Below are 72089 nucleotides of genomic sequence, written 5' to 3'. Positions count from 1 at the left end.
CTACCCAACCTCCCACCAATAGAAGCACTACTCTTTGATCTCTTGAGTGCTAATTTTGTCAATTATGAGGGTGACGTCTATAGATGAAAGCCTCCTTCTTGTAGTTCGATTTGCAGTTAGCACCATTCTCTCTCTCGACAACAACGGGTCCATAGAAACACCATCATCATCAACAAGGGAGCGACATCAAAATCTACAAGGAAAGTTGAAAACGTTCAAGGTTTACAAGCAATGGAACAAGAAAAGAGTAAATTTCATATCCAGATAAAGCAACATATAATGAGAGTATTTTTACATATACATGTTGAAGACTTATTTACAAGAGCAAAGAAAAGCAAAAGGTGAGAATTATTGAAGTTTATGATTTCGAGACGATACAAGTTGTGAAGAATCAAGCGGTAAATTACTTTTCCCACGGCCATGGTTTGTTTTTATTTTCACTTTGTTTTGTATTTTATTTCTCTTGTCTCTAAAAAAAAGGTAAATTAAAAAAAATAATAATATCCATCCAATAATATAATAAAATTTAAAAAATAATAATAATAAAGAAAAAAAAATGATGGCAAGAGAAATTTTTGTTTTTATCTTTTATTTAATAAGCCGTGGGGAAGGAAAATCTATAAGGAAGTTTCAAGCGACGAGGATTTTAAGGTAAAGAGTTACAAATTGTCAAGGATCTATGAAGTTCAAGAGTTTATCATAAGTAGTTGGAACCGAAGACGAAGACCAAGAAGATGAGGATGAGGAGTCGAAGATGTTTCTATTGGATGCCGTGAGAGTGGTGTTATCATAATTGGCAATCGGATGTGAAGGTAAGTAAGTAATCTCATCCTCGATAATAGTGGTTGATTTCCTTTCTTAGAGATCGTCAGAAAAATGGTTTTTCAAAATATTAAAAGATGTGGGTTTTTAAAATATTTCGGAAGTTGTCCTTCCCACCATTCAACGTGTTGCAGGAATTCTCTCTTCATTCCTACCTGCACATAAGTAAGAACCATAAAAAGTATGTCCTTTGAGTGCAATTTCATAAAACCCTTTTTGGTGAGGCAGAAGTCGAGGCGAAATGCTTATTGATCGCTTCTCAAACACGCATTCTCTCATTATGGTGTGGTTCACTCAACATTTAAGAATGAGAATATGTTCTTTAGTATTTCTAACTTCTTATTACTAGCATGCAGAAACTCTATGTCCTCATAACTCTTTGGATGCTTGGGACGCTGGAACGCTTTGAAGTTGTAAGTTTTAGTTTGATTTGCTCGAGGACTAGCAAAGTCTAAGTGTGGGGGAATTTGATAGGGTGTAGAATACATCTTATTTATTATCTATTGTTTATGCTTTCTCTGCTATTTTTCTTGTAAATTATGTATTTTACGTTTGTTTTGAGTTTTATAGATATTTTGGAGTCATACGGAGAAACAAAGAAGAAATCAACCGAATTTGAGCAAGAAGGGAAAAAAGATCATTTCGTAAGCCAATAATATTGGGAGCTGAGTCAAGGTTAAGGGGCTGGAAACTTTGGTTAGCCCTTATCAGAAGTGACCGAGTGGCAAAATCCGTCCCAACTTATAACCCTACCCTAAAATCGAGAGAGATGTTTCTCTCATTCATAAAAGTCACCTGAAATTAAAAGAGCAGCCGCTGCTGCTGCATTTGTTCTGTCCGAGAGATTGAGAGAAGAAATGATGAATAAAGATGAAATTGAAGGTAAGAGCTGAAATCGAGAAAGAAAGTAAAGAATTTGAGTTCTGTTAAGTTTGGAAATGCTGGGTTTTTCTCAGATTTGAGATATAAGTCGATCTGCGATGCTGATGAAGGTGATTTAGGGTTTATGAAGAGTAATTGATGAATGAGGTTTGGAGATGGATGTTGTGAATCGAAGAACTGACATTGAGTTAAGGGTTTTGAGAACGAGAAGACCTTGATGTTGTTGATTTGGAGATGATGAAGTCTGAGGTTTGGGAAGAAGCTATGCTGCAATTCTTAGAAATAATAACAGATGGGTTTGTACTGGTTTAATTATGCTGAATCGATTGATGCAGAGACGGAGAAATTGAAGTTAGGGCTTGGAATTGGGGGTTTTGCTTCCGGTTCTGAAATAACGAATCAAGGGTTTATTGTGTTTTGAATTGAGATGGAGATGTGTTTAAGCGGTTGAATGGCGAACATGGGTTCTAACTGATGACATAGGAGATGGGTTAGATGAACAAGTGAAGCTCTGCTGCTGTACATGGAATGAAAAAATAGATGTATGTTAGGAAATTGTTGCAGGGAAAGAAAAATCGCCTGAAATTGGCTTGAGAAATTACCGAGAAACAGTCAGAACTCAGCTAGCATTCCGTTCATACGAGTCATCTCAATGACTCAGGAAACCCAACTCAATAATCAGATCATTCAGATGAGTTACCGACTGACTGTGAAGCTGACTCTTCCTCCCCTTGACCCATTGAATGATGAAGACTGTTAGCTTGACAATTAATTTTAACGCTACAGTGACGGAATATTTTGTTGCTGGGAAGAATATAACAGTGACCCGTAGTGGCTATTCTGGCCGGATTCCGGTAGCACCAGAGACAATTCCGGCGATCCAAATATTACATACTTTTGTGTGATTTTCTCTCACGGGTGTGAAGAATTAGAATTGAAGTTGGATGAAGAATTTGAGGAATTGGGCTTGAATTTGGAAGAGAAGATGGATGAATTTGAGAAAGACAAGGATTTGGAATGTGGAATTATTATGGGAAAGGGATCATATTCCTAAGAGGAGTGCAAGAAATTTGAAGCCTATAAATAGAGAAGTTCTTTACATCTCTCTACACTGAGACACTTTTACACCTCTCTACACACACAACACTTGTGTTTTTGCTTTCTTTCAAAATTCTTCTTTTAATTATTTGTGTGAACTTTAAAAATTATCCCTTTAATTATTTGTGTGAATTTCAAAAACATGAGTAGCTAATTTTCTTATTGATTTAGGATGAATTCCTAATTCTTAACATGTTTTGAGTTTTGTTTTTAAATCTACTTTGAAGTTTTTCACATGATTATCGTTTGTTTTTACTAATAGGAATGTTTGTACATTCATGGTTGATTGATAGATTGTTTAGGAGGCCAACTAAATTGATTTGTTAATTGATATAAAGCTAGTGAAATTTAGGAGATAAGTAATCGTTTCTTGACTCTTTACATAAGTAGCAAACACGAGACCTTGCGGAGGGATTCCGTGGAGTAATTGTGTGTGGAAACAACGTTAGCAAGTAGACCTTGAGCTAAGAGTATAACTACTAATATCAACCTAATAAATTCATAAATCTTAATGCATTTAACTAAATTACATCTTGAGTGAGCTACTACTAGGTGTTTTGGTGAATAGAATCCGGTAATCGAGAACTTTCGTATCTGGTGATACTAGGGATTTAGGGGTTTAGCATTGAGCTAGCTGCTTTACCTACGGTTGGTGATAATCTGTGACTAATAAAAGTGGAAAAGAACATAACTTGAATCATTTTTTTGCAACGAAGAAGGATTCCTTGATCTAATCTCTCTTATTGATTTCAACTTTATCTTTTTAATTGCTTTGTTTATTCTTTTACTTTATAAAATCTAAACCCCTCCTTTTTTGTGACATTATAAGACAACTAAAACCTCTTGCTCCTCGTGGGAACGATCCTTACTATCGCTATATTACTGTTAATTAGTGAGAAAAATATTAATTAATTTTTTGTGGTTACGACACGCATCACGAGATTGTTAGAGCATTGCTCGGTCTAACTCGCATGTGTTGTTATCTCAAGCATGTTTGTCAATATTAGTGATCAAAACTATATGTCTTGATTTATAATTTACTTATGACTAAGTCTCGGTCTAGGATAGTCAAGTGTAGTTGAAGCTCCAGACTCCATGGTGATCATCCTACGAAGAGGAAGAACCACTCGAGGAACCAGTGGAACTTCATCCGACTAAAAGGTATGTGGAGACTTGAACTTATTGATAGACGCATTTATGTGTCTATTTTGTTCTCAATTTTCTGTATTGTTAGACTCGATTAAGTACTTATTGTGTTATTTTGTGTTCTTGTAGGAAATTTTAGAGAAATAAGCCCTTGCGGCGAAATGGGCTCAAAAAGCAGTGTTTTACACCCCGGAGAAATTTACCGTAGGCACCCCAGAAATGCACCGGAAGCGTCCCAGAAATGTCCCGGAGGAACCCATAAAAATTACTATTTCCACCCCAACTGATATTTGCACCCCAGCACTCTGGATAAGGGGCACCTTCTTCAACAATTTGAATTTGTGTTTTTGGCCGGAAATGAAGTTTTCAACTGGCATAATTTTGATTGTCAAAATGAATGGGTTAGAGTGCGATTCAATCGCTGAAAATTGGCAGAAAGATGTGATTTGGCATAAGGAACAAAGTTTGGGTGTCGAATTTGATCGGAATCGGCTGGAAATATCGATTTGATTCTCGAGCTCAAAACAGAGCTACACGGACAGAACACACCCTGTACACGCTGTTGTGTGTGTTTTGGCTATGCATGGAAGTGATTAAGGGACGTTCGACGACTTACTAGGTGTGGGAGAGCTGAATTGGAGTGTGCAGAACCAATTCTAACGTGTGACAGAGTTAATTTTGGAAATTTTCGTTATTATTGGCAGCCGAGAATATTTGGATTAAATGGAGAATATATGCAATCAATGGTCGGATTTTTGGCTCCAATTCACTATAAATACAAGGCAAAACAGTTTGGGAAAGGTTGTCGAGAGTTTTGGGAGCTAGGGAGAGCTAGAGAAGACGAAATCAGAGTTTAACAAAACTCTGTTGCTGCTGCTGATGAACACCAAGAACACGAAGAACGGACTCGCTAGGGCAGTCGTTTATGAACAGTGTCTAAGACGCGCAGCGGTGGGTCGCAGCGCAGTCTAAATATCAGCAGCACCTGTCTCTTATCGTTCTTTTGTGACGCCTTCTGTTGGTCGTACATTCACTGTTTTACTCATTTTTATCATTTTAATCAACTTTTGAGCAACATACATGTATTTTGAGATTATGATTAATATGAGAAGCTAAATCCCAACACTGGGGCGATGGAGGAAGCCTTATTTCACACTTGGGTAATTATATTTAATTCTTTTCATGACTTTTGCATTAATTTTAATTGAAATTATGATTTAAATTAATTAGTTGTGATTTGATTTGATGGGTCATGCTTAGCTTAGATGATTTGATGTCCCATGCTTAACATTTACACCTAATATTTTGAGAATCTATCTTGGCAATAAATTAGAGTCGATATATTTAATATATTTTTCGAGCTATTATTGATAAAAGAATTATTATTTGAACCTTAAGAAATGAATTTGGCGGAATCCTAGTCCCAGTACCTCTCGCCCATTGTTAATATTTTTGTATATATTTTTGTTTTAAAAATCTATTCAAGTCCGAGAAACGAAAAGCCTTACTTATCGCAATATTATTACTACAACACTTATCTATCATTAAAAGTGTATTATATCTCCTACTCTTGAGACAAAGTAGTATAAGTATGATAGTTTTCATACATACACATTTGCTATTTCGAGCCGAGTTTACTCGCCTATCTTTTTCTCGAAATATGTGTTGGTAAGATTTCGCTTTAACCATTTTCATCTTTACCCGTGACGAAAGTCATGATGACGTTTCAATCTTAAAAATAGCTTTGATGACGATAGTCGTTAATAACTATTGTTATAACATTATAGAAGAATGTTCCAATGATTGAAATGTAGAGTTGAGATTACTGTCTATGGATATAAGCATATATAGTGTGTTCGCACATTAGTGTATAAATCCATGTGCCGGATGCCAAGTGCGTGCATATGTATGCATGCGGTATTGGTGAAGGAGACAGGTTGAGTACGCGTACCCGTACACGTACCCACGTAAGTTTTCATACCGAAAATTTCTGCTGGAGTTTGTAAGTTTGCAAACTAGTAAACCATTCACCTTAGGTACGCGTACTCACGGAAGTTTTCGAACCGAAAATTTCTGCTGAGTTTGTAAACTCAAATCCGATAGCTAAGGTACGCATACCCGTACGCGTACTCAAGCTGGTGATATCTCAAATCGGTAGTTCATGAACTTAAAACAATAAATTATAAGGAATGCAATCTTTGCAAACTGTGGCTATATTGTTCATAAATTGATTCAAGTGGATCAAAACGATTTTGTTTCAATTGTGTCTATGAATAAAGACCTAAGCAATTGAACAACTCTTCAACTAGTTCTTATGAGTCATTTGAACTAGTTATGAGAAAGATAAATACGGTTAATATGAAAGTGCTCATATGGCTAACCATTGGTTAACTATTTGTGAACCAACTAAGTGTACACGTTTAGGTACGGTTACTCAAACCTAAATGAATACATTTCATTTGTGTGTGTGACAAGCTAAGTTTCGATCTAACGGTTGAAAGATATTAGCTTGGTGGAATCAGGTTTTTTATCTAATAGTGAATATTGAATGCTTTGTTACCAAGGTAACTTAGATTGCAAACCCTGATTTGAAAACTATATAAAGGAGACATCTAGCATTTGGAAAAACTAATCCCCACACCTCATGTGTGATACTAGTTGGTTTGCTAGAATCGATTCTACTTTAACCTTAGGTTTCTTCTCGAGACCCTGTAGGTTAACGACTGAAAGAATTCATTGGGATTGTGAAGCCAGACGAAAATACTTTTCTTGTAGTTGAGCGATCTTAACTTGCCATTTTCTATCGTACGAGTTCAAATGAATAATTGGCTTAAGATTATATCTCTGATAGGGCAAGATAAAAAGAAACCACAAACATCTTCGTCTCATCGTTTGTGATTCCACAATATCTAGTTTCGCTACCATATGATTTAGATTATTGTGAGGTGATTTATAACACTAGGATGTTCTTCAGAAATATAAGTCTGGTTCATCAATTGGTTCTTGTTCACCTTGATTTATCAAAAAACGGAACAAAAACTCTTGGGTATTTCTGTGGGAAATAGATTTATTCAATTCTATAGACTTTTCTGTGTGAGACAGATTTGTTTATCAAGTCTTCGACTTTGGGTCATAGCAACTCTTAGTTGTGGGTGAGATCAGCTAAGGGAATCAAGTGCGTAGTATCCTGCTGGGATCAGAGACGTAAGGAGCGCAACCGTATCTTGAATCAGTGTGAGATTGATTAGGGTTCAACTAAAGTCCAGACCGAAGTTAGTTTGTAGTAGGCTAGTGTATGTAGCGGCTTAATACAATGTGGTGTTCAATCTGGACTAGGTTTCGGGGATTTTCTGCATTTTCGGTTTCCTCGTTAACAAAACTTCTGGTGTCTGTGTTATTTCTATTCCGCATTATATTTTGTTATATAATTGAAATATCACATGTTGTGCGTTGTATCGATCAATTGTGTAATCCAACCTTTGGTTGTTGATTGGAAATTGATTGATCCTTGGATATTGGTCTTTGGTACCATCCAAGTTTTTATCCTTGTATTTGATAAAGACTCGCAGATTTCTATTTGCTTGAGTAAAGATCAAATCAAGAGATTGAGATATTAACTCCTCGATATACTTTTTTCTAGATTGAGTCTGACTGTCTAGTTGATTCTCTAGAAAGTATATTGGAATTAGTCCATACAGATTGCTAATCGAAATATTGGGTGAGGTTGTTGTACCCCGCATTTTCATTGTCTACCTGCTGCTACTATGTGAGGTTTATGGCTCGCGAGGAATAATAGAATTTTGAAAAGCAAATCCGTTCTTTATGGGAAGTAAGCACCATCATCAATGCTCAGATTCTCTCTTGGGTGATCTCCGCCAAGTAGTGGCTTATTAATTGAATGCAATGTTCACAGTAGGGATCATCAGTTTCAATTGTCTATATTTAATTTTTTGATTTTGTTCTCCTCTTCATTTACCCGTTCTCTTCTTTCTTTGATTTTTTGTCGTGTGTTTCTTTATATCTTGTAAATGGTTGCACATGAATAAAATTTCGTTTTCGACCACAAAAAAAGTGGTGTGTAATTACAGAAGTATGGCATGCTGGGTTGAAAAGGTTGAAACGGTTCTTGAAGGATCTGTTATAAAAGGATGAACATTACCGGTAAAGATGGTCTATAAATTATGCTAAGAATATTAGTTGTATGATTGATAAAAACATTGAATGAGAAATCCCCATTAAATAACATTTGGGACGACTTTTTGATCGAAATATTCATCTAGCTCACGGTCGAAGGTATTGTCTGGACAACGAACGTTGTTATATACTCGCTTAAAATATGAAATGAGGTTCCAATCACCGTAGGACCACTATCTGAGGAGAATAAAAAGGGGGAAAACAACTAAGTAAGCTCCTAGTCCAAAGATTATAGCTAAGTTTAACAACTAGAAAAGAGTGTTGGAATATTTTCAACGCCGCTAACCAAAGGGGGGTCCTGGGGGGCATCGCCCCCCAGGCTGTGGTCGACCTGACAGGTCAGGTCGTGGGGGTCCAGGGGAGACCGCCCCTGGTGGGGGTTTCAAGGGGGCAACACCCCCGGAAGAATTTTTTGAACTAACGGTTTTATTTGGCCGATAAAAGCCTGTTCGAAAATTTCGAATCCAAAAGACACCATTGATGTCTGTTGATGAAGGAACCTGACGTTTCGTGAATAGAAACCTGTTGGCGAATAAAAACCTATTCCCAACAGGTGCAAAACCCTTTATAAATAGCTTCTCCCAGTTTCGTTTAAGATATAAGAAAAATCAATCTGTTTTCTCTGTTTCAAAAAGCATCATCAGAAATCAGAAATCTCTTTGTGTGTTCTTGATTGAATCAAGGGGTACAAACCTTGAATTCAGTTTTCGTTGCAGGGCTTTCATTGTATCCTGAAGGCAATATTTCGCATACCTGTTGTAATCGCCAATTGTTATTGGGAGGGTAGAAATATTTGTCTAAAAGAAATTTATACAAGCCTTGAAAGTTTTGGAGTGCAACACTTTCTTCTCTGATTCATTCATCCTTTGTGAAACCCAATTTTTTCCAACAAAGAGTGGTGAGAGGAATAAAATTTACTCTCAATAGCTAATATTTGTACGCTCGGTCATGACGTAATTTGACGTCTTTTCGAGGCTGGTTTCTGATAACTTTCGTATTATAGTGGCACACCTTTGGAAGTAATTTTATCCCTATCATTTTGTTTTTTTTCGTGATTATTGGATGGAAAATTTCTTGTTTGGTCCTAGGCCCATATAGTTATTTATAGTAGGGTCCAACCGGAATTTTTTTTTATCCGGAGGTCCAAAATTAATTAAAACATGGAAATGTCCATAATGCCCATTACTACCAAACGTGTGTGTCTACACTGCTTACAAATTTGAGTACATATCTGGTACACTGCTTAAAAATTCGAGTACATATTTGCTACACTGCTTACAAATTTGAGTACATATCTGTCTGAGTACATATCTGTCGGACTGCTTACAAATCCGATTATATATCTGAATGCTTACAAATTCGAGTACATATTTGTTGCACTGCTTCCAGGTAGAGTACAAATATGTAAGAATCAATGATAAATAAATTAGAAAACGTATTACATCACATACATTTTAGGATCATACAATGTAGCAACCCAACCTTCTATGTTCCTCCAAATCCATTTGCAGCACACCTTCTTTCAAACACACGTCACAACCAATTTGTAACTTCATCAAGACCACCACCGATTTCACAAGCTTGCAAATCTGAACCAACAACAACTCATGTTCATATCATTCAAAATCTGTCATTTCTTGCAATAAGTTCTGAACTGCAGCTCCAGATCATCTCCATATCCAATTCCAGTACTGAATCAAACGTAACAAAGAGCATCTATTTCAGTATTTCATATACGTACTGAATCAAACATAACAAGGAGCACTTCCTATGAGTATGCGATATATGTACTGAAGATTCATGAACTACAAATCAACAGTATGACAACAACAGGTGACATATCTATGAAAAATAAGAGAATCGAAAGACATATTACAGTATTTTACATAAGTACTGAAGGGTAAGACTAAAAAAGGAGCAAAAACACAGCAAATAGCACTTCCTATCAGTATTATACATACATACTCATGGATCGAACCAAAAAAATTGGAAAAACTTCAAATAAAACAAAATTAGAAGAGTTTTGTATCAGTACGCCATATATGTACTGTCAATTCATACACGAAAAACAACTGTAACAAACCTAAAAAATGTTATAATGTTGAACCAATGATAAATCACAAATAACCGCTACAGTTTTAGTTACCTGTAACCCTGGGAAAACAGCATTGTTAATCGCAGATTCCATATCAACCCAAAGAACATGATCTTTCTTGAAGAAAATCATGCCACCTATGGGACCTCGTAACGACTGCAAATTGAAACAGAAGACATAGTAAACAACATGACCCTTGAACCTAAACCAATAAAAACAAATGCTGCTTGTGTTGGTGTCAGTAGTTGCAGTCTTGCAGACTTCATGAATGGGACTAGGTGTACCTTGTGTGGTGGATGTTACAACATCACAGTATTAAAATGGGTCGGCAAGTACAGATGCAGCAACGAGACCACTTATATGAGCCATATCCATCATGAGAAAAGCCCCAACAGAATCTGCAATCTTTAAGAAACATAGCAGGAAAGGGAATTAGGTGTGCGTAATGGGTTAATTAGTCTGATTCTCTGATCACTAAGAATCACAACTGTTGACAATCAAAAGATATGTGTATACCTTTCTCATTCGAGGATAATTGAAATCACGAGGATAAGCACTAGCACCAACAATGATAAGTTTTGGTCGAAAGAGGGTGGCAGTTTTCTCAAGCATATCATAATCAATAAGGCCTGCAAGTGAATTTGGTAATGAATGCAAATTATCAACGAATTATAAATGAACAACAATAGACCACATAGTCATTACACAATATAAGAATGCAGAGCAGCACCTGTTGATTCATCAAGACCGTAGGGCATCGATTCAAAATAAATCGAAGTCCCAGATAACCGTCTTTTAGGAGTCATAAATCCATGTGACAAGTGACCTCCATGAGGAAGATCCAGACCCTGTGCCAGTTACATGAACAAATTAATACAACCCCATATTTTGAAAGGAGAGTTGATTACATCCCTTAGGGATTCAAAACTGATTTCAAAAAATTGGAGAGAAAGAGAAAGAGGCCTCAACTTACCATAATACGGTCATGTGGGTTGAGAAGTGCAGTGTAAACTTCAAAGTTAGCAGGAGAACCAGACAGAGGTTGGACATTAACTCCCCATTTCTTTGGGTCTAAGTGAAATGCAGCCAAAGCCCTTTGTTGACGAAGTGTCTCTAGCTCATCAATGTACTCATTGCCACCATAGTACCTACATTGCAGAATGAAATGATCAAATGCATTTCAATACAAATACAGGGAAAAAATACAACATTAAGCACCATCTTTACCTTTTACCATGAAGCCCTTCTGAATACTTGTTTGTGAGACAAGAACCCACAGCTTCCATCACTTCGCGAGATGTAAAATTCTCTGAAGCAATGAGCTCCAAGCTGTTAAACTGACGATTCTTCTCACTATCAATTATTGAACATACTTCAGGGTCTGCCTAACTTGAGAAGGTAATCTATCCGCGGTAGTAGTACCCAACTTGGGGAAAAAAGTTGAAGAACCTTTAGTAAAAAGATTGGGTTGTTTTACAGCAGCACCCATTATTGCAGCTCCACTGTATGCCTGCATCTTCTTCACTTCTCCTTAAACATAACAAGGAGCACTTCCTATGAGTATGCGATATATGTACTGAAGATTCATGAACTACAAATCAACAGTATGACAACAACAGGTGACAGATCTATGAAAAATAAGAGAATCGAAAGACATATTACAGTATTTCACATAAGTATTGAAGGGTAAGACTAAAAAAGGAGCAAAAACACAGCAAATAGCACTTCCTATCAGTATTATACATACATACTCATGGATCGAACCAAAAAAATTGGAAAAACTTCAAATAAAACAAAATTAGAAGAGTTTTATATCAGTACGCCATATGTGTACTGTCAATTCATACACGAAAAACAACTGTAACAAACCTAAAAACCATAAAAGCGTCAATCAAATCGATTTGATTATCAGAATACAATCAAAAAAACAAATCAAAAGAAGAAAACCGAACAAAATAATCAAACAAGATGATTAGAAAGCATACCTGGAAACAGAAAAAAAATATTCTCCTGGTAAATCATAAGAATTTTATATTAGTACACCAAATATGTACTGTCAATTCATACACAAAAACAAACTGTAAAAAACCTGAAAACATAAAAACGTCAGGAAAATCAATTTCATCTTCATAATACAATCAATAGAAGAAAAACGAAAAAAATAATCAAAGAAGATGATAAGAAAACATACATGGAAACACAACAAATCTTCTTGTCGTAAGTCATAACGATGCATCTTCTTCTTCTTCTTTATTCAAAATAAGCTAGGTTTCTGTCAATACAGGATATACGTACTGTTGTTTCATACAAAAAAACAAATCTAAAAACAACATAATGGAACTAGTTAGATCAAATCTAATAACGAAATGAACCAAAAACGTGATTATTCATCTAGGTCTAGTAAATAATCAAGAAATCAAGCATGGAACTAGTTAGATCAAATCTAATAACGAAATGAACCAAAAATGTGATTATTCATCTAGATCTAGTAAATAATCAAGAAATCAAACATGGAGATCAAAATCTTAATCAAACATTACAACGATTAGACCATGGATCGAACAAAAAAACTGGAAAAACTTCGAATAAAACTTGCAGAGCTCGAACAAAAAATCGTTGTGATGATTAATATCGTAAGAACAAAAAATCTACCTACCGATTACACTTGCAGAGATCGAACTCATGAATCGAACAAGGACCTCAAATAATCTTCACTTACAGAGCTCTTCTCTGAAAACATAAATTGAGAGAATGAAAAAGAAACGAACGTGTTTCTTAGCTTAAAAAAACTTGCGGGTGTTTTGGGAATTATGATAATACGTCACATGTGTCCCGCACGTGTACAGGACCTAGGCTTAAAAAATTAGGTCCAGTTTCATGTTTTCTTTTAATTATGGACCTATGCTTACTGGGCTTTAGTGGGTGGACCTGCCATTAACTAAGACTACCATAATAGTACCTATTGGTAATTCCTACTTATTGGATACACGTTTTTTAGACCAAGATCATGACCAGATGGAATTCTCTCAGCATGTAACAATAATTCATCGACATCGAATTTCTCCAGGACTTAGGAATTCAAGGATCTATATGGTAATTTTCTTAAGTTTTACTTTATCACAACATAGTGCGGCAAATTCTTAATGGGCCGGTGGAATCTCACCTTTTACCCGGCTATTGCTCTAGCTATTTCTTGTCTCCTTCAAGTTGTATATATATTTATTTATTTTTATTTTATTTAAAGAGTCTCATTGTAATATCTTAAGTTAGTTTAAATACCTAAAATCTGAGAGAGGTTAGAAGTGAGATTCTAGGGTTTCTGAAAGCGGGTTACGGGAGGTTGAGCACGAACAATCTCTGCCTAAACCATGCACAGTGACCGTTCAAAGGATGCTTCAGTCACATGGAAGAGTTTTAGGTATGGTCTTAGGGAGGAAACATACGAAGAGGAAGAGATCAGAGAATTATAGGGTTTGAAGAAGAATTGCTCTGAGAGGTTATGAGAAATATGATGATAGTTTCGAGAAATATAGGACCTATTTATAGATAAATTCTCTAATCTTAGGTCGGTGAAGATAAGGATTGCTTTTCCTGCCGTGCGGAGCAATTCTCTCGTCTCTTCAGGAATAGATAATAAACTAGGTTGAGTTTATCTCATTATTCCACCGCCTTTACTCTCTTCTGCGGTGAGAAAGAAGTTGGGTATTTCTCACACGTGTCGTAGACTGCCATACCAAAACCCTAATTATTATCCCCAATTTGTATGAAATTGAGTCAGCCTTTGTGATTATGTGTTAAGAGAGAGAAATATTCTCTTTATCCGAGTTGGCCAAGATAGATATATATATTCTATGATTTGTAAGAATGACTAGGATGAGTCACGTGAAAAGGCATGGGATGCCTCGGAATTCATGTGGAGAGTCTAAAAGGAGACTCGATTCCTACATGAGGCTCGTTCCTATGATGGGGAATATTCAAAGATATCCCGAGAGATGTGAATTTCTCTGAGATTTTGACGGGAGATGTGAATCTCTCCGAGATTTTGAGGAGAGATGTGAATCTCTCGGAGATTTTGCAGACGGATCCAAGTCTCTATGTGGTCAAATGTGACTCGTCTTGAAGAGAGGAAATGGCTTTGTACGCCCGATTAATGTCTCCGTGAGATTTCGGCTTACTTGTCTTTAACCAGCGTATCTTGCAAAGATATGCTAGGAATCAATTGTGCGTCCGTATTTATGGGGCCGATATGACCAGTGTATATCGGAAGGATGTTTATAGGAATCTTTCAAAAGGCCCTGAGGCAGAATAACCAGCGTATCTCGCGGTAATGTCTTAGGAATTATTCGGAAACCTCAGTATGTGGAGTCATATCCTAGAGTAGACATGACCAGTGTATCTCGCGATGATGTACTAGGAATCAGTTCTTGAGCTCCAATAGGGTGAGTCGTGCTTATATTAGACATGTATGTCTCCGCTCTGGATCATAAGTCTGTTGGGGACGTTTTTATGCATCTACAGAGCCTACGTGACCAGCAGTATCTTGCAGGGATGTATACTAGGAATCATGGCATCACAATCAGCTGCGTCTCACGAAGACATGCTGGAATTTGTTGTTGTTCTGGTTCATAAGTCTGTCGGGGACGTTTTACGCTCTATAGAACCTACGTGACCAGCAGTATCTCGTCGAGGATGTGCGCTAGGAATCACGACCATCAGTGTCTCGCGGGGACGTATACTAGTTTTCGTGGCTATGAGTGCCTTGAGGACCAAGGACTCAATCTCTCCCATGAGAGATTAATTTTGTCTATGGTCTTGAAATGACACTTTTTGCCCCTTATCCAAATTTCACCATCTACAGTTAGGTTATGTCTTCTGGTTAGCTTTTCCTTTTGTGATTTAATGTTAGCTAAGATCTTTTTTCTAGTGTTTAGTATAGGTTGATACTAGGACAATATTTGGGTAGTTTTCTTGCTCTATCTCTGAATTGTAAAGTTATTTAGATACCTACATCTAGATAGCTCCAAAAAAAATAAAAAATAAAGATTCAAGCTAGAAAAAAAGGAGATAGAAAAATAACGTGCGAACATTGCACATCAGCATCTGAACTCGGCACTTCAGATCAATCGTATCGAAAATCACTCCCAACAACCAAGTTCCACCCGGCAATGTCGTCTACCTAAAAAATACAGCTTTATTTGTGGAAAGCTTTGAACGAGGGCCTTTCGACCCTCGACACTTTGAACCATATCCAAATTACCAAGAACAACATCTACTCCTGATGCAATTCTGATTTGGAGACCGTTGCTCACATTCTACTTCACCATCAAGTTGCTGAAGAATCTAGGCATTCCGATACAATTGTAACCGATGAATCTTTTGGTATCTTGTGCCTCGTGTAATAGCTTTTCAATAGTTTAATAAATTTCATGCTTTAAAAAAAATCGAAAATAAAATTACGCCTATTAGCCTACCATCAAATAAAATACATGAAACAAAAAATTATTTAATCATTTTAAATAAATAAAATTTTGGAAAAGTAAATTAAATTCCTTCCTTGAAGTTTGAACAGCCCAGCCCCTAAGAAAGCGTTTTTGGTGGTGGATGGGCTTTGGTGACCCAGTTAGTAAGGCCTGTGTGGCCTAAATATATCAAGCCCAAGGCATCGGTGGATCTTAAAAGTTTTATGCGGTGAAACGAATGCTCCACGTACACCAGATTATAGCTTCACAGTCACGCACGAATCGAGATGATATAAAGAAGGCAGTCGCCAGTAGCAGCGATACTCGACTAAAACGAAATTACAGTGAAGAAAGCGATCAAAACAAACAAGTCGGAAAGAAGATGGGAATCGAGAAGGAATTATTAAGAGCAGGCAATGGTCCAAAACCCGTCGCTGGTCAGACTGTCACTGTACACTGCACTGGATTTGGTAGCATTACTAAACCCTAATTCTATCTCTTTCACTCCTCTTTGTATTCCATCTTTTACTTGTTGTGTTTGTTTCTGGTTCAGATAGATTTTGATAAATTCGTACTCGGACAGTGTAGTTGTTATGGTTATTGTTTATTTACTTGGATCCGGTTGAAATTTGTGGAATATGATCTTATTTTAGGGTTTTAAACTGTTTATGTGTCAATCGGAGAACAATCTAGAAATCTGAAACTCGGGATTGAGAAAGGAATATTTGAGGATGAAGGTGGTGTTTGTGTGTTTATTTTTGGGTAATTAATGTATTGGGCAACATTGAAAACTAGATTGCTGAATAGAGCTCTACCCTTTGCAGCGATGCTTGCTGTAGAAGGTTTTTGCTGCACGCCACATTTTTAAGTTACCATGATGTCCTATCTCATATTTTCCTATACCTTACATTGAGCTGATTGATGTGATCTGAGGTCTAATCTTGGAGAGTTTGATTTAGACATGTATATCATGAATGGTGTATAAACTATAGCAATCCACGATGTGCATGCATTCAACTAGTTTAGTCAATGTCTAAATTAATTGTTGTTGTGTTATTATCCTTTTAGGTTTGTGTTGTCTTTATGTTTGAGGCTGATTCAGGTTTTAGGGGTACTTTAACTGATCCTTCATAAAGGTGGGAAAAAAAATTCCACTAAAAGCATTGATAGGAAAAAGCTTGGAGAAGAAGGGTTTAATTTTCCGGTTTAGGGTCCTTGGCATCTCAATCTAAAGCATTTTACTCCTTCTAGCTTTCTTTTTCTTTTCTGTTAGATAGCATTGAGGCTTCTCCTTGATCGATGAATATAAAAGCATTAATGGAGCATGAAAATTATTTGCAGTAATGGGTTGTTGGGTGTTGACTTCAGTCTCCTGCATGATGCTTTTTGTCTGACAAATTGATAACATTTGTTGATTAATCAAGGGATGTGGATTGGGAGTTTCTAAGAAAATCATGAAATGTATGAGTGCTTATGTGTATTGTGTTTTTTGGGTTTGTTAAAGTTTAACCTGTGAGGACATTTTTGGTTCCCACCCATCTTTACTGTATGAAATGCGAGTCTTATTTTGTTTTATCTATTGCAGGTAAGAACCGCGATATGAGTGCAAAGTTTTGGAGGTTAGAATTGCTACCTTTCCTGGTTTCAACTAAAGATTCATTAAGTTCTATGATATCTTTAATTTCCTAATATGACTTGGTTACTTCTTTTTATTAGCACAAAAGATCCTGGGCAAACTCCTTTCACATTTAAGATTGGTCATGGTTTGGTTATAAAAGGTAACTTTACTCTATATGTAACTTTTTTATTTTTATTTGTTTTGACATGCTAGAAAAGTGGCACATATTACTTACTGCATTCAACATACTTCTTCATTGTGCTCTGTCTGTTTTTCAATGATATCTGGTGTAGCATAGCTTTTTACATCTTGATTCTCTTTTCAGGAAACTTATATTTTCCTCAATATACTTGAATGGGTGTTAAGTGTTATTTTTTTTCAAGTTCATATGCTTGCAAGTTTGCATATGCACAGTGAATCTGTGAAGATGTTTAGTTTCTCAACAAAAACAAAATATGTCACGTTTACTTATGATGTCCACGAATTAATAAGCATTTGATTTTTCTTACTGATAAACCTGCTGCATCAATGGCAATGATGATAAAAAAAAGTTTGAAGGCATAAAAGATTAAGCAGGTCATTTGTTTGTGACATTGGTAGCCAAGTGCAGATGAACTGGATTCTTGCGCGCATGTGTTTTGTCCCAAACCCCATTAACTGAATAATTTGCACTTTGCATGCAAAATTATTGAACAGTAGTACATGTCTTGGGTTATATGGCCAAGATGGAGAATGTTAGTTGCCGGCCACAAACCATGGCCCAAATCCCACATTGCAAGTTTGTGCAATAAAAATATGAGGCGGTGGAGAATTGAACTGGCTATATCTCTACAGTTCAATCCCGTTGGATCATGGTCTTTGGACCAAATCTAACATTCTATCACTTGGTCTATATGACATATGGACAAACATCGAATAAAACCTTTTCAAATTGGATGATTAAACTCATTAAAGGGTTGTGACAAAACATGCATATCCACATTTTTTACTAACAGTCCAGTCCGTTAATATTCCAGCATAATGTCATAATTAGGCGATTTACTAGTGAGTCATAGTGGTTGTATGAAATGGGGTTGTTGAGTAATGTTAAGTTTATGTGGGTGAAATCTTTATGGTAGCAGTTGTGTGTTATGGTTATAGGTAGACGTAGATGTTGTCATTGTATAAAAACTGAATTGTGCAAAACAAGAAGTCAATATAGTAAAGAAGGAACCCTTTAGAATAATACCTAAAACAACAGTTGATAAGCTTTATGTCTTCTTCTCGATGTAACATACTGAAATATTGTGATGAAACTATGGATATCCAATGGTCAGGCCCAGAGCAAATCCAAAAGCGCAACTAGGCTATCCATTACAAACTGAAAAGAACACTTGAACCCAGAAAATGAACCACAATTATGTCGAAGATGATGGATTTTTTAAAACAGATGACACTTGACTATCTAAGAGGGAATCTCTCTATCGAGGCTTAAAAATTCGTGTGTGCATCGTTGATGTTATGGGATACTTAATTTTTGCGTTGAACTCTATTTTTTTGATGTGTTCCGCATGCCAAAATGCTGCATCCATTAAATAGTTGGCTCTTGTTTTCCATTGTAGGGTGGGACGAAGGTGTTATGGGCATGCAAGTAGGAGAAGTTGCTCGTCTCCAGGTAATTATTTCTGGTTTCATGCTTTTGTGAGGGAAATTTTCTCTTTGTAATTGTTTAACCAATGCCTTCTTAAATTTTCTGACGAGTGAATGCATGTATTTGCTTATTTCAGTGCACTCCTGACTATGCGTATGGTGCAAGTGGATTTCCAGCATGGGGAATCGAAGCCAACTCACCCCTGATTTTTGAGATTGAAGTTTTAAGCGTAAAGTAAAAGATGGGGTAAATGGTAACTATCCACAAAAATATTTTCGTACAATCTTAATTACAACAGTATCTTAACAGTTTGTGGTTAAATGGTGTTTGGCTTCAGTTTTATGCTTGAAATTATGTTTCCGCAGGATTCTGAGCTCTACAATTCCATTATATAATTATCTTATTTAGTACTTGTGTTTTTCTCAGTTAGGTATGTAGTTTTTGAAACAATGACCTTTCGTTTCATGTAGTTTGGTGGGGATGGCTGAACTTAATGTGCCCATAACACATTATTTTGGCCGAACTTAATGTGCAACGTACACATTATTTTTTACGGTGATTGAACTTTATGCCTAATTTTGCACAACGTAACATTCTCTTAAAGTGTTGCAATTGAGCTGGCCGAACCACCAAGTAGGCAAGACGATTCAAAAGTGGTAACACTACCTAAGATGTAGATGTGGGAGCTGCATAGGACTGTAAACTAGTACTGTCAACTCAAGTTCTTCCATTCCAAACAAACAAATAATTTGCATCCACAAAATCTGGTCCTTAAGCTACCTTATGGAAGGCATAATTTGGTAAAGTACACTTGGCTGAAAATTTTTATGGATATTTTAGAGGCACGCCAATATTTGAAAAATTAGCAGTAAAGATTTGGTTGCTGAGTTCAAGGCTTTTTGGTCAGATAATGCCTAGTCTTGTACATACTTGACTAGGTAGTGTATGGGAATGCTTAGATCAACTTACAAACTTTAGAGTCAACCTATTCTTTTGAGTTTTGGCTAATGAAAATTTCATTTTGCTTACATACTGGCGTGGCATATTGAAGAAGAAGTGGTTGACAGACTAAGAGTCGAACTAGAATGTAGATGGTTGTTGAACTGTATAAAGGTTATTAGAGGGAAAAGGAAGATCATGTGACTTTTAGCCTTCAATTTAAAGGTCGCCAACTTGGACTATTTTAAGTCCCATACGCCTTTGTCTATGGTCAAGTTTAACTAAAGACCTGAGTCAATAAAATCCCACCTTTCTCAATCCGACGACATGTTACTATTACTGCAGTAGCAGCGAACCTGCACCATATGCCAACTTTAGTGAGTAATTGCCAAGTTGTCGAGTGACTCAAGTTGATGAAATAAGACTGCGGTTGCAGTTTCGTTGTGTAGGAATCTAATTAGTTCCCATTATTTTAGCTAGAACCAATAGTTAGCCTCTTCCTCATAAGTCGCAGCCAACCGCTGCTTTAAAAACCAAAATCCTTCCGGTCTTACCCCTAGAATACGATTAGGGATTTGGGGTCCCGACTCCCGACTTTGTTAACCTTAGCAGCTTTAGCCCTAAAGTTGGATATTCCATCAAGCATTTGTTAACCCACGTTAATTGAATCTATGATCCTCGTATTTATTTTGAGTGATTCTAAACTGATTGAGCAATACCCTGAATAGACTTTTAAGAGAGAATCCCATGATGTTTTGAGAATGCGTTTTATCATGGGAAAAATATTGTTTGGTCCTTTTTTAGGTGGGCCCGTGTCTGTTTAGTCCTTTGGGAAAACGTCTTTATTGTTTGGTCCATAATAATTTAAAAATATAAAACAGATAAAATTACCCTTCCGTGTTAATTTTTACTTATTTTTTTTGTAACAGTTCATTCGTCAAAATGAACTCCTGTTAATTTCTACTTATTATTTCAGAAAACATATAACCCAGAGTTCATTCCAGAAAATGAACTTCATATAAAACCTAAAAAAACAGAGTTCATTCCAGAAATGAACTCCATATAAAAACCTAAAAAAAACAGAGTTCATTCCAGAAATGAACTCCATATAAAAACCTAAAAAAAAACAGAGTTCATTCCAGAAATGAACTCCATATAAAAACCTAAAAAAAACCCAGAGTTCATTCCAGAAATGAACTCCATATAAAAACCTAAAAAAACAGAGTTCATTCCAGAAATGAACTCCATATAAAAACCTAAAAAAAACAGAGTTCATTTCAGAAATGAACTCCATATAAAACCTAAAAAAATAGAGTTCATTCCAGAAATGAACTCCATATAAAAACCTAAAAAAAAAGAGTTCATTTATGAAATGAACTGCAGCAGCATCTTCTTCATCGTCTTCGTCGTCTTCAACAATAGCAGAAATAAATTCTTCGTCATCTTCAATAACAGCAGCAACAATGAACTTCATCAAAATCATCGTCTTCATTCATCTTCAACAACAACAACAACAAAAACGACGAAAAAACACATAAATCTTCATCTTCTTCGTCATCATCTTCAACATGAGTTCATCTTCGATTTTTATAATCAAATCAAGATTTTCGTACTCAAAAATCAAAATCTTTGTAATCAAAAACCAAATCGGTCTCTATAGTCAAATCAAATCAAATCAATCTTTAAAAATAAATCTTCATCTTTAATCTTCAACAGTAGCAGCCGAAAGAAAAAAGAGAAAGAAAAAAGAAGAAGAAAAAAAAAGTAGATCTGGAAAAATAGAGGTGAGAGAAAATAAATCTGAAAATTATTCTCTTCTCTCTTAATAATGAGTATACATATGATCCCAATTAAAAGGATATTTCTGCCACTACCATTTGACAATTACATCATCCATGACATCATCCTGCGTGGGTATTGTCCATCCCAGGACCAAATCATTATTTCTAGGACCAAACTATAATTTATATTTACAAAAAAGACCAAACAGACAATTGACTAGGTCAATTGGACTAGACTCGCTCTAATATATTATTCCTATGACTATATGGTATTTCCTAGTTTTATCATTGAGATATGTGATGGGCTAAAGTGGGATTCAATTTTCTTACACGATAGTTTGCTCGACAAACAACATACGAACCCCTAACTTCTCAGTGTACATCCGGTCGAACAGAAGAAAAAAAAACAGTGATAATAGCACGTTGTCTGAGCCTCTTATTACGAAGAACATTCTTTAGTTGTGGGAAGACAACATTCTTTGCATTCTTTTGTTAGTTTCTTCTGCTCGTATGTTTTCTTTATGTTGTTTGGTTGTTCAGTAGTGTATCAATCTTGATTAGCACATAAAAAAAAGGTGGTTCTTCAAGTGTGTTATGTGTCCAATGGTTATTGTATGTGTTTACTAGGTGGCAAAACTAACAAGACATCCTCATTCCAAAAAAAAAAAACTCGGGGGGCGAAACATATTAATATTGTGATTTTTTTTCCTTCTTTTTTTAATGTATAAATTTTTTTTTAGTAATTTTTTAAAATAAGTATGATTAATAATCTGTTATTTTTAAAGAACTTTTTTTTTTTGTAAAAACTAATCAAAGATGGTCCGTCAAGAAAATGGAGGGGATCCTAACGATAAATTGGGCTCCAATACCTTTTTGAATCACTATCCCTAACCCGTGACATTTTTTAGTAATTATGTAGTCTCTTAAGAGAAAACTTACTAGGACAGGTAAACTTCCTGATGGTTACTTAATATATTGGAATTGATTTTATTTAAAAAAAAGTTTACTAGGACAGATTGACTTCCTGAATGTTCACCTCCAGAAAGTTTCCCAATAATTAAAATGAATATACATCCAATATATGTGGATTTGGACGTTTATTTATTTTTCTTACACTTCCATTCAATTGGAGAAGCTCAGAGCTTTGCACCGATAGTAACACAGATTATTAATGTGGCAATTTTGACTCATACACGTTTAAACGTAGGTCAACAGCATTATCAGAAGTCAAACATTAGCAACTGGTCTATAGTCAAATACTGTACACTAGAAGCCCCCAAAGACGCGTACAGTCTAGTCTAGGTTGGCTACACAGTTTCCTCCGAGCGGCACTTCCCTAGTAAAACCTAAAATTCCACATTTCCGTTTCTTACCTTTCTTCTCTTCTCTCCAACTATAAATTCGCTTCCGCTCCAACACCTCTCCAACACCACCAAAACCCTAACTTTACATGTCTCAGAGATCAAACGTTCCCCACTCTTCTTCCATAGCTTGTAATCTCCATTCTCATCTCTTGTTTTCCACCGAAATCGACGAACCCTAATTCGATTTCAGATTTTCGAATTTTCCCCTCAAATCGAAAGAAAATCAAGAATGGGTGCGAAAGGATTTGTTGAAGGAGGCATTGCTTCCATCATAGCTGGATGTTCAACTCACCCACTTGACCTAATCAAAGTCCGAATGCAACTTCAAGGTGAATCTATCGTCCCAACAGCAACATCCCAAATCCAAGCTGCTCATCTCCGTCCAGCTTTTGCTCTGAATGCTTCATCCGCCGCCGCAACAACCGCCGTACACGCTCCGTTACCACCACCACCAGCACGTGTGGGACCCATCTCTGTCGGAATCAAAATCTTCCAGACTGAAGGAATTCCAGCACTGTTCTCAGGTGTATCAGCCACGGTACTCCGCCAAACGCTCTATTCCACTACCAGAATGGGTTTGTACGACATTCTCAAGCAGAAATGGACTGACCCGAATTCGGGTAACATGCCACTTCTAAGGAAAATTTCAGCCGGACTTATTGCTGGTGGAATTGGAGCGGCCGTGGGGAACCCTGCAGATGTCGCTATGGTTCGTATGCAAGCTGATGGCCGACTTCCTGTGGCTCAACGCCGAAACTACAAGAGTGTGGTTGACGCGATAACTCAAATGTCGAAACAAGAAGGGATTACTAGCTTATGGAGAGGATCATCTTTGACAGTGAACCGAGCAATGATAGTAACAGCGTCGCAGTTAGCATCGTATGATCAATTTAAAGAATTGATATTAGAGAAGGGTATAATGAAAGACGGACTTGGTACACATATTACAGCTAGTTTTAGTGCTGGTTTTGTTGCTGCAGTTGCATCAAACCCAATTGATGTCATTAAAACAAGGGTTATGAATATGCGAGTTGAACCTGGAGTTTCCCCACCTTATAGAGGAGCATTAGATTGTGCTGTGAAAACTATTAAGGCTGAAGGACCTATGGCTCTTTACAAGGGATTTATTCCTACTATCTCCAGACAAGGTCCATTTACTGTTGTTCTTTTTGTTACACTTGAACAAGTTCGCAAGATTCTCAAGGATTTTTGAGTATTGGTGATGCTGATGATGATATTGATGCATTAGAAGAAGAATTTAGTTACTTACTGACGCATAATTACTAAAGAAGCAGATGATAATCTTATTTTTGGATAAATTTTGAAACTTTATTTTTTGGGTCATAGTTTTTAATTATTATATGTGTAACACCAAATGAAGTTTTAATGTATTGAGAAAAGTAAAACAGAGGATTTCTGTTGAAAGATCCGGGGCGTTTGTGATCGGTCTTGTGGTTGGCACAAACTGTGTTTTGTTTGCTTGTGTCTCTAGTTTGATTGTTGTGCGTAATGGGTCCAGATTCTTATACCAAAAATCAGAATGTCGCGCCATTAAAAATGGGAGCATTCAATGAAGCATCTTTGAAAATTAGGAAGAGCAAACGAGTTGACAATCGGCTGGGGTTTTCTATGGCTAAAAGGTGAGAGTTCGGAGGATCTTTGAATAAAGACTTCCCTTTGGATATTCGAAATGCTGCCAATTCATACCACCATGGAATGTCGCATTTTCTATCTATATGCGTAGTTTAGAAAAGGGTTTTGTTAACAGTGAGAATAAAACTCAAAGGTATTTTCGTCTCTTCCATCAATATGGGAGGTCATGAATGAAGGATAAGAAGGAACCAGTGGACACAGACCACGAAAATGGATCCTGTTCTTAAATAAACTGTAAGGTGCCTGCACTTATTCCATTTGTTCACCCTCCAACCAAGAATATATTCCAGAGGTGATCGAATCAAGTATGGAACACTTATCTCTCGTATTTGCCAACTAGGTAATAAATAACCATGCGAGTGTGTCACACAGTTTGAGTGATTTTATTGGAAGGAGATGAAATGGAATTTCGGAGATCAAAAGGTGCATTACGGCCCAATATGCATCCATGTATTTCAGAAAAGGGAAAAAGGAATACTAAGGGAAAAAGGAATCTTTCCATGGCAAAAAACATTTAATATAAAATTTGGATCTTTAACAAAATGATTTTGGCCACTGGACCTCTGAATCGACATTAGCTCCACTGATGTTGGTATCTTATCAATCGTGTAGGGATGAGCATCGTCCGAATTGGATCGATTATAGTCTTATCTGCATCCAACATGATACATGATAAATTTAAGTTTGACACCGGCGTTCAATCCAACATTCAACGAATTTATACCCAATGAATGTGCGGATGGAAAGATTGGCTGCAGATGATCCAATAAGTTTTATTTTTATAAACACTACAACGACAACCATAATTATAACACAATAAATCATTATTACTTATCACTCATATTCAAGCCCTAAAACTTAGATGGAAGTAAATGCTGAAAAAATAAGACGAACATATAGTTAATCATATATAAATAATACTCTAACCATTTATTTTACGAAAAGTTTATATATACGCTTAATGTAACCGCTGTGTGTGAAAAGATTTTTAAGGGCACCCAGATTCAAAACTCATTGGATCGCATAAATTGCATCCACCTCAAACCCATTAATGTGCAGATCAGACATCCATCCGCAAAAAAGTGGATGTGCTGGGTTGGATCCGCGTTGTGGATCCCAAATGCTCACGTCTAACTCACTTAAAGCCGTCATGACCAAAAATTAATGATGTGATTAAACATAATTCACATACTACACATTTAGTATTGTGACTTATAATCTACCTCGTAATATGATACATGCCCGTAAATTATATAATGTCGATGCAACTTAAAATTTGTCTACTTATCCAAAAAACAGTAATAAATCTGAAATTTGGTACTTCGTCTATAGAGATTTTCCTTACGATCCAAATGTTGCCTTTAAATTTATAGTTTGCTTATTGTCATGTCCTCAAGAATCTATACAGTTTCCATGGTATCCCAAAATCTCAAGACTTTAATTGCTTTGTGACACATAATTTGTTATTGTAATATAGAATCCGCATTATGATTCAAAACTCGTTAAATTGCCGAGATTTGCCGTTATGATGTGGAATCTAACTCATTAGTAGAAAAATACGTCTGGCAGCCTAAACGTTCCTATGTTAGTGAGCATTTCCCCATGTCCCAACATTTGCATTGTGATCTAAAATCTTTCAGGTGACCAAAACCTGCACCTCGACTAAAATTTGGCTATAGTTCGATTTGTAGTGTTTGGGACCAAATTATGTTTGGTGATTATCTTGAAATAATTTTCTTAGTGGCCCAAAACTAACTTCTTCACAAAAAATTAGCACGGTAATCCAAATTCAGGTACTATGTGAAAAAAGTTGCTGGCTCAACTCAAAATGTATATTGTGACACAAAAGTTACCTCTTGAGTCAAAAATTGCGCTATGATCCAAAATTTATCAAGGAAATAAAATTTGTCTAGTGACCCAAGATTTGTAGTTATAACTCTAAATATGTGATTACCTTAAAATATAACTTGTTACTAAAATTTGTCTAGTGACTAGTAACATCTGCTTAATTCACATATTTGTAATGAATCATCTTAATCTACATTCATACTTGTTTTCGTTAGATTTCTTGCAAATACCTTGTATTATTTTTGCTTTCTATTTTATGTCTCACGTTAGGTGAATCATTTAAAATCAATGAAAATTAATCTAAAAGCACTAAAGAAAAGAAATATTATACGTGTGGAAGAACCCAAAACCAAGTGGATCGACGAATACGTGAAGAAAATGGAGAAATAAAGAAAAATAGCTTACTTGGTCCACTTGAACCAAGCTTACTATGATTTTCTAACTTCAACTTGTAAAGAGAACTGAAAGACGGTCCAAACGAGTTAAGATCACTCAATTTTGATACGTAACAATAAAGTTATGAGCAAAAATTAGAACCTAACCAGATTGAGTTTTTTCTAGTTGTTGGGTTTGATTGGGCCTATGCAGGGAGAAAAGAATGAGTTGCGCTTTGGGCTTGTCTTGAACAAGTTTTTGTCCTGGTTTTGAGTTTTTGATGATTTCTTGACATGAGATTTGATGCACGGGCATTTCTAGTATTTGGGTACTATTTAAGATACACTTCTAACCACAATCATGGAGGTTTTGAAAGGATCACAAGGAGCTAGGGCTTGCTTTTGGAGTTCTGGAGATCTCTCTGCTTCCCACCAATGGTTTGCACTACTTTTATATTTTCCATAGGTTTTAGTAAACCTATGAGTAGGTAATTTTCCTTTTGTTGGTTGGGGATGTAATCTGAAATCCTAAACATGGACTTCGATCTGGATGGTTAGTTTTAATGTTCATAATCTATTTTATTGCTCATGTTCTACTTTTAATATCACCTAATTGATTTTTTTTTTGTGGGATGCTTACAAGGTGAACAAGTATTCATATATATCTAAAGCTAAATTAGGGTTGTTCATACGAAAAGGTTGGAAATTCCTTAGTAGAAATAGCATAGTATAGTTACTGATTATAGAGATACCACATTTAGAATTTGATTTTTGTTAAATGTATTACTCGTAGTACATCTATTGCACAGGTTTTAGTGCTATTAGAGAATTGAACTTAATTACGTAATGAATAGGGTTATTATCTAGGTAGAATCTGTATACACATGGTAATGGTATAGATGATTCAAGAAAATTATCGGAGTAAACTCGCAATGAGATACTCTAAGGCTATTAAAGCACTAAATTTGAGAGACAATGACTGAGTTTTTTCCAATGTTTTGCTCATTAACTAAAACTAGTTTTTGCTCATTAACTAAAACTAGTTTTTGGGGTTGTAAAAAGAAAACATACATATTTTGAAGACTTTTTTTAGCTTATTAATGAGTAGCTTAGTGAATGTGATAACTAGATAAACAACCCATCATGATATATACTTTTCGTGACAAGCAAGCTAATGTGTAGTAAGATAATGATATATATTGTGTAGATTTGAGGCACTCAATATTGACGATATGCGTTTGGGTTCGCATGAAAATATTATAGATTAACATATTCTAATCTATTATAGCATTTTTGGACGATTAAGCAATAAATTCTGATAAGAAATGAAGCTAAGGTTCTCCGAGATTCTTTGCAGAATTTCAATCTTTTTCCATCTTACACTTGATGAAAACTATGTCGGGAATTACAAATATTTCATCAAAAGAATTGCAGACAAAAGGTCAAAGCATTGTCAATGCCATGAAATTAGTTACAATTTGCAAAGAACTAGGGTCGTCTTACAGATGTGTGGTGTTCTAGGCGAGCTCGAAATATGTGACTTTTTTATAGGTTACCAAATCAAGGATAAAATAGAATTTTAGTTTAGGAGATATATATATATATATATCGTCAATGCATAGAAATAACTTGAAATCGGGTATGCAGACGAAGGCTGCCCAATTTTTGTTCAGTATTAGAATGCGGGTTATAAGGTTTCAGTTCGACATAAAGTACGCCAAAAATTAGTTCGGGATTGCTGTTACAAAATATTAAGTTACCATTATTAATGTCACAGTTTTCTGTAAAGTAAACAATTGTGGAAGAATGCTTTCTAACACTTATATCAATCACTAATTGACTATAGAAACAAAAAATAAAATAAAATTGGCACACAATAACGTTGGGATGTAGCCCGTGCCTATATCATAAGATGTCCCAGCAAAGGACGATTATAGTTAATGAAAAATATAGAATTTGATTCTTTGTTGCCAGTATTCTAATTTGAGTAAATCACCGCATCAAAATTCCTGATATAAATGATGTATTCTAACCGTAAGATCAACCAAAGCGTAAAACTCAAGAAGTAACTAATTTATATCATCAAAGAGTTAAGTATTTTTATACAGCCATAGATATGCAACTTCAAGAATTAAATAATCTTTTCACTGAGACGAACAAAATATTAGTTTTTTCTATGGCATTATAAATTCCTATTGACCAATTCCCTACATTCGACAAAAATAAGCTGATTTTTTTTATTCAGTTGTACCCAAGAAAATTTTCTCCTAGATACTCAACTTTTGGTAGTTGAGGATTAACTACTAACTTAAGTTACTGATGTATGGTCCAGAACGAGTTCTTAGAACTGAAAGGAATTACTGATCTTGCAGTCAAATTGGTGGAGACTTAAAGGATATAGTGTACCCATTAGTTTACTTAGTTATCGCATTAGCGTTACTTCTGTCGAGAAAATTGTAAAGAATCGCCTTCGTAATAGATTTGGTAATGAATTGATGAATGATATTTTTGTTAGAGAATTGCTCGGTCGAACACACAAGTGTTGCTATATCAAGCTTGTTGTTAAATTTAGTTTTCAAAACTATATATTGATTTCTAGTCTACAATTAGTTAACTCTCGGTCTAGGATAGTGGTAGTTGAGAAACAAATCAGTCATCATATGCGTTCTACCGTTTGAAGGCGAAGATCAACCGAAAATTTTGGAGAACTTCATCAACAAAAAGTAAGTGAAGACTGAACCACCTATTTCTCAAGTTATATTCACTTTTCTTGATACGTTTGTCGCATAACTAATTAGACTAGCTTGCATATACAAGAATTTCAAGTCAAGAACTAATTATTTAGTTTATGAATTTATCTAAATATAATGACTAAGCTTTTTAATGAACATTTGTTCATACTTGATCAATTTCGGTGGAGAACAATTTATTGTTCGGAACCAAATCATGATTCAAGTTTATCATTCGAAAATATCCTGAGTGATATTTTTCATTGATGTTATTCAGGAATATTTCAGATTGGTTTAGAGAAATATAGAACTAGTATATTCGGAAGACAAGACACTGTTATCAGTCTTACAAACTGAGAAAAAAATGTTATATGTCTGAAGCCGTATTACATGTACATGTACACGTAACAATGTAGCTATATATCGACTTTCAGATTTGTGTGTTATGCATATTCGAATGCATATCATGGGAAAATTTGTTTATTTCGTGATCCGGATAGGTATGCATATTCTTATGCAAACCATGTTGGAACTGTAGTAAGGGAACCAGGTTAATGCAAACCGGTCCGTGTACCATGACTCAGCCGATTCACGAACGACTCAAGTATTTGTACTTCGTGCATTTACCAACTATGTCGATTATGATTCAATTGCGATTAAATTATTTCTCTGAGATAATTTTCATTTGATCAATTCTATATAAATACCCTAGACTTATTTGCTCACATGATTGCGACTCAAGATCAATGTCTTTGTGTTTATAAAAATGAGTGTTAAGCTTTTAAAGTTCAAATCGGCTAGTTTCGGCTAACCATGTTGGACATAGTCTTTATACACAGTTCGATTACGGTTTACCTAACTAGAGTGTATATCTTGGTTATGTGAATGAGATTCAAAGTTTTCATCTAACAGTGATAATTGTTTGCTTGGTTCCAAGGCTATCTTACCCTGAACCTAAAACAACTTATGGTTTGAATGTCTATATAAGGGAAACTCTTGGCAACTGGGATTTTTGAATCCTGACACTACCTTTTGGTGTGTCCTAGTTGTATCTAGAGTCGTCCTCTCCAGAAACCCTTTTAGGGTTTAGAGACTATCAAAGACTACATTGGGATTTGTGAAGCCAGGTCCAGTTATATTTTATCTTGATAACTTGAGTATCTTGATCTTGTTTGATTGTTTATTTATCACTTGAACAAGATAGACAGAATCATAAAGTTCTCTTCGTCTCAAACTTTGTGATTCCGCAAGTTTTATACTTGCGATGTGAATAATAATCTAGGCTGCACTTCGGGTTGCATAAGTCCGGATTTTGAGGATAGCTAGAATTTTGTCAAATTGCTATCGATTTCCATCACTTTGATCCTATGTTTCGATCGTAAATCAGGAAATCAATTATAGGCTTAATCCGCGGAGGCATATTTGGTTTAAAGTCTTCAATTGAGTTGAAACAACTCTTAGTTGGTGTGACGTCATCTAAGAGAATCAACTGCGCAGAGTCCTGCTGGGATTCAAGAGGCATAAGGAGCGCGATTGTACCTTAATCGGTGGATTTCCTTTTATGGCTCAACTACATTCCAGACCGAAGTTAATTGGTAATAGGCTAGTGTCTGTAGCGTCTTAATACATTTTGGTGTTCAATCTAGACTAGGTCCCGGGGTTTTTCTACATTTGCGGTTTCCTCGTTAACAAAATTTCTGGTGTCTGTGTTATTTATTTTTCCGCATTATATTGTTTATCATTATAATTTAAATATCACAGGATGTGCGTTGATCAACCAAATAAGATACGTTAGACCTAGTTTTGTTGGATACGACTTCATTGATCCTTGGATATTGGTCTTTGGTACCGTCCAAGAACTCTCTTTGTAATTAGGTTCACATATTCAATTCTGTGAAAATTCTAATCACAAGAGAGATAGAAATATAACTCTAGACACTTTCCTTGGTTGAGTTTTACTCTCGGAGTTGTGTTGACTTTATCCATACAGATTGCCTACGAAAAATTGGTGGTGTATTTTGGTACCCCTAGTGTTTTCAATTTTGATTTGCTATATTGAGAAATACATATTCAATTTGGTTACAAATTACATTATCATGAACAAGTTTCAAAAAATAAGGAGTAGAAGATGCGTAATGAGTTGTATTAGGTTATTTAGGCTTATTTTCTTTTCTTTCTGAGTTTTATTTGGTGATGATTATATTTATATTTGAACAGATTTGGTGATGAATTGATGAACGATAATTTGATTTGCTATATTGAGAAATACATATTTTATTTGGTTACATATAACATTATCATGAACATGTTTCAAAAAATAAGGATTCGTTCGCCGACAGAAGTATAAGATACATAATGAGTTGTATTAGGTTATTTAGGCTTATTTTCTTTCTTCTGTGAGTCTTATTTAGTGATGGTTATATTTTACATTTGAACGAGCCTTGCATTTAGTTATAGGGTCAGGATCGACCAACAAACAGTTTTGACAAACGCATTTGACAAAACATATTAGTCGATGGATCATATATATCATATGGTTACCATAATTGATGACATGGCACAAATTCTAGTTTTAGGTCGTGTTTGGTCGTGAACATTGTTTAGGGATTCAAAATAAAATTGAATATGGATCATCACCTTCTCCTCCATCTCCCAGCTCTCTTCGATTTAAATTTTTTCAATCTAACTATCATCATAAAATCTACCCTTAGATTCATTGAAGAAGAATTCCTTTACCAGAAAATTCCAGTGTTGAATGTACGTATCCACAACGAAAATTTGGGTGAAAGATAAAATAGAGAATTGGAACTGCAATTAAGCAATAAAATCAACACGATTAATCAAGCAACTGAAGTTGGAAAAATTACATCGAACAGTTTATAAGCACCAAACCAGACCAATCCAAGTGGAAAAAACAAAAAAGCTTTGTCTAAAATCTTATCAAAGCTTAAATGAAGCTGTCGTGCTTCAGAAACCTTACTAGTTACTACTCCTTTAAAATATTACCCTCCTACACCTTAAAGAGGAAGAAATTACTCATATTCATGAAATTAATGCGGCCAATTGCCTACGATAAACTATTTTTAAAGAACCACGAAAATTACAAACATAAGATCAAATTCTGGGCATGAAAGACGATTTAATCAGAGTCATCTAGCATATATCAATCATCAGACCAACAACTTCAATGAACGACGGTGCCTCTTCACGACCAAACACAACCCAAAATTGAAGTATATGACATGCCACCAATGATAGTAACCGTCGGATATATAGAATCTTAGAGTCGGTATGTTTTGTCAAAGTTGTTTGTTGGTCGATCCCGTTCGTTAGTTATATCATTATTTTTTTTATAACTTCCTTTTTTTTAAAGAGAAGATTTTATTCGATACCGTACTAATTCCTATTTTAAATGAAATTTATGGCATTTAATTTAGTTCTCTAATGGCGTATGAGAATTTATTAAAATACATTTTTATGAATTATCTTCGATAATAGATCACGTCCCGTTGAATTTTGTTCTTTTTGACATTTTGATCACGTGTCAGACCAACTTTACGGGTCGATGAGGAGAATTAATATTGAAAGAGTAACATTTTCCAATCGGAAATAATAGATTGACCGCGAATCCAATCCTGCAGTCTACCCGAGTAACTCAGTTAGTGAGACATGTTAGAGCATTGCTCGGTCGAACTCACAAGTGTTGCTATCTCAAGCTTGTTATTAAATTTAGTTGTCAAAACTATATCTTGATTTCTAGTCTGCAATTAGTTAAGTCTCGGATTAGGATAGAAGATGTAGTTGAGAAACGCACATCACGGCAGTCATCATTGCGTTTTACCATTTGAAAGCGAAGATCAAGAGAAGTTTTTGGAGAACTTCATAAAAAAAAGGTAAGTGAAGACTGAACCACCTATTTCTCAAGTTATATACACTTTTCTATCTTCGAGATGTTGTCGCGTAACTAATTAGACTATCCTAAGCATATCAAGAATTTCGAGTCAGGATTCTTCTTGTAATTAGTCCTCGAAATATGACTAAGCTAAATGAACATTTCATACTTGATGATTTCGGTTAATAACAATTTATTTTTTGAAATCAAAATAATGATTCAAGATTATCATTCGAAAATAGCCTGAAACAGTGATATGTGTCATTAATATTATTCGGAAATGTTACGAATCGATTTAGAGAAATATAGAACTACTATAAACTCAGATATAAGATAGTGTACACAACATTCTTACAAACTAGAAAAAACTGTTATAAGTCTGAAGCCGTGATGAATGTACTCAGTACAAGAAACATAGTAGTTATATCTCGACAAATAGATTTTTGGAGTGCATATTAGTATGCACACCTTTAAAAGTTTGTGAACTCGTGGATCCGAATCGGTACGCAAACCAGTACGCATACAAGAAAGGAATTGTTGGTTACGGAACCGGTTTGGTATACATATCGGTACACGTACCAGAAAGTTTTGTGGACTCCAGAACTTGGTTATGTTTAAATGTGATCCATACCAATACACATACCAAAATAGTTCTATGTTAACTCAGGAACTTGGTTATGTTTACACCCGGATGCTGACGAGTTTCGAACTCAGATAGATGCATAAGCGTAGAAATTTTGGCGAATTATATCAACATCTGTTTTCAGTTTTTCACTCAAATTAAACGAGTCAAAACCTGAATACATGGAACCTATCCAATTAAAATAGAATCCTATTATTGGGGTTGTAGGAGAGAGAGATTTTGGGGGCTTAAAATACTAAGTGGAACCCAAATGGTATAGGGGGATCAGATTTATACAAAAGTTCACAAATACCCGTACTAATTTTAACTTATTCCCATTTTACCCTATCATTAACTACCTAATCTAATAAAAAAAATCGGAAAATCATTAAAACAGAGAAAAAAACCGCCCCCCTTCACTCACTTATTTCTTCCCATTCTTTTTTTTCTTTTTTTTCTTCTTCTTCTTCTTCTTTCTGTTTTCTTTCTTCTTCCATTCTTCATTGTTCAACGATTAATCGTCGATTTCGAAAAAAATCTTCATCGATTAAACTCATTCTATAAAACCATGAAACCTAAGGAAAATTTAGGTCAAGCTTCGTCGAATCAACCTCATTCTGAAGCAGAGAAACCAACTTCATCAAATGAAGATGAAACTAAAGATCAAGAAGAAGTGAATGAAGGAGATGCACCAGCCGCCGCGAGTCCTGATATGACACCAATAAGGTATGAATTTCAAAACCCACTCTTTATCTAAGCGTTTTGTTGATTATTCTGTTGGTTTTGAAAATTTTAGGTCTGAAAAAACAGTTTCTTAAAGTGCTTACGGCTGGGAGTTCTTGTATTCCCAGCCGTAAATAGGTCTTACGGTTGGGATTGTTTGTTTTCCCAGCCGTTTATATGTTACACGGTTTGGATATGGTAGAACTCCCAGCCGTTTGTATGAGTTACTGTCGGGATATCTTAGAACTCCCAGCCGTAATATAGTCGATGCGTACGAGATAGAGAAATCATATCCGCAACAAGTTGTACACGTCTAGGTTATTCCTAGCCGTATATTATCTTGTGTTCGAATTATTTTCAACGGTAATATTTACTTCTCGGTCTTTCTGTCCATAACCTTGTTTCGGCTGGATCGCTTATTTAGTTTCCTAGCCGTTTACGTATTACGGCTTGGAGTTTCCTAGCAGTTTTTATTACGGCTAGATCGATTACTAATATTCCCATCCGTTATTTTTGTTGCGTCTTGGGCTATCCAATTTTCCTAGACGTTTTGCTTGTCACGGTTTGGTTGTGTTAAAATTTCCCAGCCGTTTTTGCATACCTACTATTGGTATTTGGCCTTGTTTGTCTTTGAATAGAGGAAAAGAAAATAAGAAGAAAAGATCACAAGAAGTAACACCTCGTAGTGACCCGACTCTGCAACCTCGTCACGCAAAACCATTGGATGCAAACACAAGGAATGTAAGTGGAGTTGTGACTTTTGGAGAAAATGAAGGTGGAGGAGATGGAGTTGGAATTACTGGAGGAACTGAAGTTGGAGTTGCTGGAGGAACTGAAGTTGCTATTACTGGAGGAACTGAAGTTGGCACTTCTAGTGGTGGTGGAAATGAAAGTGTACTTGTTGTTACCGGAGGAATTGAAGTTGGCATTTCTAGTGGTGCTTCTATTGATAAAGGTAAATCCTTAGTTGAGGAGGACAAGAAGGATGGAAAGAAGAAGTATAAACCTAAGACAACGACAAGAGAAGTAATTGATGCTATGTAGCCTTTACCTCCCAAGAGGAATGGGAAACCTTGGGGTGAGGCAAGAGATTGTTCCGTCTTGATTGGCTACACGTCTTCATGGGATGGTAGGGTTTATGGCACAAAGGTAGTAAATCAAATTACATATACGTTATATTTATTTTGTTATGGATTATTAATTTTACAACCAATTTTTTTTTTTGTAGTTCCCAGATAAAGCGGTACCTAAACTAAAGCACCAGCAAGCAAGGTTTTGGCTGTTGTACAAGGAGCATTCAGATGTGATATCTTTGGTAAAATCTTCGGGATTATGGTCTGGAATCGAGGTGCAAAATGTGGTTGTGCTGGAACAAGTGCAAAAGTTAGCCGTGCTGGAACAAGGGCAAAAGGTAGCCGTGCTGGAACAAGTGTTCGAGGTGGACGTGGTGGAGCTAAAAAGACTCCAATTCAAGGTGGCAGCGGTCGAGGTAACAAATCTAGAGTTATAGAACAAGTTGTGGAACCTGAGCAACAAGAAGATTTGGTTGAGTTTATGCGCACTTCGGAGGAGGATCAAGTGAAAGTGAATGACTATTTACTTGCTTTTTATTATATTACTTCATGGATCTTTTATCATCTAAGAATTTGTCTATTTATTATTTTTTTGTTTGATTATGGATTTGGATGGATGAATTTTTATAACTTTGCATTTATGAATGAATGTTAGTCTTTCCATTTGTCTAATCTAAGAAAACTGAAGAAAAAATCAAGTACAACCAATTCTTTGTGCACTTTAGGCTAGGTCGATCCTTCACATAACCTATACGAAAGTGCATATAATTCTTGTCATAAATAAACTTGTACAAAATTTCGGTTGGAAAGTCCCGGCCGTTATACGGAAACGTCTAGGAATACGAACCGTAACCATGTTATAGTCAGGAAATACCCAGCCGTGTATTGCACTGGAGACTCAAAAATTAAATGAGTATTGGTTACGGCTACATCTCTGCGCCGCGTATCTTTTCCGCGGTTAGAACTCCTAACCGTAATTCTGACATAAATTTGCAACTCTGACTTACGGCTTGGTCGACATTTGAAGTTCCTGGCCGTAAATATTTATACGGTGGGGATTTCCTATCCGTATGTCACTCTGGTAACCCAAAAAAAACAATGGCTCCTTGTTGCGGCTATATATCCAGGTCGTAATCCTGACAAAAATTAACAACTATTATTTACAGCCCGAAATACCTAACTGTAAATCTGACACACCACAAACCCTGCAGGTTTATACAAAATTACGGCTCGGTATACCATGTGTTTTCCTAGTCGTAAATACCTATAATTTTGAATACCACATCATATCGGCTAATTTTTTGAATTTTGAAAAAATAGATCCGTTTGAAGACTGATCTATAGAAGTTTCTAGCTGTTCAACCACTTACTTAAACTTGAAATAACTCCACCTCCATATAACCACCCATTCCAAAAAAAAATCACACCTTCTACATCAATAATCTCCACCAAAACTCCTATAAACTCAATGCAATGTACTCAAAGGATAAACCCAACTTCACTTTGGAAGAAGACTTATCTCTCCGCAAATTTTTTGTATTATGATATCCAAAGAAGGGAGAAGAACGAAAGAAACGTGGTTTACCAAGTCAATCGTATTGGAGCAATATTTTTGAGAATTTTTGTAGTGAAACAGGTATCTTCGATTTGAGACATACGTAAAAAAGTGGAAGAATATATGGCTTTACGTCGTATGTGCAACCAACTTCGACTTAAAGGTGAGACTGATAGAGAAGTCGTAGTTCAAGCTAAGAAGGAATGGAGAAAATGGAAAGGTTATGATTTCAACTGGAAGATCATTTCGCCATCATTAAAGACTTCTTAATACATCGAAAGGGATGTTATTAAAACCAACTTTGTAATGGGGATATATCAAGCATGTAATGAGTTTTATTGTGGTCTAGTTAATGAATGTATTAGTAATTTTCAATCGTATTAAGAATTCATGTTGAATCAAAAAAAAAATCAACTTTCAAATCGATTTACGAATGGGAAATTTATGTAAACGCAGCCGTAATGCAGACTCAGGTTATATTGGGAAGAATAACGGCCAGAAGTTCATAAATTTCCATCCGTTTTATGTGTTCACGACTGGGAGTTCCTAATATCCCAACCGTTGTATCTAATTTCATCCGGGTCGACAAATTAACCCAGCCGTAACAACATAAAATTTGTAGTGATCTACACTATAAATTAGCTCAGAAGCAACTCAAATCTCTAAGGATAAAGATTTAGAATCGGTAGAAAAGAAGTTTGAGGGATAAAAGAAATTTCTGATAATTGATTCTTCATAGTTCGAGATAAGACCAATCTACAAGACTTATACCCACTCACTCACAAGGACATAACGTGTGATCAGCACAAGAGGTAATTAGATAAAACAGAAATACAAAACATAATTAAAGAACAATTAACGGCTAAAATGGGTGCCCTTAATGTTTGGGTGCCCCTTAACTAAGATAGCCTATATCCTTCCCCTCCCAGGTTTGTCATTTTATGACAAATGCTCTCCCTTCTTTGGATTCTTGTCCTAAAGAATCACTTTTGGAAACTGCACCTCTATGGACTTCTTGTCTTCCCAAGTAGCTTCAGAGTTTACCATTCCTTCCCATTGAATCAATACTTGCTTGACTGAGCAGTTATTCTTCTTGATAACTCTTGTGTCTAGCACCTGTAAGGGTCTTATCTTCATATCTCCTTCCTTAGACAGCTGAGGTAGAGTTGTTTGTGTCAAGGTTCCTTCCCCTAGCTTGGGTTTCAGTTGTGAGACATGAAAGGTTGGGTGGATTTTGGAATCAGCTGGTAACTTAAGTTTATAGGCCACTTGGCCAACTTTTGCTTTAATCTGATAAGGCCTAAAGAATTTAGCTGATAGCTTAAAATTCCTTCTCCGTTGGACTGAAGTCTGTCTATATGGTTGTAACCTTAAATATACCCAATCTCCCACTACAAATGACCTCTCTGTCCTTATCTTATCAGCTTGGCTTTTGATTCTATGTTGAGCTTCTTCCAAATCTCCCTTCAATAGATGTTTCATGGATTGCCCCTGCTCTATGTAGTCATCTACATCAAGATGAACTCCTTGTGCTACTGAAGAGACCCCAAACTGTGGTGGTGCATATCCATACAAGGCCTTAAATGGTGTGATCTTTAAGCTTGTATGGAAACTGGTGTTGTACCACCATTGTGCCATTGGCAGCCAACTGACCAATTTACTTGGTTTAAATCTGGTCATACATCTCAAATAGGATTCCAAGTAAGCATTCACCCTCTCAGTCTGTCCATCAGTTTGAGGATGACCAATTTAATTGGTTTAAATCTGGTCATACATCTCAAATATGATTCTAGCTTATCTTGGCCAAATGTACACTTGCTGAGCTTTGCAAATAGTTGATTCCTTTGGAGGGTCTCTAGAGTAGGCTGGAGATGCTTCATATGTGACTCCATATATGGGATATAGACTAGTATATCATCAAAGAACACTAGTATGAATTTCCTCAGGTAAGGCTTAAACACCTCATTCATTAATGCTTGGAATCTAGCTGGTGCATTAGTCATGCCAAAAGGCAAAACTAAAAATTCATAATGCCCTTGATGTGTCTTGAAGGCAGTCTTTTGAGTATCTCCAGGTGATACCCTGATCTGGTGGTACCCTGCTCTCAAGTCAATTTTTGAAAAAATAAAGGACCCTTTGAGTTCATCCAATAACTCCTCAATTACTGGAATTGGGTACTTGTCTTTACCAGTAATTTCATTGACCTTCCTGTAGTCAACACAAAACCTCTAGCTCTCATCTTTCTTCTTAACCAATAGAATGGGGGAAGAGAATGGACTATGACTAGGTTTGATTATCCCTGACTTGAGCATCTCCTCCACTAATTTCTCTACTACTTCCATCTACACATATGGAATAGGGTCTTTGGTTAGGTGGAGCTGCATTTGGTTGCAAGGGTATATGATGATCATGAGATCTTTCGGGTGGTAATGAAGTGGGTTCCTTGAATATGGAAGAGTACTTTGTGAGGATTGGTTCTAGATCTTTTAGTGTTTGAGGGTTGGGCTCTATTGCTGTGATGGAAAACAAATCCCCTGCCATTCTATTTTTATTCTTCTTGAGGTACTTCTGACAAGCTCCCACAGACATGGAAGAAATTTTGACTTCTTCTGTAATTCCCTCAAGATCAATTTTCTTACCACCTTGGATGAAGGATACTGTAATATTTTTAAAATCAAACTTCACAGGGCTTATATTTTTCATCCAGTCTACTCCTAACACCATGTCACATCCTTCCAAGTCTAGAACTCTGACATCAAAATCAAAGTTATGCCCCTGCATTTTCCAGTTAAACCGAGGACATTTTGCATCACTGAGCACCTTGTTACCATCTTCCACAACTACTTGTAAGGCAGCAGTGGTTTCTATCAATGCACCACTGAGTCTGGCCATTTATGGATCAATAAAGCTATGGGTGCTACCACCGTCAATTAATATAGTGAATGACCTTCTATTCTTAGTGATTCCTTGAATTTTAATAGTTTTGTGAGAGATATTACCAGATAGGGCATGTAGTGACACTTCCACTTCTTCTTATAGTTCTTGGATAACTGGTGAACTACCAGGTGATTCCTCTTCAGAAGTAGCTAGCTCATCTTCTTCACCAACTAACATGTACAATTACTGTTTAATACACCTGTGACCCATCTCATACTTTTCATCACAATTATAACACAAGCCCTTCTCTCTTCTTGCCCTCATCTGAGCATAAGTTAATTTCTTGATGGGAAGTATTTTAAGGCTGGCTCCACTAGTAGGGGATGGTGAATTGGACTTAGGTGGAGTCACAAAACTTTTAGAACTTATACTTCTCATTAAGAGTGGAGGAAGTCTTGAAACAAATTTGACCTTCCTAACTGCCTTCTCCATCACAGCCTCTTTCATCCTGGCTAAGTACATGGCCTGATTGAGTATTGAGGGTGAATGCATTTGAACTTCCATTCTAATTTACTCCTTGAGTCCACTGACAAAGCTAGAAGTGAAGTAAGCTTCATTCAAGTATCTATTATTAGCAATCATTAATACTTTGAGCTCTTCAAATATCTCTTGATACTCTAATATTGTACCTTCTTGACAAAGCTTATTGAATTCCCCTACCACATCATCATGACCAAGTTCCTGAAATCGAAAAATTGATGTCACTACAAAACTCCTCCCATAGGATATCTCTCTTCCCACTTGATAGTCTTGATACCACACTTCTGATTTACCCTCTAAATGCAAGGAGGTAACCATGACTTTTGGTTCCTCATCTATCAGATGTAATTGAAAAAATTTACTACACTTAAGAATCCAAGATCTAGGGTTACTCCCATCAAACTTTGGAAAATATAATTTAGGTTTATGTGTATTTGAAAATTGGCGAGTTAGAATCCTTCGGTTACCTTCTTCTCCTGGTTGGGGTTGATGATTGAAGGGATTCTCGAACAATCCATCTCCTGTTTTTGGTCGATTGAGAATCCTTTCTTCCAGAGATGCCATCTTAGTATCTAACAAGCCTCATATACCTGCTAACAACGCTGGAGAAACTGTGTTATGAGCTTCATCGATTCTCTTGTTGATTTCCTTGAAACCCTCATTATGATTGTTAGAAAGTTCATTAGCACGCTTGTTCAAAGCGTCAAACTCTTTCTGAGACACCATAATCACACAGGAACACTCGGATCGAGTGCTCTGATACCAATTGTAGTGATCTACACTACAAATTAGCTCAGAAGCAACTCAAATCTCTAAGGATAGAGATTTAGAATGGGTAGAAAAGAAGTTTGAGGGAGAAAAGCAATTTCTGATAATTGATTCTTCATAGTTCGAGATAAGACCAATCTACAAGACTTATACCCACTTACTCACAAGGACAGAACGTGTGAGCAGCACGAGAGGTAATTAGCTAAAACAGAAATATAAAACATAATTAAAGAACAATTAACGGCTAAATTGGGTGCCCTTAACATCTAGGTGCCCCTTAACTAAGCTAGCATATATCCTTCCCCTTCCAGAATTGTCATTTTATGACAAAATTCCAGTTTTTTTTCTTCAGATTTTTTACGGATTTGAATTGATAAAATTGATGTTGGGAGTTGATTATAAGGTTATCTTGACTTTTGTGATGAAGGGTTTCATCATTTTTTCTTCAAAATTTTTTCAAAAGAATTTCACCAAAATCACCATTTTTCCTTCTTCAAAACTCTAATCGATTCACTAAGACTGATCAAATTAAGGGTGGATTAGACATTACAAAAAAATGATAGATAAGGGGTCCTATGGGTTGTTATTTTATGACCCCATTTAGCCCCCCGAAGCCCACCCTTTTTAAGCCCCGATAGGATTCTTAAAAGGGAAAAATATGGTTTAGTCCAAAATCTCATCCAAATATACTAGTTAGTCCTAACCCATTCAACTAGGTACAAATTAGTCCTTTTTATGGAAAGTACACAAATAACCTTCCTGGTTTACAATTTAGTCCAAATATTTGAAGTTTAGTCTAAAGTGGCTCATGATGATGTCAGCAATTTTAAATAATATAAATATAAAATGAAAATCAATTTATCTTTCGAACCGTTTGTCCAAAATTTGCAAACTTTATATATTCGGAAAGCTCTTTCCGAGAGCTACAAAAAGATATGACTATATAATTATCATTTTTTAAAAAAACTTAGTTTACATTGGTGTACAAACATGTACACATTTACAAAAATACAACCTGTTTACAACCCAAACTCATTACCAACACCAGCGTCAACGCTTAACCACTCTTAACCCTGCTACTGCAAACAACCACAACACCTCAACCATTCAACTCCAATTTTTTATGCGTTTCTGTAGCTTTCCAATCCTAGCTGCACTTCACTGCAGTAATACTACCCATCCAACATAAACATAGATTCTTGCTCCTCGGTACCACCAACATCACACATTTCAGATTTCAGCTTTGTAATTTCATCGGCATTTCTTATTTATTCACCAGACTACCACTTCAGAGTTCTACCATCTCAATAGCACCAGTTACTCAGCTGCACCATTCCTTGTACTGCAACATAGAAGCAAACCGATCCAAATTTATCATAGCATCACCTGCAATTTCTTCATAGGCAACCGCATCTCATCCATACCCTATAATTTCTCAGACAGCAATAATACACAACACTTCTTCGTTTCGTTATCAGCTTACTCACTGCAGACTCTAAATCACACAAAGTAACAGTACTGTCTCCATCTCATATTCAGCAAATCAACAGTTTTAACACCCTTGAAATCTCAGTAACACCATCTTCTTTCAGACTCGAGCATGCATAAACTCTAATCAAACCAAATACATCTTTCCTTCACTGCAGAAAACCACATCTCTAATTCATTTACAATCATAAACTGCATTATGTTTCTAACCACAGATTCAACCCCAGGATTACTAATAACAAGTATGATACCTGCCATCAAATCGCCTGTATTAGCTCCATCAGACATAATGCCATCGTTTTCAATCATAGTTGTATCATGTGAACTTGAAGCATGTCCATCTCCTTTTTTTTCTGCAGCCCTTTCAGCTGCGTCCTTTCTTGCCATCTCTTCCTCTATTGAAGCTCTAAGAGCAAGAGCAAGGTTTACAAGCATATAAACCTGTAACAAGCACACACAAAAAAAGGTGCACTTTTATATGCACCCATATAACTGGTGTACAAGAAAATGCATCGGTTAATTCTTACGTACTTTTAAGAATATATGCTATAGTAGATATGATTATTTATAAAGCTACAGTAGATATGATTATTTGGCTGGATTGATACGTTAGAAAGCCTGTGACTATATTATTTGAATCAGATCTAGTTCCTAAACGTCTTTGGATTTTATTTTAACTTGATGCTTCTCTTGGACTTGATTCCACAATCTCTACGTTGTTATAGTGGAAAGATGCTTGAATTGCTGCTTGCTAGAGAAGTGTTGATACAATTGACAGTATTGATGTAATCAGACAGTCCTAACATTTCTATCGTAACCAACATCTAGCGAATCATAGCATCACTGATTCGACATCCAAAAAACGAAAAAGATTGCTCACTAAAACTTGATTAAGAGTCCTAAAACGGGATACTAAGTACACATGTAATTTCTATCACATGTGTACGACAATGTACACTTATATTATAGGTGTACAAATATGTACACATGGTGGTGTACCACCATGTACACATCTACAAAAATCATGAAAATCCAGCACCCGTACCCATAAAACATGCCATACATCAATGAGACAGGACAGTAGTGTACACCATGTACACATGTACAAAATCTAGAAAATCTAACATCCGCATACAAAAAACAACTCGTATATTCATGAGACGGAACAAAATGCAGAAGTTAATACACATATACAACTTGAATCGTCTACACATAAAAAGTCTGCAACAAAAAGAAAGAAACAACACACAAAATTGGACGTATCCTAAACAAGCAGTTAATCTAAGTAATTTCACGTGCACCATATATGTATAAAAAGTTCTTGAGTTCAGTTATCCAGAGCTAAGACAAAGTGAATGATTAAAAAGAACAAAAGCCAAGCTGGTACTGACCTCATAACAAATCTTGAATTGCGATCCAACGATAGTGTTTCACCTGTTGATATAAATTCTAGTATACCATTATCAAATTTGCATGTTGAATTGAAATTTGGAAATCAAAACAAAAGTATCCGAGTAATAATTACCAGTAGAAGAATTGAACATTAACCAAAGCTTATTCCTGAATTGACGATCAGCACCTAGAAACCACACCCAATAAACAGGTGTATAACTATTTACACATTAATCTTCAGCATGTGTACAACTATGTACACATCACAGCACACATTGAGATCTTATAGTTTGAGTAAAATAGGAACGCGATAATACTAAAGGTGCAGGAATTTGGATTGCTTCTAATTAAAAATTGAATATGTATACATTATGTACTTATCAACAAACAAATAGAATAACCAGGATGCAAAATATGAAGAAAAAAATAGAAGGGTGGAAATTCTTAAGTAATACCTTTTAAATGAATATGTATACATTAATAATTGCATGACTACTGTTATCACAATTGCTACGTGTGTACAACTATGTACACCATAATGTCAACGTGTGTATAAATATGTACACCATAATTAGCATCTGTAGATTGTAGTGTTTACTATTAGTAACTGCAGCATAGCATTATATATCTAGCAAAAGAACGTAACAAACTGATGTTTCATTCAACAAATTTCCCCAATATGCCATAACATTATATATATAGCAAACAATTTAGAATCTCCTTAGCCAAATTTGTGTCAAATTATCCTCATCTAATGTTTATTGTTTAACTTGGTTACAAAATTTTACCTTGTAAAATAATCCAAGTTTTCCCCTCGGCAACATCTTTCGCAGAATTTCCAACAACTTATTTACATTACGTGTACGTGAGTACCTTGACGGGGCAGAAAGCTTTTTACTACGCCAGAACAAAGAAAGCACAATAATATTCTAGATTTATAAAGGTGATCAAACGCATGAGAAGATCAATGTCTAACAACATACTGCCAACAGCATACAAGTACATGTTTATAACTAATTTTGTTAAAAAGGTATGCTCTGGAGCATTAAAAATCTTAACATTTTAAAGACTCCGAACTCAACCACCATTGCAGACACATATATACCACCGTCGTCAATCCTAGACTCCTACCATCATTGTCAATTAGTTAGCCCATTAAAAATCTACATGTGTACAATTATGTACACATTAAGAGTCAATCCACATGCTAATTAGTCAGTTTTTTTTTTTTGAAAACTAATACCCTTTTTTTGGAGAGGAAAAATCATAGATGTTAACGGTGTTACTACCAATACTTTAGTCTTTAGAGAAGTACTCAAGGAAGACTTACTTTACAGTTCAGTTATACTCTTGTCTTCAAAATTCAAACGCTTCCAGAAATCCTGATGTCCACTAACCGATCTCCATTGTCGACACACTCCACCAACTAGACAGAGATTTGAATGATCCAAATATGAAAACACCTACAAAACCAAACAACAAACATGAGCTTAAAATGAAACAAAGTCAAATATAAACCAAAACAAATATATGTAGACACATTCGCAGGCATCATACCATATGCAAAAAGTTATTTGTTAGATCCATGCTAAAAAGAAATTCATCGCTATTATCTCTCGTCAACATCATTTTCACCACTTACATCATTAATAAGGTTCCAAGTACCAACATTTTCCGGTATCACATTCATATAAAAACGAAGTAAAACTATTAGCATGAGCCTGTTGATCAAGTGAACTAAGTGTTGTAATGAAGAAAAAAGTTAAACTGACATGCAAATGTATACCAAGTATTCGTGATGTCAGCTGGAGTGATATGCTAAACCTCTCAGATTAAGGGATATTAGTGGCAAACTGTAAGGCAACAGTTGTGTCAAGAGTAGCCCATTGTCGCTCGTGCGATGCACTAAAGCTTTGTCAAGAATCTATAGCAGTCAGCTTCTTCCACTAAAATTTTGGTTTAGCAAACAAAAATTAAATGCGCACAAGAATCTATAGCAGTCATTTTTTTCACATGTGTACCGGTTTGTCCACCCTAGTTATTTACACATACATAAGAATATGGAGTCGTTTATCACCGATAAAATCACGTAATATAGAGAGGTGTATTTCTACTAAATAATAATTTTATCACAGATACAATTATAGTGTAGAGAAGTACAATACTTGGTGAGAAGTATAAAGTTCTCCAACTCTAGCAGCATACTCCGAGACCTCTATCAGCACAGCTGGGCTACTCTTTTTCAAGTATTCAATATCTGTTTGCATTACGGCTACAAGATAAAAAAAAATGAACAAACATATATATTGGTGGAATTAAAAAAAAAAGTCTAATAGTTGTAGATCTGAAGTACATCATTTGGACAAAAATGAAGCTCGTGTCCATACTATTTTCGAAAGCTTCAAGTAATGATCCAATCAAAGTTGTCTTGCAATCTCCTGCAAGATTAATAAGTGGTCAGCAACTTCAAAAGAAAGAACTTCACAAATAGTTAATCAACACATACAACATTCGTACCATTTATAATCAATTCTTTTGTACCCTTAAAAAAAGAAACTTAAGAAGACGAAATAGTTAACTAACACGAATGTTTGAACCTTAAAAACATAATTTTAATTAAGTTCACTTATGCATTTATAAATTAACATCCTAATCCCATAATCTATATAAAAATTGAACATCATTTATACAAAAATAACATTAACAATCTCATAATGTATATCAATACCCAATCTAAAGAGTTTCGGTATGAATTACCAAAGCAACATATCTATTGAGAAAACCAAAATATCAGAGCAACGAATAAATCCTCGACAAACAGGTTCAACACTGTGCTAGATTTGCACAATCACATCAAATCCCTTCAATGATTAATTCGAGAAAACTTATTTCTTAGTTCCAAATCCATTAGTTGAGTTTAACAGTACATATGCATCACATTCCTTCAATAACATAAACCAAAATTAAAATTATAGAGAATCAAAATCAAATCGGAAGTGAATTATTACCATAAAATCATGGAAGAGTAATCGGACAAGACCATCAACCGGTAGATTGGTTTTTTTTGATTCAAGAATAGTAGATCTCATAGAAAAAAACTAGTAATTAATACCGAGATGAATCGAAATGAAAAACTAAAACCTAAGCTGCTCGTCTTTGGTTTAGAGATTTGACGAGAGCGAAGAAATGAAATAAGAACAAATCAATACCCCAGATTTTCATACGAGGGTTATTTTTGCCATCGGAAATTTCAGTTTTGGACTAAATCGTTTAAAAAAGGACTAACCCGTTCTAAAAATGTGAAATTTTGACTTTTCGGTATCAGGCCTGAGAGCGTAGGACTAGGAAGTCTAAAGCCCAGCAATAATAGGAATAAACGTTAATTTCTACTTTTTAAAATACAAACTTTTCAAGAAAATGGAGCCCCGATAAGGGTAGAACAGACGTCTAAGCAAATAAAGTGATAACAAAATCGTCTACTTTCAATTCTCTTTCGCCATCATTCGCTACAACAAGGAAACAACAAAAATCCAAACTTCTTCTTTAATGGAAACTAGTTTGTCACCCGTGCGATGCATGGGTCTGTTTATTGTCTGTGGAATATTGAATGCTCTTTTTATATAGAGATTATATATCACAAAATCACAGTAATCCCAATAAGTGTGCAAGAAAATAAAATGAACAAAAAAAGGCCAAAATTATTGATAATAATAAAATTTTAATATTGGTGATTCATCAACCAACAAAAAATTGATCGAAAATAGCAAACATTCTTTGGCGTCTATGGTTTTGATGGCTCCTTAGTTGTATTCCCAATTATTAAACTTGTTTTGGTTGGTTGAACAAAACCATATCATTTTTATAAAATCGAAGATTCACATCCTTTCGCCTATGGTTTCTTTGTCGTCTTTGTATGCTTCTTCTTCTTCTTTTTTTCTTGTCGTGAAGTTCTTCAAGGTAGAGATAAGTATACTTTTCCTTTTCATATTGTTCTGCAAGTATTCTGCGTTCTTTCTTTTGTAAATCTGTTGTTTTTCTGCCATTGTTTGTTGTTGTTTTTGATTACCGCGTGTAGGTAGTGATGCTCGTACCTGTTTATACTACGAAGATTTTCTAGTTTCACCATGTGAATTTTTTTGGGTTAAAGATCGCTTACATTTGGTTTACATATATAGAGGATAACATGGTGTAATTTTTTTTCTTTGTAATCTTCATCTCTTTTTCCTACTATAAGTCTAACGTTTGCTCAGTTTTGTGTATACGATGCAGATATAGATAGAGAAGCAAATCTCAAGAGGAATGTGTTTGTGAAGGCACGTGAGGGAAATGCAGGTTCATCAAAGAAGCAGGCAAGTGTGTCCTTGAAAAAACAGAGAAATGCAGGTTCGTCTGAGATGCGTTATTGTTTGGCAATTGCGATGCGTCTAAGTGTGTAAGAAAAATGAATAAAAGAAGGCTAAATATGACATTTACTAAAAGGGAACCATAACATTTACTAAAAGGGAAACTATAACAAAGTTGGAAATTTTTGTGATTTCTAAACAAATCTATTTCTAAGAAAAATAATAGTAAAACTCATTTTCCTAATTAAACATAAAGCAAAACTCCAATTAAGGACCCAAATCATTCTAACCTTCCTCTATTCATGATTCCCATCATAAGCCACTGTTTGGAGAACTATATGGTCTATAGACCCGAAATTTTCAGGATTGTGTTGATGGACAATGGTTTTGGTGTATCCATATAGTAAATCATTCTTTCTGATGATAGTGATTTTTGTTTTGATGGTTCCTTAGCTGTATTTGAAAAGCCAATGTATGACGGATTGTCATCCTCCAAGTAAAACCCAACACTGTGTAAGCTTTGTGCCTTGCATCTGTCAGTGTGCATTGCAAAGGCAATTTTCACTGAAAACTGACATCTAGTTAGTGGTACGGTGTCCCTTGATTTCATCACACTTTTTCCTATCACCACTTTTTCCCTGACTGCAGCTCCTATTAACACTTCCGCAACAATTTCATGTTCTAGTAGCTCTGTTAGAATCAATCTTGTGCCCGCAACAATGTCTTGGTCTCTGGTTAGTCCACTTAAGAGAATAATTGGCAATCCAATTTTTAATTTTAATTTATGAGGCAGCATGTACGCATTTTCAATCTTTTTTAGAAATTCTTTATGATACAACTGCACTGCTTCAGTGTAATTATTATCATTAAAAGATACATAATCCCTGCCCAGGTATTCACATCCTTCTCTTGGAAATAGGGCCGCGATGCGTTTATTTATTTCATTTATCTTGTCATCTTGAAGAGAGAGAATAGCAGCATGAGCGACGTACTATTTTTTGAATCTATTTCTTACCAAATCTCCATATGAGGCTGCGATTACTGCATTGAGAAACTCATTCTCAGTGGACAGAAATGTCTGGGTAGTAATTACTGCCTGAGCTCCTCCGTTAATGGTACTTAAAAGAATTATCATAAACTGATTTTCTTCCATACCCGTGGTTCAACAAACAGTAAGCCATAAAAAAAAAATCTAAAAGACATCAAGTATTGGATAGGTATTTAAGCTTGGTATTTTTTGCTTTGAAATGCAGACAAAAACTTAGTTCTTAAATTGAGAAGAATGTGCTTGATGATTTCTCAACAAAAGCTACTTTCATATGATATATAACACTTCATTTACATAAAAAAATACATAATCGACTTTGTCATTGAGATTAAACTTGAATATGATGAACAAAAATCATGTAAAAGTATAGGAATACAATCGAAAAAATGTCTTCTAGCTTTTGTTTGACTGTTCAAGCTGCCTTCGTTAATTATGATCGGATTTTATATTGTTCTGTGACTAAGTGAAAATTGAACAAAAATGCTAACAAAACTATGGAAGGATGCAAACTTTTCGAGGGATTTACTTTTATTTCTCTATTGAACGGTCATCGAAATCTTCAACTCTAGATCATGATCCTCTTTATATCCGTCTTTAGATAACTCATTCAACAAATCAGAAGTTGCCATATATCTGAAAATTGAAATTCTTATCTTTACCAGTCATCTGTAAAGTGAACAATTAACTTAGGACCCTAACTCAAAGTAAAAATGTTAATTAACAAAAAAACATCAAGTGGGATAGCTTTCCCGTATAACATTCGGCACTTACCTTTTCCAGTATACCACTACAGGGAAAATATAGGGACAAATATACTCCAACATAAATACAAATAGTTGAGAGAATTTTTTTTATTTGTTCAAGTTTTTGACCAATAATTAACTCATATAGTTAAAAAAAGAAAGAAAATGGACTTTTAATTACTTATTTTCTCCCTCCTCGATGGACTGATGATTTTCATTTACAGAAATTGACTTCCTTCTCCTAAATTTTCCAAGATAAGCGAATCAAGATCTTTTCCAAATCCTTGTTAAACCCGTAAGTTGTACGCGTTATACAAAAAAAAATGAAGAATAAAAATTATGATGTTGATATTACCTTCTTTTCTAATCGAAGCTAGAAAATAAAAACGATTCCATCCCGACCAAAAATTTCGGTTGCAACATTCTAAAAAATGATTTCATCACGATCACGTACTGCGCTTACAGTGGTGCACCAAAATATTTTTCTTATGACTTTAAAGTCGCCATCCATCTTATCTACAAAACAAACTTTGTATAAAAATTTATCTCCTTCTTTGAACTCTGCATGAAATCATTATCTATCGGTTAACAAAGGAGAAAAGGAAAGCCAAAGAACATTTGAAGTAAGGAGATTTACCATTCAAATGACATTAAGCATTTACAATACCGATCAACGTTTAGGGATACCTACAAAACAACAACATACCGGGATCAGATAACAAAATCAGGAAAAAGAAAAAAAAACAACGAAACACCATTAGAAGAGAGAAGCGGCGTTAAACGATGGGATTTTTTTATGCTCGATTATTTATATAAATAGATATATTACCCACAATAAAGATTTTGTTTAAATAAAAAATAATAAAATGTTTAAAAATATAGTATAGGATTTTTATTTTTACGGCCTGCTGTATTTACCTGTTGTGTTATTTTTGGCAAGTTTAGATTATGAAAATCACAGGTCTACCTTTAACTTTTTACCAAAGATATTTTACCGTAAATATCATGCATCCAATATTTTTTGCCATTTTTACATGCAAAAATATAAAACAATATATTATATTTTTGGATGTCCACTATATTTCGAATTGCTACATTTATTTGTTGAGTTATTTTTTCAAAATAACTTATACGCTTCCGAAAATAGAAATTTCTTTAATTTTCTTTTAATATTTTTATTTGAAAAGCCAATATATGACGGATTGTCATCCTAAGTAAAACCCAACACTGTGTAAGCTTTGTGCCTTGTATCTGTTAGTGTGCATTGCAAAGGCAATTTTCACTGAAAACTGTCATATAGTTAGTGGTACGGTGTCCCTTGATTTCATCACACTTTTTCCTATCACCACTTCTTCCCCGACTGCAGCTCTTGTTAACACTTCCACAACAATTTCATGTTCTAGTAGCTCTGTTATAATCAACCTTGTGCCCGCAACAATGTCTTGGTCCCTGGTTAGTCCACTCAAGAGAATAATTGGCAGTCCAATTTTTAATTTTAATTCATGAGGCGACATGTACGCATTTTCAATCTTGTTTGGAAATTCTTTATGATACAACTTCACTGCTTCAGTGTAATTATTAGCAGTAAAAGATACATAATCCCTGCTCAGGGATTCACATCCTTCTCCTAGAATCAGGGCCGCGATGCGTTTATTTATTTCATTGATCTTGTCATCTTGAAGAGAGAGAATAGCAACATGAGCGACGTACTATTTTTTGAATCTATTTCTTACCAAATCTTCATATGAGGCTGCGATTACTGCATTGAGAAACTCATTCGGACATAAATGTCCGGATAGTAATTACTGCCTGAGCTCCTCCGTTAATGGTACTTAAAAGAATTCTCAAAAACTTATTTTCTTCCATACCTGTGGTTCAACAAACAGTAAGCCATAAAAAAAAATCTAGAAGACATTAAGTATTAGATAGGTATTTAAGCTTGGTATTTTTTGCTTTGAAATGCAGACAAAAACTTAGTTCATAAATTGAGAAGAATGTGCTTGATGATTTCTCAACAAAAGCTACTTTTGTATGATATATAACACTTCATTTACATAAAAAATACATAATCGACTTTGTCATTGAGATTAAACTTGAATTATATGAACACAAATCATGTAAAAGTATAGGAATACAATCGAAAAAATGTCTTCTAGCTTTTGTTTAACTGTTCAAGCTGCCTTCGTTAATTATGATCAGATTTTGTATTGTTCTGTGACTAAGTGAAAATTGAACAAAAACGCTAACAAAACTATGGAAGGATGCAAACTTTTCGAGGGATTTCCTTTTATTTCTATACTTAAACGGTCATCGAAATCTTCAACTCTAGATCATGATCCGCTTTATATCTGTCTTTAGACAACTCATGCAACAAATCAGAAGTTGCCATATATCTGAAAATTGAAATCCTTATCTTTGCCAGTCATCTGTAAAGTGAACAATTAACTTAGGACCCTAACTCAAAGTAAAAATGTTAATTAACAAAAAAATATCAAGTGGGACAGCTTTCCCGTATAACATTTGGCACTTACCTTTTCCAGCATACCACTATAGGGAAAATATAGGGAAAAATATACTCCGACATAAATACAAATACTTAGAGAGAATTTTTTTTATTTTTTCAAGTTTTTGACCAATAATTAACTCATATAGTTATAAAAAAAGAAAATGGACTATTAATGACTTACTTTCTCCCTCCTCGATGGACTGATGATCTTCATTTAAAGAAATTGACTTCCTTGTCCTAAATTTTCCAGGATAAGCGAATCAAAATCTTTTCCAAATCCTTGTTAAACCCGTAAGTTGTACGTATTATACAAAAAAAAAACGAAGACAAAATAAAAAATTATGATGTTGATATTACCTTCTTTTTTAATCGAAGCTAGAAAATAAAAACAATTCCATCCCGACCAAAAATTGCGGTTGCAACATTTTAAAAAATGATTTCATCACGATCACGTACTGCGCTTACAGTGGTGCACCAAATTTTTTTTCTTATGACTTTAAAGTCGCCATCCATCTTATCTACAAAACAAACTTTGTATAAAAGTTTATCTCCTTCCTTGAACTCTGCATGAAATCATTATCTATCGGTTAACAAAGGGGAAAAGGAAAGCCAAAGAACATTTGAAGTGAGGAGATTTACCATTCAAATGACATTAAGCATTTACAATACCGTTCAACGTTTAGGGATACCTAAAAAACAACAACATACCGGGATCATATAACAAAATCAGGAAAAAGGAAAAAAAAAACAACGAAACACCATTAGAAGAGATAAGCAGCGTTAAATGATGGGATTTGCTTATGCTCGATTCTTTATATAAAGAGATATATTACCCACAATAAAAAGATTTTGTTTAAATAAAAATAATAAAATGTCAAAAAATATGGTATATGATTTTTATTTTTATGGCATGTTGTGTTATTTTTGGCAAGTTTAGATTATGAAAATCACGGGTCTACCTTTAACTTTTTACTAAAGGTATTTTACCGTAAATATCATGCATCCAATATTTTTTGCCATTTTTAGGTGCAAAAACATAAAACACTATATTATATTTTTGGATGTCCACTATATTTCGAATTGCTACATTTATTTGTTGAGTTATTTTTCCAAAATAACTTCAACGCTTCCGAAAATAGAAATTCCTTTAATTTTCTTTTAATATTTTTATGGGTCGAAATTATTAAGCATTTTTTTTTATTATTTTTATACAATGATTTATTTAGAAAAAATGGCATGAATCATTTTTTTCTCCGCAATCTTATTACTATTTTTTTTGTTTGCTTATTTGCTTGATTATTACGTTCTAACACCATCAACATGATTTCCTCTTAATGATTTTGTGTTCTCTATAATTTTACAGGATAAACAAAGCCTTTTATAAGCCCCAGAGAAAGAAGATTCCCTTATCTAATGGCGCCAATTCACAAATCGGGTATTCTTCTTTTTATTGTTGATATAAATTTGATCAATAATTACATAATTTCATATCATTTGGACGGGTAATTGCAATTTTAAATTAGAGGTTTTAATTATTGGTAGTCTGGAATTGTAAATAGGTGAGTTTTATTATAAGTTATAAGAAGTGCAATTGGACATTGGACTTTGAACATTTTTTTTTAATTTTTATGATCGATTTAATTTTATGATGAAATCACGATGAATACTTCATAGTTAATTTTAACAAAAAAAAGTTTCTATTTTTTGGTAGTGTTATATATTTTTTTATATTTGTTTGGTAATTTTTTTAGATTATTTAAATTTTATAATTTTAGGTAAATAATTTATAGAATATGATTGGCCAAATAATATTTTGTGGGACCAAAAAGTTTTCTTGAAATTCTATTGACCGAAACTTAGAATGGTGGGGCGAGAATCAACCAGAAGCTCCGGTTAACCACGTTTGCTCGAAAAAAACTCTATTTATATATATATATAGAATTACAGATAAAACTTTTTTTAATTTTTAGGGTTTAGTGAAAGAGAGAGTAACGCAGAAGGAGAAGGTTGTCATGAATGCGGGTCTGAAACCCTCTTGCATGAAAGAAAGTATTCCAAGAGAAGAACGGATTCGCGTGAATAAAAAACACTTGCAGAAGTTGCTTGAAGAATGTCATAGAAAGCTTGCGTTACTCAAAACCACCACCACCACTACGAACCCAAACGATGATGGCGAGGATGCAGAGGGATTTTCATCCGAATGTGCCGATTCTGATAATATTCAGGTAAAAAAGTAGGGATTTTGATGAAAAATTTGTTCAAATTAGGGAAAATTGTAATCAATTTTTTTTGGAATTTGATGATTTGGGTTTTATATCTGGATGTAGTTAGTTGCTACTTGTTGTGAGTATCTTTCGGATTCTTTTCATTTGTGCTAAAAATTCTTTAGTTCTCTGACTAAAAATAGAATAAAAACGGGTATTTCATATTTGATTTCTATGTTTCTGTAGATTTAGATTTGTTGAGTTCTCACAAGTATATATTTATTTAGCACTCAGTAGTAATCGGTTAGATTTACTGTGAATTGGGGGTCAAAACCTTCAAGTCACTCTATGATGCTGCTTACGTAGTAGTGCAAACTGTGGAGCTACATGTACACTTACATTGCAAGATTTTGCTTTCGATATGGGGGCACTGTCGGCCATTGCATGCATTTGTTAGGATATCATGTGGTGTTAGGAGAAAATGATGTGTAACCGTTGTAGCTAAAGAATTATTTAATTAAATGCAGCTATGCGATCTTATAAAATCAACAGTTGAGTCTCCCAATTTCATAGAAAAGCTGGGAAGTATTCATGTGTCAGCTCAAGAAAGCATAAACGGTAGGTCTTGAAAGTTAACCTTCTCCTTGGTATTATGTTTCTTCTTGTTTCCAGCAATCTACAGGTAGTAATGTCGCTCTTAATTATCTTTTCTTGTGATGCAAGAGGAAGGTAATTCTTGGGATGTGATTAATGACAATGATTTATGGGAAGATGGTAACATCGATGGAGATGTTGAGTCAGATCAAAATAGTTATGTTTTTGTAAGGCAAGAAGACATAATGGAGGGGATCGCTTGCTTTATGGCTACATATTTGCTGTCCTTACAGCAAACAAGAGTATGTGGACATTCTCTTAATTCTAGCATGCAGTTCAATTGTATTTATAATCGCTGAAATTCTTGTTTTATAGTAAATGTTATACCATGAGCGGTCTAGTGCTTGGCAAACGAGGGTGGAGATTGTACGCTAGGGTGCTCTTTGCCACATCACCCCACGTATTTAGGATCTCATCCCTTCCTTTGCTAGCACTGAAACGAGGTATGAATAGCATGGTTGTTGTTTTTTAGTCATGACAGATGATCAGGTCCTTTGATTGGGCAATCGAGTCTTGAACCAGCTAAGATATTGTATTGTGGTTTCTGCATTGGTGAGTTTGATAAGGTTTACCTGATTGTGCAGGAACTAAGTCCCAATGAACTCCAAGAAGGTGACTGCAATTTCATTTGCTTTTAATACTTTACATTATGAGAAAACCCTTTAAGCTCTTTTCAAACAATCTTTGGAGTTGGTAATGTGTTAGTATTGTGAAGTTCTAATGTCTTTGCGTTTAACAGTTCTGAGCAAAACATTCTCCATAAATAAGAAAAAGGGAAAATTTCAGAAGGCATGGGATGGAAGTAAAGTGATATATAACCTAGCTTCATGGGGAGCAACTGCTGCCGGGTTAGTTACTCCATTTTCCATTTTTCCTTAAATTCAACAATAACATGTTTGTATCATGTTACAGACATTGATTTAGTTGTGTTAATTGTCAAACAGGATTTACCAAAACCCTGCATTGTTTAAGGCAGCTTCTGTGGCCTTTTGGAGTTCTTGCCGCGTTTTATCAGAGCTTTTCTGAGCACTACTGCACCTACTGTGTTAAGCTCTCGTAGTTGGGTTCTTCCTAAAGCTGAAATCATAAGGGATCTGCAAAATTAAGCTGTAAAAGAAAATTGTGCCTTGGACTCGTATCTGCAGGAGAAATTGCAGGGTTACTTCTATACTACTGTTCCGGACGCTTGATTACCCTTGTCGCTTCATTTTATTTGTAAATGGTGCAAAATCACCTGTCAGTGACTCCTTGCAGGCTTGTACAGTTAGTCAATGTTTATTGGGGTAGCATCTTTGTTTATGTCCAAGTGCTTGTATTATGTCTTGGTCACTGAGATATCAAATGATATCAAGCTCCAGCACATAGTGCCGGAATTGCTACATCATGAAGGGAATAAAAGAAACTCATTATTATATAATTGATTTAAGTGAACTCAAGAGAAACGATGAGTTGTCAGCCACGTCAAAATATTTTCCAACTTCCTGCAGTAACATTAGTAAGCAAAGGATCTCCCACAGAGGGAGAATTTTCTTTGTTGTCAATTTCCTATATCACCAAGGGGATTACTCCTATAAGGCATTAGCTACGCTAATTAAAGTAAAACAAAACAAGTAAAGGTAATCCCCTATAAGGCATTAGCTATGCTAATTAAAGTAAAACAAAACAAGTAAAGGTTGTGAGCAAAGAGGGTAATTACTGGTCAAATGTTTCATCTTCCATTGTCAAACATGCTCCTTAACCGATTAGAGTACAAATTCAGTCATTCTCATATTAATAATCGTAGGGCATCTCTTCGTGGGCTCAGGTTGGCAAAATTTCATATACATTAAAGGCGCAAAAGCCACTCTTTAAAGCCTTCTCAACCTGGCGTAAGAGCTATTCATGTTTAGCTCAGTTAAAGCAATAATCTTCGTGAATTAAGGTTATTCTAAGCAACTTGGCGCAAAAGCCACACAAATTTTAGTTAAGTTTCTACACATAATCGCATCGCAACACCCTGTCGTTAAAAACGAATTTGTGGTACTTGTTAGTTGTGATTAGAGTTCTTCGATGATTCTGGATCTTAAACCCTGATCTTGCTCTAGATATGAACATATGATCATTCAATTTTCAACTTAAACAAGCAAGTCTTCAATAATATAATGGTGATACTAATAGTAGAACGTAAGCAACAAAAGATATCATGAACATTAAATCTAACTAGTCAGATTGAATTACATGTTTAGGACTTCAACTACATCCCTAACTAACAAGAAAATTAGCTAGTCATAGGTTTATTAAAAACCATGAAAAACATACAAAGAAGATGAATAAGAACAGTTTCCCCTTAAGAGGAAAATCTTAGGTTTAAGATGTGATATGAGGTAGAAGATGATGTATAAGAGATGATAGAAAAAAACCTCTTGTTTAAGCATTAAATGCCTTATTATATAGCTCTCATTACTTGGGCTTCGAGTATCCTCCGATTAATTGACAAGGGCAAAACTTGTAAGGTTGTGTATGAACACGTGTGATAGACACATAGTCTATGCTTATAGGCTCCGTCAATGGTCATGGGAGTTATGTACTGATCCTTGTGACCCGCCTATGAATATATATGTGCTAGGGCTTCACAGGGATGAATTTTTAGTATATTCACTACACCAAATTCCTGGATTAGTAACTAAAATTCGTAACTTGAATTTTTCGTTCAAATTCCTTTTGTACTACTACCTCTTAACAGGTGATGCCTTTTCTGGATATGCACAAAATCAAAGATTTTAATTAGTACCCAAATGAGCTTATCAGAATTAGGTGGTCTACCAATGCACTCCTTAATGGAAATTCTGAACAAAAATAAGGAAAATGAAACGTCTAGAATTAGGTTTTCAAAATAGGTTTGCAAAAGAGTAATGGTGGTTGACGATATGATGCACATGGCTTTGAATAGGCGTGAATTTCCAAGAGATGGGACATTTCACTGAATGCCTTAAATGTCTATTAATGGTAATTTTAAGATAATTTTTATAAGATTCAAGATGGATAATTTCTAAAACACAAAAGATTAACCTAAAAGTAGAAAAAACGATTAGCAGAATTTTTTAGAGATGGCAAATCACAGAGGAGAAACTAGTGGTGCTTTGCAAACTTCCGCCACCTACAGTTTTTCCAAGAAAGTAGCATTAACACTAGAAACCAGGGAGTTGATTTATCTGAAAAACTTCCTAGAAGATGAGATAAATCGAAGGAATCAACGGGCTGAGTATGAAAGAGTTGGGAAGGAGAATGAAATTGAATATGCATTATGAAAGGAAAAAATTCTGGTGAGAGATGCTCGAAAGTAGAGATAGAGGGAAGAAAGGCATTCAAAGTTGAATACTTGGGTAAAGATGAATAGCGAGACAAAGAGTGATTCTGAAAAAGATGATGGGTTCGAGAAGATCGAAGACAAAGAGATGGTTAAAAGTGATGCTTAGAAAAAGAAGAAGAAGAAGAAAAGGCGAGCATAGAAAGATGAGAATGCATGGTATGAGCGCTATATAGAAGAGAAGTCTGATCCTCCAGTTTTTTCCAGAACCATAAAATAAATGTTGGATATAGACTCTGATGGTGAGAAAATAGAAGGTATTGATGTTAATGGAAATCCAGAGATAGAGGGAGAAGATATGGAGGAGAGTGAAAATAATTCTGATGATGAGGAAGATTAAGATGCATATGAGGCATCTGATGGGTATGGAACTACTGCTCCGAGTGAAAGTGATGATGGGATTGATGCTAAAGAAGAAGAGTTTGGTGGTGAAGAAGAGGATGAGGACTCTGAGTAGTTTTCTCCTGAAAGTCAGAAAGACAAATATCTTTGGGTTTAGTGGTAAGTTTTTAATCAAAACGTCTTTCTGATTCCTACTCTTAGTCTTCTTGATGCTGGAACTGTCTTTAATAATCTTCCTTAATTTGTGGTTTAGGTTGTTAATGTGTGCAGTAGTTCTCATGAATTTGTGGTTTAAGTCTTGAGTAAGTATGGTTTGTGGATGTTTGTGCAGGTAGTTATTATCAGTGATATTTTGGTGTTGATGAAGTATTTTGTTTACAGTCCCGAGATTCCTTTGGTACTTAAAAGGAGATTTAAAATGGGGTTTATAGGAATTGTAGTTGTAGGCTTCAATTGTAATGAACAAAGTATTATTTATATTTATGATCTGCTTGTAAGTTATGCAATTACTAATGTATAAATGAGTCGTAATTGTACCTCTAAATTGATAATAAGTCTTGAATTTTTTTTATATCTTGGATAATTTTCCTGTCGAGATTCTGAGTAACTTGAATAACTTGTCAAACCGGGCAAGCTGAGCTATGAGGATCGCGGGACTGATCGTTTTTTCAACGATTCTTCAGATTTCTTTCAACTTCATTTATTTCAGGTGATTTTCTTGCGATCTTCAAATGATTGGTGTCTCAATCTATACTTGTTTTAGATTCTAGTTTTATTTTTGGTATCATGTTGATTTGTTTCATATAACTATGAGTTTCGAGGAAAATAACGATGTTTCTGAGATGGATCCATCGATAGTAAACTTATCAAAAACACCTGAAATTCATCCTGCAATTAATTTGATTGATGATCAAGATTATGATAGATATAATTCATGGAAATTCTCTTTGATTGTGAGACTCGATTCTTCAAATCAAATTTTCAGAAGCTACTACTATTTTGAGAAATCAATGGAGTTTAAAAGATCAATGTCAGATGATTCCGCTGGATAAAGGTTTTTTTACGATTAAACTAGCAAATGATGAAGATAAAAACTACATCAAATCTGGTAAATGGGAAGTTCTAGACCAAGTATTAAAAGTTAGGAATTGGATTCCAAATTTCAGATCGGAAAATCGACGTATTTCTAAGAAAATGGTTTGGGTTCAGTTTCCAGGGTTAAGTTTAGAAAATTGGGATGAAAAACTCTCTTCAAGATTAGTAAAGCTATTGGTAATCCAATCAAAGTTGATGCAGCTACCCTGAATTATCAGAGTGGATACTATGCTAAAGTTTTAATTGAAATTCATTTAGCAAAAAGTATTCCTAATAAACTGTGGATTGTTACAAGATATGGAGCTTTCTCTCAAGGGGTGACTTTAACAAATTTACTTAAATTATGTAACAACTGCAAAATTGTTGGCCATCTTCAGTATGAATGGAGATATATCAAACAATCTTCTGCAACAACAGAGAATCATAGGGTTTTAACTTCCACACCTCCAAAGAGTCAAGGTAACGATACTTCTGTTTCAAATTTGGTTGTTCAGTCTTCAGTTGTTTTAACTCCAGTTTTTAAATCAGTTGAGATCTCTCAACCTTCGATATCAAGTACTTCAAACAACACTAAGGGAGTTTCTTCATATGGAAGGCCTCCATCCAGAGTAGCAGTAGAAGCTCTTGTTGAAGCTCCTTTTATTGTTGTTATAGGAGGGGTATCTAAATCAGGTCTACTTCCTAACTCTAATCCTACAATTTACATTAATAATAATCAATATGAAGTTTTAAAAGATAATGATAGTGAATATTCTGGCTCTGAGGATGGTGAAACTAAGGAAGTCAGTACTTCAAGTTTTATTAGAATTTGGTTCCATATCTCAACCTGTTACTATTTTACAAAAGGATAATTCTATAACTCAGTGTATTCCTGAGTCTAATGAAACTAGTAGAATTACTGGGAATGTGAAGAAAAAACCTACAACAAAACTAGTAAAAACTATTTTAATTGTTACAAGGAAGGCTAGTAAAAAATTTTGAAGCATGCGGTGGATAAAGGGAGTCTGACTCCTCCTCCCTGATGAGTGCTAAAAAGTGCATATTTCTATATATTTTTCTTGGCATTTAACTCATCTTTTGTGCATTAATTCTACATTTTATCCCATATTCTGTGTTTTCGTTGTTTTCAAGAATAAATACTTTTCTTAATTAATTTTGCATTTTAGGTACTAAATAAAGCCTGGTTAACTCACGGAGCGAAAAGAGCAAAGGAACGGCAAAGACTCTCGATAGGAGGAAGCGAAGAATGATGTTTGCAAGAGCCGGATCAACGAGAAGTGGGATTGAAGAGGAAGAATTGTTCTTAAAGAAGATATGGTCTTGGCATACCCAAGACCCAAAACCCTTACCCAAATCCATTTCCATTATCCATACCCATTTCCATGAGAGCCGTCAGATTGGATCCATCTCATCATCCAACGGTCGCCTCATCATTGTGCATCAAAATCCGAAGCTCCTGTCAAACACTATAGTACCTAACTCCATCTGAAGCCGTCCTTTTTGCTGCATTTCCTCATCCTACGGTCGCTCCAATATCTTCCCATCTCACCGTTGGATCCACCTACCATCTTCACATCCGACGCGTTTCCTCGCAAATCATCACCCTTTGCCACACCCGCTCAACACCCTAACTTCCAAACCCATCGACCTCAAGCCAAACACCCCCTTCTCCCCAAACTGTCGACCTCTTCTTCTCTTCCCCAAACTTCCTCTCTTCCATCACCTGCAACCCCTTCACCACCACCATGCCCTGCCACTCCGTGCGAACTACCTTCTTCCCCGACCATCACAGAGACGCTGTCTCAACCACCATCACCTCCCCTACCTCAAACCCATCTCCCTATCCTAGTTATTTTCCCCATCTCACAACCACTGAAACCCTAGGTTTTGGGGTGAGTAAAATAACTCGAACTAGGGAACAATTAGAGCATCAGAGGCGTCAATTGAAGGCATAGAAGGACCAGAAGAGGCAGAGAAGAAATGGGTCGACCGTTTTGAGTGATTTGTCACATCAAATTAGGTAAAATATCTAACCCTAATTTTGAGAATTTGGGGGAAAACATTGTAAACCCTAATTTTGAATTCTGGGTATAAATAGAAGGTGTGGGTGTGTGTTGTAACCATGCCTGGATTAGCCAGAGCACCACCTTAGAGGCCTGGACTAGCCAGTGCTCTCTACTGTTACCTCTTGTTTAATTTCAAATTCAGTAATTTCAATTGTATTTGTTCACCATGTCTAGTGTGTTTGAATTATCTTGTATGATGAATGCTTGTGTATGTAATATGTTGAGCATGAGCTAAATTGTTGCAGCTGAGGTTTAGATGAAACCTCAGTGCACTGTCTGATAGTGGAATGCTAGGTTAGAGCCTTAGTGCATTGTTTTGATTGAGCAATGGGAAGAGACTAATGCTCATAGTGCCTGTGATTGATTGTTTTGTCAAAAGACAGTCAATGCTAGGGGCAAACTAGTGAGCAAATTAGTTTTCCTCCCATTCTAGATGTATGCATAGGATATTCAACTCAACCTAAGATCACATTGTTTGGCTAGGACACAAAGGTGGACTCTAAGCCTTAGCTTAGACCACAATACCTTATTTCAGTCACTTACAATTTCAGTCTTATTTTGCTCCCTGCTCAACTAAATTTCTTAGCTATCTTGCTGTTTATTTCTTGTATTTTGAAGCCTGTTGTGCATTGAAATCAGTGCACAAACTCACCCCTGCCCTTGGCTCACAGCCTTGGTTCCATGCTGTTTTGTCATCTTTGCTTTGTTAACTATTTTGGTTCTTTGCAATTGCCATATTACTTTGCCTTGCTCACTGCCATAGTGCCTTGTCTCCATTGCTAGCTTAGGAAAATTTCTTGTATGCTCCCACTCCCTGTGGACTAATCCCTTGCTTACTCTCTATACTAAAACTTGGCCTTGTATACTTGCAAGTCTTTTGTGTGTCGTTCCCAAGCACACCAAGTTTTTGGCGCCGCTGCCGGGGAGTGGTGCTTGCTGCTGCTGATTTCCTTTGCTGTCCTGACCTGCAATCATTGCACTGAGTTGTCTGAGCTTCATCACTATCATTGCAGGTGCCACTGAGTTGCTGCAGAGCTGTGTTGCTGGCCACCTGAGCTGCTGCTGCTGCTGGAACCTTGGCTGCTGCTGTTGCTGTTGCTGGAGCTGGTGAACCAAGCCTGCTGCTGCCAAGCCAAAGCAACTGGGCTGCCAACTGAAGCTGCGTTTCACTGCTGGGCTTCACTGGTGGTGGTCTGCTGGGCTTCGCCAAACTTTGCAACTGGGCTTAGCCACCTGCTGCTGCTGGGCTCTGCCTTTTTCTGTTGCTGGGCTCGTGATCTTCTGCTCCTGGGCTTCGCAGCTGATCCTCCTGGGCTCGTGTTGCTGAACCAACTCCAACTGTTGCTGGGCTTGGGCGTGAGCTGCTTAGGACGATCCTAAAGCCCAACTGGGCTAGTGCAACCAAAGGGAACAAAAGCCTAACTAGGCTTCCCTCCTTAACCAAGTAAGCCTAAACCATGAGTAACCCACTTGGGCCCCATTAAATATTCAATTTGGGTATGTAATAATTAATTTATTTTTAATTTGGGCTTGTAATAATTATTTTTATTTTTATTTTCTTTTTCTTTTATTTTCTTTTATTTTTCTTTTATGGGCTTGTAATTATTTATTGTTGTTTTTATTTTCTTTTGTGGGGTGTGATAATTTATGCTAGGCTAAGTTTACAAAAAAAATAAAAAGAAAAAAAATAAAAAAAGTAAAAAAAAAAATTGCTCCTAATTTCGAAAACCAAATTTTTAATCCCATAAAAACCAAAGTTTTCAAAACCCATAAAAACCAAATGTTTCCCATCAAAAACCAAATGTTTTTCATTCCCATCAAAACCAAAATTTTCCCATAAAAAACCAAATTTTGAAAACCCTTTAAAACCAAATAGTGGGCTTTGTGTCTTTTCAGTATGGGCCAACCTAATACTCTCCATGAATACATGTATCCCACAATAAAAATTCCATTATCATGTATTGTCTTACCTCAAACCAATAACCCTTTTAAAATAAATGCAAGCATGATACAAATACTTCCTTTATTTCGAGGGTTCGATTCTGAGAACCCCTATACTCATGTAAGAGAGTTTGAACAAATTTGTCGGAATATGCAACCTGATCATATGTCCGAAGACTCTCTGAAATTGCGTTTGTTTACATTTTCTCTAAAGGAAAGGGCCAAAACATGGTTTTACGGTTTGAGACCACAATCAATCAACACTTGGGACCAACTCACAGATCTATTTTTTAAAAAATTCTTTCCACATCATAGGACCATCGCTATTCGTCAAAGTATCAATTGTTTTGTCCAATTGGATGAGGAAACTGTTTTTGACTATTTTGAACGTTTTAATGATTTGTTGAGCGAATGTCCACACCATGGATTTGAGAAGTGGAGACTAGTCGCTATCCTCTATGAGGGACTAGACTTTAAATCTCGAGCCATGGTTGAGTGTATGTGTAATGGTGAATTTCTTGATAAAACTGTGGATGATGCATGGAAATTTTTAGCTGAGATTGCAGAGAAAACCCGTCACTGGGAATCCATTAGGGAAACTGAGACACTGTCACATGATATAGGTGGTAATGAATTGAACTTTGGAAATAGCATGTCTAGTCCTTCTCATGTGTATGATATTGAATATGAACCTAATCTAGAGGAACATGAGTTGACTAATGACACCACAACTGCTAATAGGGACAAGTATGCATATTACTATGATGATGATGATGATGATGTTATGTTAGAAGAACATGTCTATGTTGAAAATGTTGTGGAACCTTTGGTTTCAAATACATTAGGCTTTTCTGCCCCGACCTTCATGAATGATGTTTCTTCTAGTATTCCATATACATGTGATGAGGCTACTAATTTAGATATTGTGCAGTTATCCTGTGAAGAGCATGACTTAGGTAATGTTGAATCTTCTGTTGACACTAATGATCCTATGCATGAAAATATAGTTGATGTGTCTGATTCCATACCTAAGCCACAATATATTGCTTGTTTTGATGTTAATTGGATATTTCGGATAACCATGATTCTGAATTTGGACTTGTGAAATTGTGTTGTGATGATGAGCATGCTACACAACTTGATTATGATTTAGAAAATGATGATGTGACTGATAATATTGGTACTTTTGATCTCATGCATGTGAGAAACTTAGATGTCACCTTCTTGCCTAAGTCACAGATTGAGATTATTCCACCCAACCTAGATTTGATTTGTAACAAAAATTTTAAACCAACTTTTCTGAAGATTCCCAACCTAGGATTGGAACTGTGTGCCTCTCAAGTCCTCTTGGACTATTTTGCATCTAAATACAATACTTTTAAGGAGCCACAGTTGGAATATGCATGTTTGTCCATCCCAAACAAAGTCCATTTTGAGTTAGACCTTGTGAATCCTGCACCCCTAAAATGGAAAGATTTTGTGCTTAAAAGTAAACCTGCTGAAAATTACAGGTTTGGGGGTTATTCATCCGGTTTTTCACTCTCGCTCTCATTTCAGTCCAATTTTAGTGTTTTGAAACTGTCTATGTTTCAACACTTTGTCTTTTGGGTTGATCCTCAACTCTTTAGATTGTTAGTGTATGGTGAATTTTTTGTATATAATCCAGTAGATAAAATTTCTTAAAAACCTTTTTGTTCCTTTTGTACATATTTTGCTAATCCAATATGATCTCGGCTGACATATGTTGGATTCTTGCCTTGAATAACGGAGTTCTAATATTGCTTTCGCCGAAATCGGGTATTCTCTTTCCTTTTTCTCTACTCAACATGATCCTCTTCATATGTTGTATTATAATTTTGTTCATATTTTGAAACATTGAGGACAATGTTTAGTTTAGGTTTGGGGGTGAAAAGTAGATACTTTGATAATATGCCATAATTGAAAACAAGAACTCCTTCTTTTTGAAAAAAATGAAAAATGAAAATTAAAAATTAAAAATTGAAAAAAAACATAAAAATGGAGCCCATTTACCTTGGAATGTTGACTCTTGTGCAAATATGTAATTATTAGGAGTCTTAGTCTAGATATTTAGGCACCCTGATTCTAGCACAATTCACATAGTGATAAGAAATTTGCACGCGCACGATCTACCAATACATGTATAGCCTCGATCTTCAAGGTGTTTGATAGGAAGTCACGATTGCCAATCACTTTAGAATACTGAACGAAACTTGACTAGATTGTTCTTTGGTTGGTTGGGATAGAAGGTGGAGGTTACATTAAGAAAGACAACCATCGAATTTAACTGGGTGCATCAAAAAGGGCTACCTCTTGCAAAGTGTCATGTAATTTTTTGTTTCTTTTTGTTATGTATCAAAAGAGCTACCATATGTAAAAATCAATTTCAAGTTCTTGTCAAAAAAAAAAAAAAAATTCAAGTATTTATCAATTCCATCATCTCTTGTTCCAAAAATAAAAAGAGAGTAGTCAATGTAAATAAGAGTCATGTAAAGAGTCATTTTGTTGTTTCATTGTAATAAGCAAGGAGGGTGTATGCCATTGATGTACAACGCGAGTAATTGTGAAATACCTCCAACTCATTCACAATTCTCGTAAAGTCCGGACAGCTAGCTAGATTTCGACCTTGGTTCTTAGCCTGAGAAACTATCTCTTGGTGATTAGTAGTCATAACATCCGATATTTATTTACACATGTGTAGATACACTTTACACTCTTATCACATGTCTTTATTTGTTATCAGTGCTAGGATTGTGCCTTGGATAGCTAGATTGACATCTCCATTTTGCTGTGAGCTTAAACTGACTTGCACATGTCACATTTGATGGAATCTGAGCTTATATTTTGACCTAGAACTTTGTAGGTACGTTCTAAGCAAACCTTCACGAGACTTCACTCGTCCACTAGGGACACTTAGTGGTTTAAAAGGCTTATTGCATTCGCTAAATGCAATCGAGAGACCAGCGACAGTGGTATAGGTAGGATTTCCTTAGTTTTGTTTTACTTGAGGACAAGCAAAATTCAGGTTTGGGGGTATTTGATGAGTGCTAAAAAGTGCATATTTCTATATATTTTTCTTGGCATTTAACTCATCTTTTGTGCATTAATTCTACATTTTATCCCATATTCTGTGTTTTCGTTGTTTTCAAGAATAAATACTTTTCTTAATTAATTTTGCATTTTAGGTACTAAATAAAGCCTGGTTAACTCACGGAGCGAAAAGAGCAAAGGAACGGCAAAGACTCTCGATAGGAGGAAGCGAAGAATGATGTTTGCAAGAGCCGGATCAACGAGAAGTGGGATTGAAGAGGAAGAATTGTTCTTAAAGAAGATATGGTCTTGGCATACCCAAGACCCAAAACCCTTACCCAAATCCATTTCCATTATCCATACCCATTTCCATGAGAGCCGTCAGATTGGATCCATCTCATCATCCAACGGTCGCCTCATCATTGTGCATCAAAATCCGAAGCTCCTGTCAAACACGTACCTAACTCCATCTGAAGCCGTCCTTTTTGCTGCATTTCCTCATCCTACGGTCGCTCCAATATCTTCCCATCTCACCGTTGGATCCACCTACCATCTTCACATCACGCGTTTCCTCGCAAATCATCACCCTTTGCCACACCCTCAACACCCTAACTTCCAAACCCATCGACCTCAAGCCAAGCACCCCCTTCTCCCCAAACTGTCGACCTCTTCTTCTCTTCCCCAAACTTCCTCTCTTCCATCACCTGCAAACCCTTCACCACCACCATGCCCTGCCACTCCGTGCGAACTACCTTCTTCCCCGACCATCACAGAGACGCTGTCTCAACCACCATCACCTCCCCTACCTCAAACCCATCTCCCTAGCCTAGTTATTTTCCCCATCTCACAACCACTGAAACCCTAGGTTTTGGGGTGAGTAAAATAACTCGAACTAGGGAACAATTAGAGCATCAGAGGCGTCAATTGAAGGCATAGAAGGACCAGAAGAGGCAGAGAAGAAATGGGTCGACCGTTTTGAGTGATTTGTCACATCAAATTAGGTAAAATATCTAACCCTAATTTTGAGAATTTGGGGGAAAACATTGTAAACCCTAATTTTGAATTCTGGGTATAAATAGAAGGTGTGGGTGTGTGTTGTAACCATGCCTGAATTAGCCAGAGCACCACCTTAGAGGCCTGGACTAGCCAGTGCTCTCTACTGTTACCTCTTGTTTAATTTCAAATTCAGTAATTTCAATTGTATTTGTTCACCATGTCTAGTGTGTTTGAATTATCTTGTATGATGAATGCTTGTGTATGTAATATGTGAGCATGAGCTAAATTGTTGCAGCTGAGGTTTAGATGAAACCTCAGTGCACTGTCTGATAGTGGAATGCTAGGTTAGAGCCTTAGTGCATTGTTTTGATTGAGCAATGGGAAGAGACTAATGCTCATAGTGCCTGTGATTGATTGTTTTGTCAAAAGACAGTCAATGCTAGGGGCAAACTAGTGAGCAAATTAGTTTTCCTCCCATTCTAGATGTATGCATAGGATATTCAACTCAACCTAAGATCACATTGTTTGGCTAGGACACAAAGGTGGACTCTAAGCCTTAGCTTAGACCACAATACCTTATTTCAGTCACTTACAATTTCAGTCTTATTTTGCTCCCTGCTCAACTAAATTTCTTAGCTATCTTGTGTTTATTTCTTGTATTTTGAAGCCTGTTGTGCATTGAAATCAGTGCACAAACTCACCCCTGCCCTTGGCTCACAGCCTTGGTTCCATGCTGTTTTGTCATCTTTGCTTTGTTAACTATTTTGGTTCTTTGCAATTGCCATATTACTTTGCCTTGCTCACTGCCATAGTGCCTTGTCTCCATTGCTAGCTTAGGAAAATTTCTTGTATGCTCCCACTCCCTGTGGACTAATCCCTTGCTTACTCTCTATACTAAAACTTGGCCTTGTATACTTGCAAGTCTTTTGTGTGTCGTTCCCAAGCACACCAAGTTTTTGGCGCCGCTGCCGGGGAGTGGTGCTTGCTGCTGCTGATTTTCTTTGCTGTCCTGACCTGCAATCATTGCACTGAGTTGTCTGAGCTTCATCACTATCATTGCAGGTGCCACTGAGTTGCTGCAGAGCTGTGTTGCTGGCCACCTGAGCTGCTGCTGCTGCTGGAACCTTGGCTGCTGCTGTTGCTGTTGCTGGAGCTGGTGAACCAAGCCTGCTGCTGCCAAGCCAAAGCAACTGGGCTGCCAACTGAAGCTGCGTTTCACTGCTGGGCTTCACTGGTGGTGGTCTGCTGGGCTTCGCCAAACTTTGCAACTGGGCTTAGCCACCTGCTGCTGCTGGGCTCTGCCTTTTTCTGTTGCTGGGCTCGTGATCTTCTGCTCCTGGGCTTCGCAGCTGATCCTCCTGGGCTCGTGTTGCTGAACCAACTCCAACTGTTGCTGGGCTTGGGCGTGAGCTGCTTAGGACGATCCTAAAGCCCAACTGGGCTAGTGCAACCAAAGGGAACAAAAGCCTAACTAGGCTTCCCTCCTTAACCAAGTAAGCCTAAACCATGAGTAACCCACTTGGGCCCCATTAAATATTCAATTTGGGTATGTAATAATTAATTTATTTTTAATTTGGGCTTGTAATAATTATTTTTATTTTTATTTTCTTTTTCTTTTATTTTCTTTTATTTTTCTTTTATGGGCTTGTAATTATTTATTGTTGTTTTTATTTTCTTTGTGTGTGATAATTTATGCTAGGCTAAGTTTACAAAAAAAAAAAAGAAAAAAATAAAAAAAGTAAAAAAAAAAATTGCTCCTAATTTCGAAAACCAAATTTTTAATCCCATAAAAACCAAAGTTTTCAAAACCCATAAAAACCAAATGTTTCCCATCAAAAACCAAATGTTTTTCATTCCCATCAAAACCAAAATTTTCCCATAAAAAACCAAATTTTGAAAACCCTTTAAAACCAAATAGTGGGCTTTGTGTCTTTTCAGTATGGGCCAACCTAATACTCTCCATGAATACATGTATCCCACAATAAAAATTCCATTATCATGTATTGTCTTACCTCAAACCAATAACCCTTTTAAAATAAATGCAAGCATGATACAAATACTTCCTTATTTCGAGGGTTCGATTCTGAGAACCCCTATACTCATGTAAGAGAGTTTGAACAAATTTGTCGGAATATGCAACCTGATCATATGTCCGAAGACTCTCTGAAATTGCGTTGTTTACATTTTCTCTAAAGGAAAGGGCCAAAACATGGTTTTACGGTTTGAGACCACAATCAATCAACACTTGGGACCAACTCACAGATCTATTTTTTAAAAAATTCTTTCCACATCATAGGACCATCGCTATTCGTCAAAGTTCATTGTTTTGTCCAATGATGGAGGAGAGGAAACTGTTTTTGACTATTTTGAACGTTTTAATGATTTGTTGAGCGAATGTCCACACCATGGATTTGAGAAGTGGAGACTTGTCGCTATCCTCTATGAGGGACTAGACTTTAAATCTCGAGCCATGGTTGAGTGTATGTGTAATGGTGAATTTCTGATAAAACTGTGGATGATGCATGGAAATTTTTAGCTGAGATTGCAGAGAAAACCCGTCACTGGGAATCCATTAGGGAAACTGAGACACTGTCACATGATATAGGTGGTAATGAATTGAACTTTGGAAATAGCATGTCTAGTCCTTCTCTGTGTATGTATGAATATGAACCTAATCTAGAGGAACATGAGTTGACTAATGACACCACACAACTGCTAATAGGGACAAGTATGCATATTACTATGATGATGATGATGATGATGTTATGTTAGAAGAACATGTCTATGTTGAAAATGTTGTGGAACCTTTGGTTTCATAAATACATTAGGCTTTTCTGCCCCGACCTTCATGAATGATGTTTCTTCTAGTATTCCATATACATGTGATGAGGCTACTAATTTAGATATTGTGCAGTTATCCTGTGAAGAGCATGACTTAGGTAATGTTGAATCTTCTGTTGACACTAATGATCCTATGCATGAAAATATAGTGATGTGTCTGATTCCATACCTAAGCCACAATATATTGCTTGTTTTGATGTTAATTTGGATATTTCGGATAACCATGATTGAATTTGGACTTGTGAAATTGTGTTGTGATGATGAGCATGCTACACAACTTGATTATGATTTAGAAAATGATGATGTGACTGATAATATTGGTACTTTTGATCTCATGCATGTGAGAAAACTTAG

At 35.7% G+C, this 72089-nt stretch overlaps 5 protein-coding genes and 1 pseudogene across 6 annotated transcripts; 3 read left to right on the top strand and 3 right to left on the bottom strand.

The window, feature by feature from the left end:
- Positions 1-10294: 10294 nt before the first annotated feature.
- On the bottom strand, positions 10295-11616 carry LOC113286230 (annotated as a pseudogene).
- A 4319-nt stretch (positions 11617-15935) lies between these two features.
- Positions 15936-19356, top strand: LOC113289440 (peptidyl-prolyl cis-trans isomerase FKBP12-like). The gene is made up of 5 exons (XM_026538691.1): positions 15936-16166; positions 17282-17315; positions 17413-17474; positions 18916-18968; positions 19081-19356. Exons 1-5 carry the CDS (start codon positions 16079-16081, stop codon positions 19180-19182), a joined length of 339 nt encoding a protein of 112 aa, XP_026394476.1. The 5' UTR covers positions 15936-16078; the 3' UTR covers positions 19183-19356.
- A 3670-nt stretch (positions 19357-23026) lies between these two features.
- Positions 23027-24455, top strand: LOC113289439 (mitochondrial uncoupling protein 5-like). Its single transcript, XM_026538690.1, has one exon. It carries the CDS (start codon positions 23258-23260, stop codon positions 24239-24241), a length of 984 nt encoding a protein of 327 aa, XP_026394475.1. The 5' UTR covers positions 23027-23257; the 3' UTR covers positions 24242-24455.
- A 14017-nt stretch (positions 24456-38472) lies between these two features.
- LOC113291544 lies at positions 38473-39135 on the bottom strand. The gene has a single exon (XM_026541067.1). It carries the CDS (start codon positions 39133-39135, stop codon positions 38473-38475), a length of 663 nt encoding a protein of 220 aa, XP_026396852.1.
- A 10113-nt stretch (positions 39136-49248) lies between these two features.
- Positions 49249-50058, bottom strand: LOC113291542. Its single transcript, XM_026541066.1, has 2 exons — positions 49921-50058; positions 49249-49743 (listed from the first exon to the last, which is right to left on the bottom strand). Exons 1-2 carry the CDS (start codon positions 50056-50058, stop codon positions 49249-49251), a joined length of 633 nt encoding a protein of 210 aa, XP_026396851.1.
- A 4444-nt stretch (positions 50059-54502) lies between these two features.
- Positions 54503-57481, top strand: LOC113289438. Of its 2 annotated transcripts, none has more exons than XM_026538688.1 (7): positions 54503-54637; positions 55173-55427; positions 55934-56024; positions 56136-56302; positions 56645-56672; positions 56800-56908; positions 57005-57481. In XM_026538688.1, exons 2-7 carry the CDS (start codon positions 55215-55217, stop codon positions 57084-57086), a joined length of 690 nt encoding a protein of 229 aa, XP_026394473.1. In that variant the 5' UTR covers positions 54503-54637; positions 55173-55214; the 3' UTR covers positions 57087-57481. The 2 variants fall into 2 exon arrangements, with proteins under 2 accessions (XP_026394473.1, XP_026394472.1); XM_026538687.1 differs by having other exon boundaries at positions 54507-54637; positions 56130-56302.
- The last annotated feature ends 14608 nt before the right edge of the window (positions 57482-72089 follow it).

Source organism: Papaver somniferum, chromosome 6 (genome assembly GCF_003573695.1).
Source record: "Papaver somniferum cultivar HN1 chromosome 6, ASM357369v1, whole genome shotgun sequence".
Classification (NCBI taxonomy): Eukaryota; Viridiplantae; Streptophyta; class Magnoliopsida; order Ranunculales; family Papaveraceae; genus Papaver; species Papaver somniferum.
The sequence above is the reverse complement of the archived record's forward strand: the minus strand, read 5'-3'. Positions and strand labels throughout refer to the sequence as shown.

Excerpts from the sequence above, each read along its gene's own strand:
- LOC113289440 (XM_026538691.1), top strand. The coding sequence starts at position 16,079 with ATGGGAATCGAGAAGGAATTATTAAGAGCAGGCAATGGTCCAAAACCC. Across the intron at positions 16,167-17,281 it reads TGTACACTGCACTGGATTTG|GTAAGAACCGCGATATGAGT; the intron begins GTAGCATTACTA and ends TATCTATTGCAG. Across the intron at positions 18,969-19,080 it reads GAGAAGTTGCTCGTCTCCAG|TGCACTCCTGACTATGCGTA; the intron begins GTAATTATTTCT and ends TGCTTATTTCAG.
- LOC113289438 (XM_026538687.1), top strand. The coding sequence starts at position 55,215 with ATGAATGCGGGTCTGAAACCCTCTTGCATGAAAGAAAGTATTCCAAGA. Across the intron at positions 56,025-56,129 it reads AGCTCAAGAAAGCATAAACG|AGGAAGGTAATTCTTGGGAT; the intron begins GTAGGTCTTGAA and ends TTGTGATGCAAG. Across the intron at positions 56,673-56,799 it reads TCCCAATGAACTCCAAGAAG|TTCTGAGCAAAACATTCTCC; the intron begins GTGACTGCAATT and ends TGCGTTTAACAG.
- LOC113291542 (XM_026541066.1), bottom strand. The coding sequence starts at position 50,058 with ATGGAAGAAAATCAGTTTATGATAATTCTTTTAAGTACCATTAACGGA. Across the intron at positions 49,744-49,920 it reads CAGCCTCATATGGAGATTTG|TTGTATCATAAAGAATTTCT; the intron begins GTAAGAAATAGA and ends GAAGCAGTGCAG.
- LOC113291544 (XM_026541067.1), bottom strand. The coding sequence starts at position 39,135 with ATGGCACAATGGTGGTACAACACCAGTTTCCATACAAGCTTAAAGATC.
- LOC113289439 (XM_026538690.1), top strand. The coding sequence starts at position 23,258 with ATGGGTGCGAAAGGATTTGTTGAAGGAGGCATTGCTTCCATCATAGCT.